The 64,808-nt window shown below is 48.8% G+C and overlaps 2 protein-coding genes across 6 annotated transcripts in view; both read left to right on the top strand.

The window, feature by feature from the left end:
* The first annotated feature begins 5,818 nt into the window (after positions 1-5,818).
* On the top strand, positions 5,819-38,806 carry LOC142491273 (nectin-1-like). Its single transcript, XM_075593585.1, has 8 exons — positions 5,819-5,956; positions 15,415-15,744; positions 16,624-16,929; positions 18,560-18,668; positions 22,698-22,843; positions 30,399-30,516; positions 33,279-33,300; positions 38,292-38,806. The coding sequence occupies exons 1-8, from the start codon at positions 5,857-5,859 to the stop codon at positions 38,322-38,324; spliced, it is 1,164 nt and encodes a 387-aa protein (XP_075449700.1). The 5' UTR covers positions 5,819-5,856; the 3' UTR covers positions 38,325-38,806.
* Positions 38,807-53,834: 15,028 nt separating this feature from the next.
* The window catches only part of LOC142491272 (nectin-1-like), a 70,789-nt gene continuing 59,815 nt past the window's right edge, over positions 53,835-64,808 (top strand). For 3 of the 5 annotated variants that reach the window (XR_012800361.1, XM_075593580.1, XM_075593582.1), the window contains exon 1: positions 53,835-53,959. Coding sequence is in view for 3 of the 5 variants with exons in the window: in XM_075593580.1 (XP_075449695.1) it covers positions 53,893-53,959 (67 nt within the window). In the remaining 2 variants the exon portion in view is untranslated. Of the gene's footprint in view, positions 53,965-64,808 lie in introns of all 5 variants that reach the window. The other 2 variants (XM_075593584.1, XM_075593583.1) reach the window with 2 other exon arrangements.

Here is a 64,808-nt window from a genome sequence, read left to right as displayed (position 1 = left end):
CGTCCGTAGTGGATAGGGATTGTCCCGTTAGACATTTTCCTGCGCACGCAGTTGTGAACCGCCATCACGGTCTGGGAGCAGATGGTGGAGCGGAGCGACAGCGAACGGTCTGGAACAGATACGATTCCTGATACGGATTCCTGTTTCGACCCTGGAAGGGGACCCTAGTCCTGTAATGTCATCCACGGTTCCCACACCCTTTCGAATGGTTTCGTTTTTTGCTTTAGGTAGGCTGTAAGCTTTTCCATAAGCATCACTTCGTTGATTCTTTTTTTAATCATTCCCTTAGTAGGGGGGGCTACCTTCTTCCAGGAGGACGCTATTTCACATCTCGCCGCTGTGAGGATAAAGGAGATCAATTTCCTAGTTGGGCGACCAATTTCCTCAGTTGGTCTGGCCAGTAGGTAGGTCAATGGCTCAATGGGTAACCTCTTTTATTAAATTTTGGACCGTAGTCCAGTATTTCTTAATTTCTGGACATGCCCACCATATATGGGCCATGTCCCCCCTTTGGCCACAGCCTCTCCAGCACAGATCTGGTGCCAGAGGGTAGATTTGTTTTAATCTCACTGGCGTGAGGTACCAATAGAAGAGTACTTTATAAATGTTTTCCCTTGTAGTGGTGCAGATGGATGTCTCTGCGGCCGCTCCCCAGATTTCTTTCCAGTCTTCCTACTCAATAGTTATATTTAGGTCCGCGGCCCATTTAAACATGTAGTCATGTTGAGGAGATCCCTCCCTTGTTTCCATTTCCGAGTAGATCTTGGATATTAGTCCCCTTTGGTCCGAGTCAGACTTGCAGAGTCCCTCAAATCTAGTGGGAAAGGGGAATTCCAGGCTTGGCGATACTTTTTGAGCGAAATGTCTGATTTGGAGGTACTTAAACGCATCCAAGTTCGGGATCTTATATTTTGCTTTCAGGTCTCGGTAGCTTAGGAGACTTCCTATACACATTATGTCCATTAGCGTCTTTATTCCTTCTGATTTTAGTTGGTCGAACTGTTTTGATGCACATCCCGGTGGGAACTTAGGGTTGTCAAATATTGGTGTAAGTTGCGAGCCCGTAGAGGCGAGCTTATATTTGTTTTTAGTTTTTAGCCAAACTTCCCATGTGTGCCTTGCTGTTCTTAGTTTAAATTTTTGCGGTGGCATGTCTCCCCTTTCCATACTCCATAGGCATGCTGGCAGAGAAGGCATTTTAGCATAGAATGTTTCTATTTGGAGCCAACATCTCTGGGTCGAGTCTGCGTTCCATAGAACCGCTTGCTTTAGTGGAGCAGCCTGATAATATTTATGGATATCCGGGACTCCCATGCCCCCTCTCCCTCGTGATGACAACAGAACTGATCGGGCTACTCTGGGTCTTTTGCCTTGCCAAATGAAATGGAACATCCTGTTTTGGATGTTTTTAAGCTCTGAGCCGGGGACATGGACCTTTTTTTAAATATATTTAAGAAATGTAAAACCTATATTAAAGAAAATATAATATATTCAAAATGTATTTATATGTGTAGTTAAGCAAAATAACCACAAGATGGTGATAGAGAGCAGAGATACTATATAAAATATATTGAGCATTGAATAGTTCCATTATAAATAAAGTGTGTATGTGTGTGTGTATATATATATATACTAGCTGAGAGACCCGGCGTTGCCCGGGATGTAATGTTCCCGTTCCTCTCTCTCCTCCCCCCTCTCTCTGTTTGTCCCCAATTCACATCAATCCAGTCCCCCCCTCCCTCCCTCCTTTACAGCTTCATGTAGCGTGTGTGCGTCAGTCACTGTGTGTTTGCTCGCGCGTCAGTGAGTCTGAGGCAGAAACACAAACACACACAGACTGACTGACGCACACACAGTCAGTGTGTGCCTCAGTCAGTGTGTGCGTGCGTCAGTCAGGGTTTGTGTGCGCGTCAGTCAGTGTGTGCGTGCGTGCGGCAGTCAGTCAGTGTGTGCGCGCGCGGGGCGTCAAAGGCAGGGGGGGGCGTCAAAGGCAGGGGGGGGCGTCAAAGGGAGGGGGGGGCGTCAAAGGGAGGGGGGGGGGCGTCAAAGGGAGGGGGGGGGCGTCAAAGGGAGGGGAGGGCGTCAAAGGGAGGGGGGGGGCGTCAAAGGGAGGGGGGGGGGCGTCAAAGGGAGGGGGGGGGCGTCAAAGGGAGGGGGGGGGGGCGTCAAAGGGAGGGGGGGGGGGCGTCAAAGGGAGGGGGGGGCATCAAAGGGAGGGGGGGGCGTCAAAGGGAGGGGGGGGGCGTCAAAGGGAGGGGGGGGGGCGTCAAAGTCAAAGGGAGGGGGGGGGGGCGTCAAAGGGAGGGGGGGGGGCGTCAAAGGGAGGGGGGGGGGCGTCAAAGGGAGGGGGGGGGCGTCAAAGGGAGGGGGGGGGCGTCAAAGGCATGGATTCCTCCCCCTGCATTTCCTGCAGTGGACAGGAGGGGGGGGGCAGTGGACAGGAGGGGGGGGGGCAGTGGACAGGAGGGGGGGGGCAGTGGACAGGAGGGGGGGGGGCAGTGGACAGGAGGGGGGGGGGCAGTGGACAGGAGGGGGGGGGGGCAGTGGACAGGAGGGGGGGGGGGCAGTGGACAGGAGGGGGGGGCAGTGGACAGGAGGGGGGGGCAGTGGACAGGAGGGGGGGCAGTGGACAGGAGGGGGGGGGCAGTGGACAGGAGGGGGGGGGCAGTGGACAGGAGGGGGGGGGCAGTGGACAGGAGGGGGGACGCAGTGGACAGGAGGGGGGACGCAGTGGAGAGGGGGGGGGGCAGTGGACAGGAGGGGGGGGGCAGTGGACAGGAGGGGGGGGGCAGTGGACAGGAGGGGGGGGGCAGTGGACAGGAGGGGGGGGCAGTGGACAGGAGGGGGGGGCAGTGGACAGGAGGGGGGGGGCAGTGGACAGGAGGGGGGGGGCAGTGGACAGGAGGGGGGGGGCAGTGGACAGGAGGGGGGGGGCAGTGGACAGGAGGGGGGGGGCAGTGGACAGGAGGGGGGACAGGAGGGGGGACGCAGTGGACAGGAGGGGGGACGCAGTGGACAGGAGGGGGGACGCAGTGGACAGGAGGGGGGGCAGTGGACAGGAGGGGGGGGCAGTGGATAGGAGGGGGGGGCAGTGGATAGGAGGGGGGGCAGTGGACAGGAGGGGGGGCAGTGGACAGGAGGGGGGGGCAGTGGACAGGAGGGGGGGGCAGTGGACAGTGACACACACACACACACACACACACACACACACACCTCAGCTGATGCGCCCTTTCTCAGTTCCGTTTGGCGCCGGAGGTGGGGAGCGACACCTACCTGTACTTCCGGGCGCCGCCACCGTCTGACTCGGCGCCGCGAGGGAGGAAGGGGGTCCGCCATCTTACGCGCCGCGTGGCAGCTGCGGGAAGCGAGGTGATTTGGAGCGGGGAGGGGGGCGAGGTGATTTGGAGCGGGGAGGGGGGCGAGGTGATTTGGAGCGGGGAGGGGGGCGAGGTGATTTGGAGCGGGGAGGGGGGAGAGGTGATTTGGAGCGGGGAGGGGGGAGAGGTGATTTGGAGCGGGGAGAGGTGATTTGGAGCGGTGAGGGGGAGAGGTGATTTGGAGCGGTGAGGGGGGAGAGGTGATGCCGCTGGGGAGGGGGAGAGGTGATTTGGAGCGGGGAGGGGGAGAGGTGATGCCGCTGGGGAGGGGGAGAGGTGATGCCGCTGGGGAGGGGGAAGAGGTGATGCCGCTGGGGAGGGGGAAGAGGTGATGCCGCTGGGGAGCGGGGAGAGGTGATTTGGAGCGGGGAGAGGTGATTTGGAGCGGGGAGAGGTGATTTGGAGCGGGGAGAGGTGATTTGGAGCGGGGAGGGGGAGAGGTGATTTGGAGCGGTGAGGGGGGAGAGGTGATGCCACTGGGGAGGGGGGAGAGGTGATTTGGGGAGGGGGAGAGGTGATGCCGCTGGGGAGGGGGGATTTGGGGAGGGGGGAGAGGTGATTTGGAGCGGGGAGGGGGAGAGGTGATGCCGCTGGGGAGGGGGGAGAGGTGATTTGGAGCGGGGAGAGGTGTGTGTGTGTGTGTGTGTGTGTGTGTGTGTGTGTGTGTGTGTGTGTGTGTGTGTGTGTGTGTGTGTGTGTGTGTGTGTGTGTGTGTGTGTGTGTGTGTGTGTGTGTGTGTGTGTGTGTTTTATTTATTTTTTTGGACCTTTGGCCCGTCACTCCGCCTCAGGCCAATGAGAGGTGTGGGGGGCGGGCCAAGGGGGTGGTGTGAGTGTGTGAGGCCAATGAGAGGTGTGCGGGGGCGGGCGGGCCAAGGGACCAATGAGATTGCCGCTAGGGACACCGGACATCCAGACAGGCAGGCAAACATACAGTGCTTTCACTAATATAGTATAAAAGAAGATAATATATATATATATATATATATATATATATATATATATATATATATATATATATATATATATATATATATATAGCAACTGTAAATATTACTGTATGTTCATTTGCATGTCTTAGACAGGTCTGCAACCCTGTCTTTCCCCATTGTCACCCAGCATACAGCACTTCCACTGCAGCAAGGGATTCTGGGAAATGACATGCAAATGAGCACTCAGTGCCACCTTTTGTCTCAAGCTCGTATTACACAAGCCAATCCTCAAGCCAATGCATGCTGTTTTAAACACAGCTTTTAAACAGAGGCTGGGATGAGATGCAAAGCCATTAGACCTACTCACATACATGTTCCAACAGTGTGAGGCTGGTCTTAATGGCAAAGCAGGTTTGAGACTAGACTAGGTAATCACCACTGTCATTAAGGTTATGGTGGGTAAAAAAAGTGACAAAAACCCTCCACAGTAAAGCATAAAGCAACTGTAAATATTACTGTATGTTCATTTGCATGTCTTAGACAGGTCTGCAACCCTGTCTTTCCCCATTGTCACCCAGCATACAGCGCTTCCACTGCAGCAAGGGATTCTGGGAAATGACATGCAAATGAACATATCCACACGCATATACATACACACATACATGCACATGCACTAATGTGTTAATATTAAATAACACAAGGATAAAAAAATACGTTAATGGGAGGAAAACTAAAACAAAGTTAGTTAATGAGAGTTTAGGTCTATACTGCACAGAGCGCGTCACAGCAGTTATATACGGGACACTCATATAAATAACAAATCATACAAATAGCACATAAAGGGAATAAGCGCTTCAGACATAAAAGTAACATTTAGGAAGAGGAGTCCCTGCTCCCAGGAGCTTACAATCTAATTGTTAGGTAGGGAGAACGTACAGAGACAGTAGGAGGGAGTTCTGGTAAGTGCGTCTGCAGGAGGCAGGCTTTATGAGGTGTATATTTGACCACACTGTGTTCCTGATCAGATTGATCTGAATACGCATGATCCAATCTATTACCCCATGGGGGGCATTTGAGTTTTTTTATTTTCCTCAATCTTTGCTATTAGTACATCTGCACTGTGTATATGTTATACATGAGTCCCTGGCACTGTGACAGTGCTGTGCTATCCAGGCTGTGTGATGTCGCGACACTCCCCCTGACTCAGCTCAGCTCTCCTGCATGGCCATTGTCACTGCTCACACACTTCTCACCGTGTGTGTCTGAGTCTCTGACTTGTCCTCACAGAGTGAGCGCTATGTAAGGGGGCGCTTAGTTAGCGCTCACTCCTTACTGCACAGGGCAGGGGCAGTGTGAGGGATAGAGCAAAAGGGACGGGGGTAGCCTGGGGGTAAATAGGACAGTCACAGGGGTTACTGACAGAGACCCTAAATCTGCCCTCCCCCCCACGTGCCATACCCCTCCCCCCACGTGCAGCACACCCATCCCCCCCACGTGCAGCACACCCATCCCCCCCACGTGCAGCACCCAGTGTAATACCCGCAGAACATGTGCGCTGCGCTCCCCCGGACTTACCGCGGAGATCCCTGCACAGCGCGGTGGGCGCTGCTGGTTCTCACCCTCCTTATACCGCCGGCGGCTGCTAAAGGTATAGCGCTAGTATGGGACTGGGTGTGAGTAATGTGTATAACCTGCGCCGGGGGATGCGAGTAATGGGTATAACCTGCGCAGGGGGATGCGAGTAATGGGTATAACCTGCGCAGGGGGATGCGAGTAATGGGTATAACCTGCGCAGGGGGATGCGAGTAATGGGTATAACCTGCGCAGGGGGATGCGAGTAATGGGTATAACCTGCGCAGGGGGATGCGAGTAATGAGTATAACCTGCGCCGGGGGATGCGAGTAATGGGTATAACCTGCGCCGGGGATGTGAGTATGAGTATAACCTGCGCCGGGGGATGCGAGTAATGGGTATAACCTGCGCCGGGGGATGCGAGTAATGAGTATAACCTGCGCCGGGGGATGCGAGTAATGAGTATAACCTGCGCAGGGGGATGCGAGTAATGGGTATAACCTGCGCAGGGGGATGCGAGTAATGGGTATAACCTGCGCAGGGGGATGCGAGTAATGGGTATAACCTGCGCAGGGGGATGCGAGTAATGGGTATAACCTGCGCCGGGGGATGCGAGTAATGAGTATAACCTGCGCAGGGGGATGCGAGTAATGGGTATAACCTGCGCCGGGGGATGCGAGTAATGAGTATAACCTGCGCCGGGGGATGCGAGTAATGGGTATAACCTGCGCCGGGGGATGCGAGTAATGAGTATAACCTGCGCAGGGGGATGCGAGTAATGGGTATAACCTGCGCCGGGGGATGCGAGTAATGAGTATAACCTGCGCAGGGGGATGCGAGTAATGGGTATAACCTGCGCCGGGGGATGCGAGTAATGGGTATAACCTGCGCAGGGGGATGCGAGTAATGGGTATAACCTGCGCAGGGGGATGCGAGTAATGGGTATAACCTGCGCAGGGGGATGCGAGTAATGGGTATAACCTGCGCCGGGGGATGCGAGTAATGGGTATAACCTGCGCAGGGGGATGCGAGTAATGGGTATAACCTGCGCAGGGGGATGCGAGTAATGAGTATAACCTGCGCAGGGGGATGCGAGTAATGGGTATAACCTGCGCAGGGGGATGCGAGTAATGGGTATAACCTGCGCAGGGGGATGCGAGTAATGGGTATAACCTGCGCAGGGGGATGCGAGTAATGAGTATAACCTGCGCAGGGGGATGCGAGTAATGGGTATAACCTGCGCCGGGGGATGCGAGTAATGGGTATAACCTGCGCCGGGGGATGCGAGTAATGAGTATAACCTGCGCAGGGGGATGCGAGTAATGAGTATAACCTGCGCCGGGGGATGCGAGTAATAAGTATAACCTGCGCCGGGGAATGCGAGTAATGAGTATAACCTGCGCAGGGGGATGCGAGTAATGAGTATAACCTGCGCCGGGGGATGCGAGTAATGGGTATAACCTGCACCGGGGATGCGAGTAATGAGTATAACCTGCGCCGGGGATGTGAGTAATAAGTATAACCTGCGCCGGGGATGTGAATAATGAGTATAACCTGCGCCGGGGGGTGTGAGTAATGGGTATAACCTGCGCCGGGGATGTGAGTATGAGTATAACCTGCGCAGGGGGATGTGAGTAATGAGTATAACCTGCGCAGGGGGATGTGAGTATTGAGTATAACCTGCGCAGGGGGCTGGATGCCTGTAATATGGGATAGAGGTGTGTCCTGTATCCAGCAGCAGTAGTTACTATTACAGGTATATACACACACCCCTATAACACACGGACCCCTATAACACACACACCCCTATAACACACACACCGACACCTATAACACACACACCCCCCTATAACACACACACACACCCCTATAACAAGCACACACCCCTATAACACACACACACACACACCCCTATAACACACACACGCACCCCTATAACACACACACACACCCCTATAACACACACACACACACCCATATAACACGCACACACCCCTATAACACACACACCCCTATAATACACACACACACCCCTACAACACACACACACCCCTATAACACACACACCCCCTATAACACACACACCCCCTCCAATAACACACACACACACACCCTCCCCCCTATAACACCCCCCCTCCAATAACACACATACACACACACACACACACCCCACCGAGTGTTCGTGCTCAGCTAGTCATTATATGTAGCTACTATATCGCGCGGCACTATATACCTGACACGGTTTCACCTGACAGTCTGCACTGGGTATAAACGACTCCTACGGTCTAAGAACCAGACCTGTTTATCATTTTAAGCATATTGGGCTACTAGGAGATATGCTCCGTTTGTATTTCAGTAGGACTACTGTAATTATCTGCAAGTGACCTACGAATGCTTCTACATGTATTAAGCCAGGACCAACAACAGGCCCGGTTTGTTCTGCATTGATCCAAGCTAAATACAATTCTTAGAGCCTGCTAGCTCCATTTGATACGCATGGGACCATGCTCTGAGTGACCAATGCCTTTGCTGCACCTGTCTATATGTGGAATACCACCCCGGTCTTTAAAACCAGTCCTGTTCACAGTTCATTCTCCTACACACTCGCCGCCCTCATATTTCAGAGGGGTTTCTTTCTCCCCACAGAGTGACGTGTTTGTTGGAATGACAGGGATTATCCATACAGCTCTCCCCCCTCATTACTCCACACAGCTCTCCCCCCTCATTACTCCACACAGCTCTCCCCTCTCATTACTCCACACAGCTCTCCCCTCTCATTACTCCACACAGCTCTCCCCTCTCATTACTCCACACAGCTCTCCCCTCTCATTACTCCACACAGCTCTCCCCTCTCATTACTCCACACAGCTCTCCCCTCTCATTACTCCACACAGCTCTCCCCTCTCATTACTCCACACTGCTCTCCCCTCTCATTACTCCACACTGCTCTCCCCTCTCATTACTCCACACAGCTCTCCCCTCTCATTACTCCACACTGCTCTCCCCTCTCATTACTCCACACAGCTCTCCCCTCTCATTACTCCACACAGCTCTCCCCTCTCATTACTCCATACTGCTCTCCCCTCTCATTACTCCACACAGCTCTCCCCTCTCATTACTCCACACAGCTCTCCCCTCTCATTACTCCACACAGCTCTCCCCTCTCATTACTCCATAATTCTCTCCCCTCATTACTCCACACTGCTCTCCCCTCTCATTACTCCATACTGCTCTCCCCTCTCATTACTCCACACAGCTCTCCCCTCTCATTACTCCACACAGCTCTCCCCTCTCATTACTCCACACAGCTCTCCCCTCTCATTACTCCATACTGCTCTCCCCTCATTACTCCACACTGCTCTCCCCTCTCATTACTCCACACAGCTCTCCCCTCTCATTACTCCACACAGCTCTCCCCTCTCATTACTCCATACTGCTCTCTCCTCTCATTACTCCATACTGCTCTCCCCTCTCATTACTCCATACAGCTCTCCCCTTTCATTACTCCATACTGCTCTCCCCTCTCATTACTCCATACTGCTCTCCCCTCTCATTACTCCATACTGCTCTCCCCTCTCATTACTCCACACAGCTCTCCCCTCTCATTACTCCATACAGCTCTCCCCTCTCATTACTCCACACAGCTCTCCCCTCTCATTACTCCATACAGCTCTCCCCTCTCATTACTCCACACAGCTCTCCCCTCTCATTACTCCATACTGCTCTCCCCTCTCATTACACCATACTGCTCTCCCCTCTCATTACTCCATACTGCTCTCGACTCTCATTACTCCATACAGCTCTCCCCTCTCATTACTCCATACAGCTCTCCCCTCTCATTACTCCATACTGCTCTCCCCTCTCATTACTCCATACTGCTCTCCCCTCTCATTACTCCATACAGCTCTCCCCTCTCATTACTCCACACAGCTCTCCCCTCTCATTACTCCACACAGCTCTCCCCTCTCATTACTCCACACAGCTCTCCCCTCTCATTACTCCTAGGTGTTTTTACCCCTCGCGAGGAGAGGCCGCCATTACCGGGGCTCCCTTCCCGCCTCCCCCGGCCGCTCTTCTTCCCACCCCCTCCCCCTCTTCTTCCCACCACCCTCCCCCGGCCGCTCTTCTTCCCACCCCCGGCCGCTCTTCTTCCCACCCCCCTCCCCCGGCTGCTCTTCTTCCCACCCCCCTCCCCCGGCTGCTCTTCTTCCCACCCCCCTCCCCCGGCCGCTCTTCTTCCCACCCCCCTCCCCCGGCCGCTCTTCTTCCCACCCCCCTCCCCCGGCCGCTCTTCTTCCCACCCACCTCCCCCGGCCGCTCTTCTTCCCACCCCCCTCCCCCGGCCGCTCTTCTTCCCACCCCCCTCCCCCGGCCGCTCTTCTTCCCACCCCCCTCCCCCGGCCGCTCTTCTTCCCACCCCCCTCCCCCGGCCGCTCTTCTTCCCACCCCCCTCCCCCGGCCGCTCTTCTTCCCACCCCCCTCCCCCGGCCGCTCTTCTTCCCACCCCCCCCCCCCGGCCGCTCTCCCCTCTCATTACTCCATACTGCTCTCCCCTCTCATTACTCCATACTGCTCTCCCCTCTCATTACTCCATACAGCTCTCCCCTTTCATTACTCCATACTGCTCTCCCCTCTCATTACTCCATACTGCTCTCCCCTCTCATTACTCCATACTGCTCTCCCCTCTCATTACTCCACACAGCTCTCCCCTCTCATTACTCCATACAGCTCTCCCCTCTCATTACTCCACACAGCTCTCCCCTCTCATTACTCCATACAGCTCTCCCCTCTCATTACTCCACACAGCTCTCCCCTCTCATTACTCCATACTGCTCTCGACTGCTCTCGACCCTCCCCCGGCCACTCTTCTTCCCACCCCCCTCCCCCGGCCGCTCTTCTTCCCACCCCCCTCCCCCGGCCGCTCTTCTTCCCACCCCCCCCCCCGGCCGCTCTCCCCTCTCATTACTCCATACTGCTCTCCCCTCTCATTACTCCATACTGCTCTCCCCTCTCATTACTCCATACAGCTCTCCCCTTTCATTACTCCATACTGCTCTCCCCTCTCATTACTCCATACTGCTCTCCCCTCTCATTACTCCATACTGCTCTCCCCTCTCATTACACCATACTGCTCTCCCCTTTCATTACTCCATACTGCTCTCGACTGCTCTCGACCCTCCCCCGGCCACTCTTCTTCCCACCCCCCTCCCCCGGCCGCTCTTCTTCCCACCCCCCTCCCCCGGCCGCTCTTCTTCCCACCCCCCTCCCCCAGCCGCTCTTCTTCCCACCCCCCTCCCCCGGCCGCTCTTCTTCCCACCCCCCTCCCCCGGCCGCTCTTCTTCCCACTCCCCTCCCCCGGCCGCTCTTCTTCCCACCCCCCTCCCCCGGCCGCTCTTCTTCCCACCCCCCTCCCCCGGCCGCTTTTCTTCCCACCCCCCTCCCCCGGCCGCTCTTCTTCCCACCCCCCTCCCCCGGCCGCTCTTCTTCCCACCCCCCTCCCCCGGCCGCTCTTCTTCCCACCCCCCTCCCCCGGCCGCTCTTCTTCCCACCCACCTCCCCCGGCCGCTCTTCTTCCCACCCCCCTCCCCCGGTGCTCTTCTTCCCACCCCCCTCCCCCGGCCGCTCTTCTTCCCACCGCCCTCCCCCAGCCGCTCTTCTTCCCACCCCCCTCCCCCGGCCGCTCTTCTTCCCACCCCCCTCCCCCGGCCGCTCTTCTTCCCACCCCCCTCCCCCGGCCGCTCTTCTTCCCACCCCCCTCCCCCGGCCGCTCTTCTTCCCACCTCCCTCCCCCGGCCGCTCTTCTTCCCACTCCCCTCCCCCGGCCGCTCTTCTTCCCACCCCCCTCCCCCGGCCGCTCTTCTTCCCACCCCCCTTCCCCGGCCGCTCTTCTTCCCACCCCCCTCCCCCGGCCGCTCTTCTTCCCACCCCCCTCCCCCGGCCGCTCTTCTTCCCACCCCCCTCCCCCGGCCGCTCTTCTTCCCACCCCCCTCCCCCGGCCGCTCTTCTTCCCACCCCCCTCCCCCGGCCGCTCTTCTTCCCACCCCCCGGCCGCTCTTCTTCCCACCCCCCTCCCCCGGCCGCTCTTCTTCCCACCCCCCTCCCCCGGCCGCTCTTCTTCCCACCCCCCTCCCCCGGCCGCTCTTCTTCCCACTCCCCTCCCCCGGCCGCTCTTCTTCCCACCCCCCTCCCCCGGCCGCTCTTCTTCCCACCCCCCTCCCCCGGCCGCTCTTCTTCCCACCCCCCTCCCCCGGCCGCTCTTCTTCCCACCCCCCTCCCCCGGCCGCTCTTCTTCCCACCCCCCTCCCCCGGCCGCTCTTCCTCCCACCCCCCTCCCCCGGCCGCTCTTCTTCCCACTCCCCTCCCCCGGCCGCTCTTCTTCCCACTCCCCTCCCCGGCCGCTCTTCTTCCCACCCCCCTCCCCCGGCCGCTCTTCTTCCCACCCCCCTCCCCCGGCCGCTCTTCTTCCCACCCCCCTCCCCCGGCCGCTCTTCTTCCCACCCCCCTCCCCCGGCCGATCTTGTTCCCACCCCCCTCCCCCGGCCGATCTTCTTCCCACCCCCCTCCCCCGGCCGATCTTCTTCCCACCCCCCTCCCCCGGCCGCTCTTCTTCCCACCCCCCTCCCCCGGCCGCTCTTCTTCCCACCTCCCTCCCCCGGCCGCTCTTCTTCCCACTCCCCTCCCCCGGCAGCTCTTCTTCCCACCCCTTTCCCCCGGCCGCTCTTCTTCCCACCCCCCTTCCCCGGCCGCTCTCCTTCCCACCCCCCTCCCAATGGGTGATGTGAGGTGCAGGGGGTGAGAGGGTAATGTGAGGTGCAGGGGGGGAGAGGGTGATGGGTGATGTGAGGTGCAGGGGGGGAGAGGGTGATGTGAGGTGCAGGGGGGGAGAGGGTGATGTGAGGTGCAGGGGGGAGAGGGTAATGTGAGATGCAGGGGGGGAGAGGGTGATGGGTGATGTGAGGTGCAGGGGGGGGGAGAGGGTGATGGGTGATGTGAGGTGCAGGGGGGGAGAGGGTAATGGGTGATGTGAGGTGCAGGGGGGGAGAGGGTGATGTGAGGTGCAGGGGGGGAGAGGGTGATGGGTGATGTGAGGTGCAGGGGGGGAGAGGGTGATGGGTGATGTGAGGTGCAGGGGGGGAGAGGGTGATGGGTGATGTGAGGTGCAGGGGGGGAGAGGGTGATGTGAGGTGCAGGGGGGGAGAGGGTAATGGGTGATGAGGTGCAGGGGGGAGAGGGTGATGTGAGGTGCAGGGGGGGAGAGGGTGATGGGTGATGTGAGGTGCAGGGGGGGAGAGGGTGATGTGAGGTGCAGGGGGGAGAGGGTAATGGGTGATGAGGTGCAGGGGGGAGAGGGTGATGTGTGGTGCAGGGGGGGAGAGGGTGATGGGTGATGTGAGGTGCAGGGGGGGAGAGGGTGATGGGTGATGTGAGGTGCAGGGGGGGAGAGGGTGATGTGAGGTGCAGGGGGGAGAGGGTAATGGGTGATGAGGTGCAGGGGGGAGAGGGTGATGGGTGATGTGAGGTGCAGGGGGGAGAGGGTGATGGGTGATGTGAGGTGCAGGGGGGGAGAGGGTGATGGGTGATGTGAGGTGCAGGGGGGGAGAGGGTAATGTGAGGTGCAGGGGGGGAGAGGGTGAGGTGCAGGGGGGAGAGGGTAATGGGTGATGTCAGGTGCAGGGGGGGAGAGGGTGATGTGAGGTGCAGGGGGGAGAGGGTAATGGGTGATGTGAGGTGCAGGGGGGGAGAGGGTGATGGGGGGTGTGAGGTGCAGGGGGGGACAGGGTGATGGGTGGTGTGAGGTGCAGGGGGGGATAGGGTGATGTGAGGTGCAGGGGGGGAGAGAGTAATGGGTGATGTGAGGTGCAGGGGGGGAGAGGGTGATGGGTGATGTGAGGTGCAGGGGGGGAGATGGTGATGGGTGATGTGAGGTGCAGGGGGGGAGAGGGTGATGGGTGATGTGAGGTGCAAGGCGGGTGATTTGTGATTTGAGGTGCAAGGCGGGTGATTTGCGATTTGAGGTGCAAGGCGGGTGATTTGAGGTGCAAGGGGGATGGGATGTGTGTGGTGTGCAGGGGGGTATTGTGTGTTTGATGTGGAGGGGGAGTATTATGTGTGTGGGTGAGGGGGAGAGATGGGGGTATGAGAGATAGATGGGGAGTATTGCAAAGGTTGATAGTGAGGGGTTCTGGGGGAGATATGATGATGATGAGGTGCTGGAGGAGAGATGATGATGATGATGATTTTACCCGTGCGGCCCAATTTTTTTTTCCCTTGGAGCAGTTTGGCCCTTCTCACTTTACGAGTTGTGCAGGCCTGGTCTATACTCTTCTGCTCCTCCTTACATCTCAGGCCTAATTTCTCGCTATACATCATCCCGACTCTTGCGTTCTGCTCAAGGATGTCTTCTCTCTACCCCCTTTTGTATCTAAAGCCCTCTCCCGCCTTAAACCTTTCTCACTGACTGCCCCGCACCTCTGGAATGCCCTTCCCCTCAATACCCGACTAGCACCCTCTCTATCCACCTTTAAAGCTGCCGTTTTTTAAAATGATTTTTTCCCCCATTCAATCTGTGCATCAATACAATCTGCACACTGACACGTGATTAGCTAAGCTGCAGATCGATCCGTTCTCCTGTAATCGATCGCTTTACTCGGGGTTATTTTATTCAGTTATTGCTGCAAAACGGTACCCACAATGCAAAGTTCTGTGGGGAAGATCATGTGACCAGGCAGGCACTAAATACAATTGGTGCACTGCTAGAGAGAGAGCGGGGCTCAAGAGCCAGAGCCTGTCTCAGAAGAGGAAGGGGGTGTGACTTTGTAAATGGTTTCTATAGAAACAAAAATGCTTGCTACATTAGAATACATAAAAAATGTCTTTTAAACATAGTAAAAAAATAAAAAAATGCTACAAGTATTTTCTCATAGTACAGAACTGATTTAATTAAAAAAAAAAAAACCACGCCTAGGATATTGCTTGAGTTGCCGCTTTAATACCCATCTTAAACCCCACTTCTTTAACGAATCAAATGAGTAGCTCCGTGGCTGATGCTGTACACTTCGTACATCAGTTATGACCCGTTGCAGACGCACTTACAGAACACCTTCCTGCTCTCTGTACGTTCTTCCTACTTACGAATTAGATTGTAAGCTCTTCGGGGCAGGGACTCCTTTTCCTAAATGTCACTTTTATGTCTGAAAGCGCTTCTTCCCATGATCTGCTATTTGTATTATTTGTTCTTTATATGATTATTTCACGGTTATTACAGCTGTGAAGCGCTGTGTACATTAATGGCGCTGTAGAAATAAAGATATAGATGCATACCAAGAGCTTCATATTCCCTCTTCCCTTCCCCTCTCCCCTTTCCCTCTCCCCTTTCCCTCTCCCCTTTCCCTCTCCCCTTCCCTCTCCCCTTCCTTTCTCCTGCTTACATCACCTGGGACGTTTGCGCTGCGCACAGTGGGGGTCGCGGCGACCAATTCATGGTGTTTCCCACCTGATAATCGCACGTAAATAACATGTCTCTCTCTCTTGCAGTCACCGTGTCAGTAAATGCAGAGGTTCACGCGGATTTGGGCTCTCACGCCACATTGTCCTGCAGGGTGCAAACAACAGAAAATGTGACGCAAGTCGCCTGGCAGAGGGTGATGACCCCCCACAATGAGAACTTTCTCACCTACAGCAGGGGGGAGGACCCTAATTATCTGACCCCGTTTGCAAGGCGGGTGATATTTCTGGGCGGTGGTGACTACGACGGCTCCATTATGATACAGAATGTCACATTGTCTGATGAAGGCGGCTACCTCTGTATCTTTACCACATTCCCCAGTGGGCTGAAAGAGAGGGAAATCAGACTGATAGTCCACGGTAAGAAGCATGAATATTATCCTGTCACTGGGATACATTATTAGTCTCATGGGGCATGTTCCAATAGCTGTAGTTGTACATTGAATTCTGTGCACCCTAATAAACATTGGTTTTCTGTGCTTGCAACGCTCCAGTGGAAGAGATGTCGTGTTAATATCTGATGTTATCCTAATGTCACTTTATTATCCCATTGGATACTTTTTCCTTGCTGTGGCCTCTCCGCTCTCAGGAAACTAAGATTAGCCTTTATATTAAAGTCTGTATGTTCTGTATCGCCTTAGTTATGTAATTACTTTATATGGGAGGCAATCAGGGGAGGGGCATATAAGAGAGACTGAGAGATAGTGCCAGCAATCCCTGACAAAGCTATCGCTAGCGAAATGCACAGCGCTAATTGTGGCAGGATCTGTTCCAAGAGAACGCGGTGACATCATTGGAGACGCAAAACACCCTAAAAAGACGCTCGGTCAGTGGAACTTTTCCTACACAGATCTAAGGGCTACTCGCATAGCATCTCCTAACCTCACCTCCTGAAGTGGTAGTGTTAAATCTCACACGTGAGTGAGCCCTGTTTGCTATTATTATTTTACATTTTCTTATATTGATTTCGTGGTTGGGTGCGTTTTCTCATGCATATATTTATTGTCCCATCATACACTAGTAAAGGCCCTCTGGGGATCGAAACGTCAGGCTGTCTAGTGTATGAGGGAACAGTAAATACATTTTGTTCTGTGCTGGTAACCTGACCGCTTTCCATGATCCAGTTGATCATCGATCTTCTATCAATTTGTACTGAGATCGTGTGCTCCTTACAATACATGTATGTGTTGGGAAAAGCCTGTATACATTGTAACTATTAATGTATCATTTGTATTGCAGTGCATCCAGCAATCGCTGTTGTGCCCGCTGCAGACCCTGTGATATCTGGCCTTCTCCATGGTACCATGGGCGTATGTATCGCAGGCGCGGCCAAGCCAGCTGCAAATATTACTTGGATCGTTAACGGTTTCAGTTATAATTCAGAAGAAACCACAACACCACACGATAATGGGACGGTCACTACCCAGAGCCAGTTGACGATGGTACCATTCCGAAGTCTAAATGGCCACGAAGTTGCATGTTCGGTCTCCCAACCTTATCTGGCGTTTAAGGAAAACAGGACTTTCACTATACGGAATATTCACTGTAAGTGGCAGGCGTCGGCTTCTGGTTGTAGCTATTGATCTAGAGCAGTGATGCCCCAACCGTTCCTCCAGGCCCTCAGCCAGGCCCGGCTTGCGTGGCATCCACCCAACATTCTATTGATCCGCAGATTAGGTTCACCAGTATGCAGAGGTGGATCTAGGGGAGCGGGGTCAGAGTCCCAGGGAGGAATGGGTAGTCCCAGAGGTGAGGGTGGTGAAGGGGTTAAGAGCTAGTGAGGAGAGGGGTTTAAAGTTCTTCCTGCAGCCTTCTCTCACAGAGCTGCCAGTCTCTCCCCTCCCTCCCTGCAGTGAGAAGACCGGCAGCTGGAATAGAGGAGGGAGTGTGAGCAGCGTGTCTGTCTGCAGCTCCGTGAGAGACCACGCTTGGCAACTTCACAGCTGCTCCTCTCGCCCCGCACCATAGTAACACAGCGATAGCAACTCATCCCCCATATCGGCACATGGTTAGATGTATTGCTATCTTACCCGTATATTGCACAACCCTAGTCGCCCCACCTTGTAAAAAAATAAATAAAAAGGTGCGATAGAAATAGTTAGTTGTTTTTTTGTTTATTTTAATAGAATTAAAGACTTCTGTGATAGTTTTTTTTTTCCAGCTGAAATGTGAAAGATGTTTAATTAAATGAATGTTGCCATGGTATACATGTGTTTACAGCCCCACAACACACTGCCAGTAGGAGGTATAAGGCATTCAGACGTTTTGTGTCTGCAGTATATAATTATTTGTAATGACTTTTTTGGTGTTTATGGGGGTGTCTTCTTTCGGTGGGCATGGGAAGTAATCTTGCCTCTGTCAAGCATGGGACCATTACCTGCTGCATCAGCGCATGTGCAGGATCCCTTCCGTTTCCGCGCATGCGCACTATACATTCTGCTTATGCGCATTATTTTCCATGCATGCGCAGGATCCGTTTCAGCGCATGCGCATGATCCTTGCCACTACCGGTCTCTGTCTGCTGAGGACAGCGAGAGTCTGCGGTCTGATGCGCTCGCTGAGGCAGGGGGGAGTGAGGTCTGATGCTGTCGCTGAGGCAGGGGGAGTGAGATCTGAATGCGTTTGATGAGGCACAGGGATTATGTGGGTGTCCCATAACTCATGCGCAGACAGCGTTACTGACAACTAATGGCCGCTTCTGCAGCCAAACTCTGCCCATGCGCAGTACAGTATGCTACGTCCGTTTCACCGTGTGGTACAACTCGATTCATTTTACCCTATGAGATTTCCCAATGATCCACCGTCAGCTAAGAAGTTTCACTTCAATAAAAAAAATGGGTGGGGGAGGGGGGCACTGAAGCTGTTCGACTGGATATTGTGCACTTTGACTTTGACTTTGTTTTTTGTTCAAGCTGCCCCCTTGTAATAAAATTCTGTGGAACATTGGAAACCAATGTTTAATAAAGATCAAAGAATTACCTATTGACTAAAGCAGAGATTTTGTACAGAAAACAGTATGATGCAGCAATGCAGGGTTTCTACCTTTTAGGATGTATTGCTTCTTTGTAGACGAGGGAATTTAAACTCCCATATAAATAATTCAATGTTAGGAAGTGGTTGTTTTTGTCGCTTGGAAAGTAGTGTAACTGTCCCAATTTCTCGTTCTGATGCACAGATGCTCCTTATTCTGTACATGTGAAGGTTTATACCAGCGATGATGGAAGCGCGCAACTTCTGTGCGACGCAGATTCCAATCCACCGGTCACTGACTTTATATGGAGAAGGTATGAGATCGGAATAATAACATCCCTAATGTTTTATATATGGCCATTGTTATAAAAGTGATTATAAGTTACAAGAACAGGAAATCCTGTGCATCCAGGCATATCGTTTATTTACAGTACCAGAGTGGTACTTTAATGTTAAAACGACCAATAGATATTTAATAATAAGCTTTTTTTTTAACGCTTTGTGTGCCCTTGAGATGTAACTGTGTCATCGGGTCTGGCACTCCTGGGGCCGCATGATGTAACAGCGATGTCATTATCGTCCTGCTTTTTAAATGATTATTCTTGGGGAGATTGCGCTGGGAGTGCTGAACGCGATGTATAAGGAAGTGGAATGCACGGGAGACCTCTCCCCCTTTCTGTTCAATCATCAGTGACAGAGCCATCACTAGATCGCTTCGGATAAGTGGTCACATGATCACATGTTACAGGAGGACCCTTACTGCACTCGGGGTTAATGGACCAGCTTCAGTTAATCAATGTTGACATTACCAGCTTAGAAAACTATGTTCCAGCTTCTAAATCTAATGACAATGGGCTTTAAAGCTGGGAGCTTTGAGGGTACAGATGTGAAACTGAGGTGTAATAAGCGGTGACCCTGTAGCTGATATCATGGATGGGAAGGCATCGATTATATGGCCCAAGAAGGAACTTGTGACCATGATGAGGTTGAATGTAGGAAAGTTGAAATTATGGCAAAAATTTTTTTTCAAATCACGGCTCTGAAATATGCAACACTAGAGACTGAATTTGCTGAACATTGATCCCCGTTTTACTTGTACATTTGTAGGGTCCTATTATTTAGTATTAGACCACTTCTGATCCCCCACTATCTCAGGGGAGGTGCAAAAACAGGAGGTAAATGGGTATATCTGAAAGCAAACTCAAAAGTACCCAATTTAAAGAAGTACATTGAAGTGGAGTGATCATAAGTTGCAATGAGCTTTTATTGAAAACCTTATTTTTACATATAAAAAATGTAATTATCTGCACGAGAACTACACAATACTGAAATTAATAAAATATAAATCGTCTGTATATGTAAAAAATGGGGGTCGGGAATGTGGGCGTCTCATCACGATGCTGCAGTCTCTGTACCTGTCCGTCTCCTTGGTTGGTACTCACTTTTGGGTCAGAGTAATAGCTGACAACTGTGCACAGGAAACCCGGAAAGGGTCACATTACCTTGCTGAGTCTAGTTACCGAGACTCTTCCCCTTTAAAGCTGCAGTTCAGGCTCCCGTTTTTTTTAAAAACATTTTTTTAACTTCAATAGTTTCATGTGGGCAATCTTTACTTACCTAAAAAAACTGCATGGCTGCCGGTTAATTCGTTCTCCGTCTACTGATCGGCAAAGTTTGGCGACATCTTTAAATATGGGGAATGTAAATCGTTGCTATAGGAACAAGCGTGCTTGTTAAAATAGAATACAAGAAAATTGGTCTTTCAAAGTTGTTGTTTTTTAAAACAGAAAATGCTAAATATTTTTTCTTACTACAGAACTGATTTATTAAAAAAAACACACATGCCGGACATTGCCTGAACTGCAGCTTTAAGTAACATTCTTGGAATAGTCCATGAAAAGTATCCAGTTTGCAGTCACTTATTTAAGGGATAACGTATACATCTTACGGTTATTTTAAGCATTTTAAGTGGTGGTACAGGAGTGACGCGCAAACCCAAACCTATTGTGAATAATCCAGAGATTTAAATACAAATTAATATCACCAAAAGGGTGGTGCAGCTGGCAGTAGGTGTTTCACAACTCCTCAGAAGGATGTCACAGAAACACTCAGCGCAGAAACCCCCCTCGGAGTGATGAAGGCGATTTTCCAGCATTGGGGTAATGTAGGAATCTGGCACTGAAGGATGTAACAGGAACTCTCACACATTATAAAAGAGAGAAAAGAAAACATAGTGCAGCACAATGTGATATAGCACAAACAAGAGCAAGGAGCTCATTACACTCTCATGCTCTAAGTGCAAGATAGGTGATTTCACCTCTCTGGGTCCTGCACTCCTGGGACGTCTCGTGCTGGGTAGTAAGCCGACCGGCGTCTCCTTACGGGATCCACTTCCGGGTTCGGGTGACGTCACGGACCCCCTCAGCCAATGGTGTTCCAAGCCTGGTCTCAATACCGATGATATCGGCAACGAGGGCGCAGGGCAGTACAGCAGCCCTTCGGTCCGTAGGAACTAGAATAACCCTACGGGGCTCGTTTGGAAAACCTGAACTTCTTCAGGGGTGTAGTGATAATTGAGTCTACAAGTCCCAGTTAAAGTAGTCCCTAGAACGTCAACGTCACGGCGTAAGAGGGGCGACGCAAAGGTGAATGACGGATCTCATTGGTTGGCTGGCCGGAATGCCTGAAAGGCAGTGAAAAGTGCAGCAATACATGTGCAATGAGGAATACACAGACAAATGAATGAGGAATATACAAATACACACAAATAAATTAACAAATGAGAGGCGCAAGTTAATAGATTGATGAAGAATCTAAATGGACTGTGTACAGTGTTGTATGCACAACGTTTTTTGTGTGTATGTGTGTTCATATGTATATCTATAGATATCATCTCAATATAGATATCTATGCATCTTTTCACCCTGCAATGAAACGCGTCTGTGTGTCGGTGTGTCTGTGTGTCTGTGTGTCTGTGTGTCTGTGTGTCTGTGTGTCTGTGTGTCTGTGTGTCTGTGTGTCTGTGTGTCTGTGTACACCGATCTCTTGTGTATGCAAGAGTCAAAAAAGGTAATGGCACAATATACATGATTCATTTAAAACCAGAGACAGCACATAAAACACAGACAAAGCTCAGTTTTAGCACATCCAGTGAGACTCATACACGGTACAGTGCCTAAATATATATGTATAAATATCTATTAAGTAAAATGGTCTTTTAGTTTGACATTTTTGGCCAAAATTGTTGTAAGCCCCTGAGCCAATATACATGACCCAGAGCACCGCTTGTGAGAATGGGGACACAGCACACATTTCGTGACTTATTCACTGCACTGTGATTTATTGTTGCAGAAAGTGCTTTGTTCTCTCTCTCTCTCTCTCTCTCTCTCTCTCTCTCTCTCTCTCTCTCTCTCTCTCTCTCTCTCTCTCTCTCTCTCTCTCTCTCTCTCTCTCTCTCTCTCTCTCTCTCTCTCACACACTCACACTCACACTCACACACACTAAATCATTGTTGGAATGTCTCCTCTGACTTCATGATGTTGTGATTTTGGTGTGAGGGACTTCTCCCCCTTCAGTATTTGCTGTAATGGTCACAAGATCTAAAACCTTCACAGAAACTGCATTTTATGGATTTTTTTTTTTTTTTTTTAAACTTTTCTTTGACTTTTTCCGTGGTTCAATTTTCCCTTACTAATAATCTTAGTGTATTTCTTTAATGAGTATTACAATTACTTAAGGGTAGACTTCTTATTAGTCTGTTGTTCACTGCACTGTTGTCCGAGCCGTGCTAAGAACACGAGAAAAGGTAAGGCCCACCATAGACCAGACATGCACAGAACTTTGCTAACTTCTGATAGGTTTGGAAACTTTCGGCAAAATAATAGATATGGGATTAAATATAAAAATGATCCCTTGTTTGTTTTTTACATTTATTTTCTTAATTTCAACTGTGAGGTCCTCTGTCGTCGAACTATGTTTTTTCTCCACTCCGGGAACCCTCCAGTTTCAGAGAAATTGACTTTTGCATTTGCTGCTTATTTTTGTCCTCTTGTGAGCCAATTTATGTTGTGTGGTACCAAACGGCTCCTCTGATAAGCAGTCGTCCTACAGCAAGTCTCATTGAGATGTTACAGCTGGATAGCACAGGTGCAGCACAAAGTCCATTACTTTGTATGAAATGTTCTATTGATATTTCCTTAGGTCTTTCTTAATCTATTAAAGCCCAGCTGTTTCCTATATAAAACACTCACATTAAAGTTTATTTTTTTCTCAGTTGGGGTGTAGATTGCCTTTAAAAACAATGTATGATCCATTAAAAACAAGTGTCCTTTTCCCCCCCATAGGGTAAATGAATCTGTGCCTGACAGCATAGAGGAGCTGGGGACAGGGCAGTTGTTCCCTGCAAGCTATGCGAGTGGTTTATATCTCTGTGAAGCAAGAAATATTATTGGAAGTGCCTCAGAATCTGTGTACATCCACACAAACAGAGGTACTGTTCCCCTGTCACATGCAACACAATGTAATAAGGAACATGGTCACACAGCTGTGAATGAACACACGGGCAGGGTGCTCTGTAACCCAAAAGCACAAAACCGTATATCCTTATAGCTAATCTTAACCCTTTCAGTACCGAAAAATACCTTTTTTAAAGGAATTATATAACTATAACACGGTACACGGAAGAAACAACATTTTTTTTGTTCTTTCTGAAACAAGTTGAACGTTTAATGGATGTTGATCCCATGTGAAAAAATACAGTAGTTGTGAACGAAAACTGATGTAATTAGTATTTAAAGTTTTGCGCGGCAGTATTATTCATTTACAACATGTATTACCAGGAAGTAAGACAGTGAGAGTTACCTCTCGTCTTCAAGTATGTCCTGGGCACAGAGTTATAATGAAATTACATTGTTACAAATGTTACAATTAAAATACATTGTTACAAATACATAGTTACAATGAGTGAAATGGGTTATACAGGACATTATATACAGGACATTGTATGCACAGTTCAAGAAATTATATATTATAGGCGTATATAACAGTTGCACCTAGACTCAAGTGATGACCAATCTAGTTCTTTGAGCATTTCGCAGTTACATAGTTACATAGTAGATGAGGTTGAAAAAAGACGTACGTCCATCAAGTTCAACCTATGTTAAATTTAGACAAAAGATACTTTATCCTATATCTATACTTACTTATTGATCCAGAGGAAGGCAAACAAAAACCACATTAAGGGGAAAAATTAATTCCTTCCTGAAATGTGTGTAGTGATGTGTGTTGTAGTTGCATTGGAAAACAAAATGGCATATTGAATTGTAGAGGGTATCAAGTTTGCTAAGGTGGGTTTGAGGTGCCGAGCCATATATTATGTCCCCATAGTCTATACTTGGCATTAGCATCTGCTGTGTGATACGCCTTCTGACAAGCAGACTTGGGGAGGATTTGTTCCTATAAAGTACACCTAGTTTGGCATAGATTTTGGATGTCAGGGTATCAAAATGCATCTCAAATGTTAAATGGGAGTCAAACCATATGCCCAAATATTTGACACTAGTACCGGCCTAGGATAGTATCGGAGTTGGTTCTGATCGGGAGCTCCTTCATTGGAAGCTTTAGAAATTTAGCCTTGGTTCCAAATACCATTGTTAGTCTGGTCAGTGTTTAGAAAAGGTTTGTTTTGGGAAATCCAATTTTCAAGTCTCAAAGTCAGATTGAAGTACGTGTCCAAGGTCAGAGGTTAGGGCTGTGTGCTTATAAGATTGTCACCCGCATACATGTGTATTGAGGCTCCCGAAAAAGCTGTGGGAAGATAATTGATGAACACTAAGAAGAGTAGGGGCCCCAGAACAGAGCCTTGTGTGACACCACAGGTGATATCCAGGGGGTTAGAGTTAGTGCCCGAGAGACACATGTTGGGATCTACCTGATAGGTAGGAATGAAATCTGTTTAAAGCATGCTTCCCTATTCCAGAGCTCTGGAGTTTGTTTAGCAAGATAACATGATCAACAGTATCAAAAGCCTTTACAAATTCTAAGAATATTGCACCAGTAAGGACACAGCAATCTAAATTGTGTCTGGGCATATATCATGCACAAACTATAAAATTGTATTGTGAATTAAAGTGAATAAAGGCGCTAACTACTTAACATTAAGTGACAATAAATGCAAAATCCAGTGCAATTAAAATGATGTGCTAAATTAAAATAATAAATAGATATTAAATATTAAATAACCCTGCTCAAACCCTCTGGTGGAACCTGTTTCACGGGTTCCAGGAAGAAACATATGTTTCAGACAGTCCAGGGGGAGCACATGTGGGAAACAAGAAACAAATAATAAAACAATTTAAGTGCAGACGTTTTGGATATTGAGATCAATGATGTGTTGAAAATCTTGGCTCTAAAGGTGAATCTACTCACAAGATGGTTGTGGTAAAAATGCAGTTAGCAGATAGGGCTGCTACCCATATGGATATAGTGGTGAGTGGCATTCCCTCCAGGCACGTCTCGTCAGTTGGGAGAAGGTATATGTAAGGGAGAAAGACAGCACTACATAGCGCGATCTGATATAAACTTTATATAAAAATTTAACATATAAAATGTGCACTTACAATGTGCTAGTTAAAAGTAAGCATTTATCACAATCAATGTGAATTCTGTGGGTACTGTGCAGCTCTCACCGCCTCCCCTCGCCTTCCCGGAGCTCCTTCGCCTGCACCTCAAGAGTCCAACTCCTCTCAGTGTGTCCTCCGGGGCGTGTGACGTCACGGCTCTGTGGGTGGTGAAGCTACGGGTCCCTCATTGATCCAAGAAACCACTCAACGCGTTTCGCCCAGCCCTTGGAAGCTGTGTATGGCTTCGTCAGGAGTGTGTGATACTTTGGGTTAATAGGTGTCTATATATACACCCTATTCTTAATACAAATTGTCAATTATCATAGCGCTATGGTTGGCAATCATCTAATCAGAATTTTAACACAAACAGATCATATCTTTTTGGTATTCTTAACATCTTTGGCTAAATATGAAACATCATTCTAAAAAATATCCTTTTAATATAATTATATGGCAATAAAGTATATGATTACAAGCATATGAGAAAATAGTATTTTAAAAGGGGGGGGGCGAACTAAAAGGAATTAGTTGATTGAGTTTAATATACAGAGGTGTTAGTGCACACGTTAATGTTGCAGATTTATCCAGTAACTGCCATTAGCAATCAAATATTGCAGAAGGAAAGGCGCTAGTTTAATTCACATAAACTTCAGTGAATGGGACTTGGGATGCATGCAGCAATATGTTAAGGCTATTCATCATACAAACAGAAATCATAAGTTGTTCTCTCGGTAGCTAATGCGATTGTGAGGTAATAATTATGTTGCTATTAATTATAGCCAAGTTGAATATTATCTATTTTTAGATATTTAGTAGGGGACTTAAGTGTACGTTATTCAGTGTAAATATATATAATATAATCTAAGTGCATTAAAGTTAAGTGCATTAATCTAAGTGTATTAAGGTTAATCATCTGTGCTATAAAATTGAGTAGAGAATGACGTTTCATTTACATCACATAACATTATTCATCATTGTGCAGCATTATAAGTTCATATAATCATGGTAACACGTTTAACACAATGTGTAAAGTAGAACAGGATCACATATGCCAGTGGGCTCAAATATATAGAATGACTACACAATCCAATACATATTCTAAAAACTATTCTAAGGGACAGATACTAATATGAAAATCTATGCAAGGTTTTCTATTGAAATCCAATGTACATAACATGAAGTTGAAGGCTGAAACGACATAAATAAGGCAGGTAGGACAAAAAAGAGCATCATTAGGTATACATTCATATAAGGAAAGGTGCCAGATCAATTTCGGCATTTAAGCCCTTTGGTGTCATGGTTTTTAAATGGTGGATCCAGAAAGCTTCTCTCTTAAGCAATTCCGATCCCCTATCACCACCCCTCCAGTGTGGCAATACATGCTCTATTGCTTTGAACTGCAAGCTTGTTGGTTCACCCGCGTGACATTCTAAAAAGTGTTTTGGTATGCTATGATTCACAAGTTTTCTGTGTATTCCACTCAGGTGCTCTATTATTCTTGTCCGCACAGGTCTGATAGTTTTTCCTACATACTGTAACCTGCAGGAACATTCCAGAAGATAAACTACATGGTCTGTCCTGCAGGTCATGAAACTCTCTATGTTAAAGCTTTCGCCTGTTACGTTTGAGCAAAAGCGGGTTTCTTCAGATGATTTGTACCGACAAGCTGTGCATTTCTTGCAACCAAAAAATCCTTTCATATTGAGCCAACTGTTATCCATACATTTTTTTGTGCTTCTCATTGTGCTTGGCACGAGTTTATTTTTTAAGTTGTTAGTTTTAAAAAAAATGATATCTGGAATGTTCCTGCAGGTTACAGTATGTAGGAAAAACTATCAGACCTGTGCGGACAAGAATAATAGAGCACCTGAGTGGAATACACAGAAAACTTGTGAATCATAGCATACCAAAACACTTTTTAGAATGTCACGCGGGTGAACCAACAAGCTTGCAGTTCAAAGCAATAGAGCATGTATTGCCACACTGGAGGGGTGATGATAGGGGATCGGAATTGCTTAAGAGAGAAGCTTTCTGGATCCACCGTTTAAAAACCATGACACCAAAGGGCTTAAATGCCGAAATTGATCTGGCACCTTTCCTTATATGAATGTATACCTAATGATGCTCTTTTTTGTCCTACCTGCCTTATTTATGTCGTTTCAGCCTTCAACATCATGTTATGTACATTGGATTTCATTAGAAAACCTTGCATAGATTTTCATATTAGTATCTGTCCCTTAGAATAGTTTTTAGAATACAGTATGTATTGGATTGTGTAGTCATTCTATATATTCGAGCCCACTGGCATATGTGATCCTGTTCTACTTTACACATTGTGTTAAACGTGTTACCATGATTATATGAACTTATTATGCTGCACAATGATGAATAATGTTATGTGATGTAAATGAAACGTCATTCTCTACTCAATTTTATAGCACAGATGATTAACCTTAATACACTTAGATTAATGCACTTAGATTATATTATATATATTTACACTGAATAACGTACACTTAAGTCCCCTACTAAATATCTAAAAATAGATAATATTCAACTTGGCTATAATTAATAGCAACATAATTATTACCTCTCAATCGCATTAGCTACCGAGAGAACAACTTATGATTTCTGTTTGTATGATGAATAGCCTTAACATATTGCTGCATGCATCCCAAGTCCCATTCACTGAAGTTTATGTGAATTAAACTAGCGCCTTTCCTTCTGCAATATTTGATTGCTAATGTCAGTTACTGGTTAAATCTGCAACATTAACGTGTGCACTAACACCTCTGTATATTAAACTCAATCAACTAATTCCTTTTAGTTCGGCCCCCCCACCTTTTAAAATACTATTTTCTCATATGCTTGTAATCATATACTTTATTGCCATATAATTATAGTAAAAGCATATTTATTAGAATGATGTTTCATATTTAGCCAAAGATGTTAAGAATACCAAAAAGATATGATCTGTTTGTGTTAAAATTCTGATTAGATGATTGCCAACCATAGCGCTATGATAATTGACAATTTGTATTAAGAATAGGGTGTATATATAGACACTTATTAACCCCAAGTATCACACACTCCTGACGAAGCCATACACAGCTTCCAAGGGCTGGGCGAAACGCGTTGAGTGGTTACTTGGATCAGTGAGGGACCCGTAGCTTCACCACCCACAGAGCCGTGACGTCACACGCCCCGGAGGACACACTGAGAGGAGTTGGACTCTTGAGGTGCAGGCGAAGGAGCTCCGGGAAGGCGAGGGGAGGCGGTGAGAGCTGCACAGTACCCACAGAATTCACATTGATTGTGATAAATGCTTACTTTTAACTAGCACATTGTAAGTGCACATTTTATATGTTAAATTTTTATATAAAGTTTATATCAGATCGCGCTATGTAGTGCTGTCTTTCTCCCTTACATATACCTTCTCCCAACTGACGAGACGTGCCTGGAGGGAATGCCACACACCACTATATCCATATGGGTAGCAGCCCTATCTGCTAACTGCATTTTTACCACAACCATCTTGTGAGTAGATTCACCTTTAGATCCAAGATTTTCAACACATCATTGATCTCAATATCCAAAACGTCTGCACTTAAATTGTTTTATTATTTGTTTCTTCTTTCCCATATGTGCTCCCCCTGGACTGTCTGGAACAAACTATAAAATTATCTGCTATATTTCTGCCTTCGTATAGTTTTTCTGGGCATCCTCTCTGTATTAACTTTGCATAAGCTTAGATAAGCTGAAAAAATATCCCTGTGCTTTAAAACAACCATCTCCCCCAGAAGCTTCTATGAGCCCGGCTACTTTCCACATGACCTTCGGGCGCACAGCTGGTTGTGGAGGCTCAGACAGAAGCCCGGGGGTAAGCGCACATGGTTTGCACCTGTTCATGCAGCGTATTGGTGCAACATTTTTGATGCACCATCCGCTTTGATGGTGTCACGTGCTCACGTATCATGGCCGAGAGTTGGGGATGGCTTAGCTTCCAGGATGTTCATAGCCGTGTACAGGCATACCCTGCATTAACGTACGCAATGGGACCGGAGCATGTATGTAACACAGGAATACCCCGCATTAACGTACGCAATGGGACCGGAGCATGTATGTAACACAGGAATACCCCGCATTAACGTACGCAATGGGACCGGAGCATGTATGTAACACAGGCATACCCCGCATTAACGTATGCAATGGGACCGGAGCATGTATGTAAAGCGAAAATGTACTTAAAGTGAAGCACTACATTTTTCCCACTTATCGATGCATGTACTGTACTGCAATCGTCATAAACGTGCATAACTGATGTAAATAACGCATGTGTAACAGGCTCTATAGTCTCCCCGCTTGCGCACAGCTTCGGTACAGGTAGGGAGCCGGTTTTGCTGTTCAGGACGTGCTGACAGGCGCATGCGTGAGCTGCCGTTTGCCTATTGGGCGATTATGTCCTTACTCGTGAGTGTCCTTAAACCGGGGTATGCCTGTATTCTGTTTGGTAAGAGACACTTTTTAAGCGGTGCCCCTCCCCCTTTTTTATTTTAATGCCTTTTGGGCTACCTCCTCCTTTCTGGGGTACTTAAGCCTGGACTTTCTTCCTTGCTTTGCCATTAAGTGGTACTCCATTTACGGCAAAGACTGGTGGCATGTGACAGCAGAGCCTGTTTCTCAGCGCGCTGTTGGCTGAAAACCTCAAGTCACAGCAAAGCAGCGTCGTCACGGCGCCGTGACGTTGATGCCGGTGCGTCGCGGGCTATTAGCCCATCGACGTCACTGTCCCGCCTCCCGATCGGCGCAGAGGAGCGCGGGCTGAGGGTCTAAGGACGCAGCCAAAGACTTGCCTCGAGCTACACAACACATTATGACTTGGGGTAATTAACAGTTCTGCCTTCAACGTGGTTCTTCTGCAACTGCAGTCTTTTCAGCGCCTTGTCGTCTGCACTACTCATCTTCCCAGACGAGTGGATCTCTTGTATATAAGAGTATATATACCTGGGTATAAATATGATAAACAAGAAACAAAAAACTCTTATAGCAGCTACTGTACCTCGGAGCATACACGTCACGCGCAGGGCGGACGGAGCCAAAGTTGAAATAGTCCTGAACTGAGTGGGCGCTCGAGAGACGCGTCCTGAGCCAAGTGTAACTACCAGACAAGCTGACTGTTTTATTTTTATATTGAGTGCTTAATCTGTTTGCCTTTATTCCTCACCTTTTTTATACATTAAAATATTGGAACACAATCCGGGAGCCTGCGCTTCTTTCTCCTTGTCCTGGAGAATTGTCTTATTAATTTCTTACTCTTTGTAATAAGCACGCCTGGGTTTGAAGAAGATAAATGTGAACAGCCACAGAGTTGCCTGTTCCCTTATCAAGCTAATGTGTCTTTCTCCTGTTACTTTTCTTTTCCAGTTAGTGATCCTTGTTATGCGTATATCCTAATTATCCTGCTGGTTCCCAGCTTGATTGCCAATGGCGTCTTTTCCTATTTACTTTGGAAGAGGAAATATTACAACGATGGGAGTGACAGGTACAGTACTATTGTTAAACGTTTTGTGTTTTTTTTTCTATGGATTTACTCCAGCATAACAGAACTCTGCATTCTAGTCGTTGCACACAAAAACACAACGGTTATTTTGAAAATCATTACTTGCATACAAAAATAGTAAGAATGGCGGTGACGTTCCAAATATATTCTGGCATTAAGTATGGTTGCATGTACAGAGGTAGCTTTCTGTTGGTATCTTGATGTTAAATCCTCATCTCTTCTCTCTTCATGGTGATATGTCCTCACATCCAGACGTAATATATCATCCTGTGCCTCTCCGCCAGTCTCCTCCTCCTGTCAGCCTGTCTCTGCCAACGCTGCTGTCTATTTATCCAACTAAAACCACCCAGTCAGCCATATTAACTAAGTATTATGTCCTAACATGGTATTTACATACAGTATGTTATACCACTGACTGTCATAATATCTCCTTGTGAACATATAAGGAACTCAAGCTTCTGGTCTGAAATGATTACCTCAACATATCATCAATTGTTTATGGAAACTGTCTGTCTCTCGCTGTCCTTTCCCCAAACATCTCAGAACAGCCATACTGTATGCCTCTTCTCTCAGCTAAGACCTACAGTTAACAATAGGTGTACCCCGCTGCAGCTAATGTAGTGAGAAAGGGATTGTGGTGGGGGAGGGTGCTATTGGGTAACACAGTAGATATAACACGAAGAGGGAGAAACCCAATTAGGTAGCACTCAAACCCCCTGAGGCTGAATGATTTGTTAGTTAGTTAAAAATAATCTTTATTATAAAAAAAAAATAACTAAAATATAGGAGGTTAAAATAGGACAAAGGACACACACTACTGATCCTGTGGTGAGTGCTGGAAGCATTCTGGATCACTAATGAGTAGAGATAGCGGAGTGTGATTAGATCAGCTATCCAGAAAGGGTTCTGGTATACAGATATTCCTTATAAGGTAATATTGGGTAAAGGAGAGGAATGATGCTTGGATGGATTGCCAGTGCTATATACTCTAAATTCCAACAATAGGGTAGTAGGGTGAGTGTGTAGTCCATCCATAATGGGGTTGTTTTACAAACTCACTTCCCCCATTTACTACAAAAATTCTATCATCTACGCGCACACATCACCCGCCCCCCCCCCCCTTGTTCTGGCTGGGTCTCGTCCGCTGCTTTTCTTTCCCTGGTGGAGACCAGTCTGGTACTCCAAGTGCCCTTACATCAGGGGTAGCGCAAACTTTGCTGCTACGCCCCCCTGTCTTCCTTGCCCCGGCTCTTGCGCCCCGCCCCCCCACCTTGTATTCGCGTCAAATTATGCAGGGTCACGTCGTGACGCGCGGCATCATTTGCCTCATGTCACGTCACAAAGCCGGCCGTGTTGCCATGGCGACGCGTCACACAGCTGGCTGAATCCCGGTGAGTGGAGTGTTGCAGGTGCCTCACGCGATCCCCCGGCATCCGCCTGCGCCCCACCAGAAAAACCGCCCGCCCCTCAGTTTTCTCATTTGCTACAGGGAGATCGCTTTCGCCTCTTCTATCTGCATCAAGTGCATCCCCACCGTGTGATCGCGATTCAAGCCCCTCATGTCCTGCCAGACTTCCGGCATTTATAAAGGTTAAGTACTCATTTCTTCAGGGCCCCCCTACCTACTGTACAGATCAAGGTCTCCGATTCTCTCTCAGGTCAGATTTGTACTCTCCGGTCTCAGATGTGTGATTTCATGTTTCCCTTAGTTCTCACTGTGCAGCTTGAAATACTAATGTGCAAGAAAAAGGTGTAATTAAGGCGCTAAATGCCCTATATATATATTAACACAATCAATTCCAAGTGACTTTGTGTGATAAACAGTGACTTAAACAAAACTTCACAAGTGATAATATATATAAAAAATAAACAGTGTAAAGACCCCCTGCTTTCAACCCTCCTGTGGGGTTGTCTTCACTCTTCCCCAAATAGTAGAACTTGTATCACACGATCCAGGGGGAACATAAGGGAAAAAACATAAAAAGAGAAACTCTAAGTGAGGATGTAGGTACAGTGCTGGGAATAATCCCTAATCAATCTTGGCTCCTACATCTATCTTACTCACAAGAGATAAGAGTTTTTCAGGCAGTGTAGATCAATAAACGGATGTAAAAGTAACCAATGGCCTCCGTCACTCGGGATATACCTCAGCGAGAGAGGGAGGAAAACGCACATAGCACAGATCTGGCAAAAAGGCTTCATTTATCGATAAGTCTTATAAAATGCACACTTACAGTGTATACATAATAAAACAGCATTAAACTATAAAAGCTTAATGATATAGCCTGGACGAAAGCCCACACCGCCTCTCACCACACCGCCTCAGTCTGGAGCTCCGATTCGATCACCCGATCCTACTACCGCTTGCAGGAGACGCTGCTCCGCTTCTGGTCGCGGGGTGATGTCGTCACTTCCGACCGCGATATCTCAATAGGCACAGGGTGTAAGATGTAGAGCACAGGGGCGCCTTCTTCCACAGCTACGTCACGTGGGCGGTACAGTTCTACGCGTTTCGCCTGTTGGTTGGTTCGGCTTCCTCAGGAGTGTGGAAGTTCTGATATGATGTATGGCACTGTGATCCTGCGCTAATTGCCCCGGACTTGAAGGGAAGGTTAATATGGGATCGCGGCGTGATTGCCAGTATTGGAGCTGAGGGAATCTTCCCCCATAATCCTCGAGCAATAAAATGAGTCTTATGCAAAAGTTCTAATTTGTCATTCATTTTGCTTTTTTGTTTATTGTAGATCTGTAACGAAGAGGAAGAAGGTAAGAGCCTTCATCATTTAGTGTTTCAGTACAAATGCAGACATCAGACATTTACACCGTAAAATTAATTCTGATTGGTAGTTGAAGGTGATAATTAACCGTTTTGTTCATGATATTTTTTTAATTGAGGTTAGTCATAGGTCCCCAAATAGAAATGTTACAAGCAGTTTTATAGATAACAGCACATTGAGCTATTTAGATGTAATCTACCTGTAGCACGTGTTCTCCCCAGCCACGGAAGACCTGGCCACTAAATGGGTGTTTTCCCCGGTGCTGCAGCTCACTTGCTGGTTACAGGAGGTTTGAGTTGCTCCTTGGATGTTGTGTGGGGAGCAGCAACAGGGCAGGTTTTCTCTGTCTCATGGTGCAGCGCCTCCATCCCATGAGGATCCTGCTGGAAGCAGGACGGTCCCCACAGGCAATTCTCCTTCACAATGACCACACATTATTGCTGATACGACATGTTTATTGTACAGACAGCATGGCATCATCTCCATTCCCTGGAGCAGACCCCAGGGGCTTGAGGCCCTAAGAGTCCCTCCTCAGCTCCTCTACCTTCTTGCAGGGAAAAGGGTGTCACACCCATACACAGCTAGTCATAGCACACCTCAATTTGGTGGAGTGTCAGCTTTTATACCTGGTGGGAAGGGCTTTAACCCTGCTCCATAACAGGGCAGGTCCAGGTACTGACGGGCATCACACCATATACATGTGACCCAGTCAGTACCCTCACCAGGTATGACACACTAACTGCCGGTTTAGGCCTGTCCCTGGATAAGGCAACATAGTACCCATCCAGGCTGCAACTGCTGGCTAGGCCCTGTGCAGGAGTTTAACACCAACACTGCCTGTTCCTATCAGGACTTGTAGTGTTGAGGCCAGTGGAAGGCTATAGCCAGGGGCACCTGCTACATACCTAAAACACGTGCATGCTGTCATAATCTCCAGTTATTGCTGTTTCCAGACTAACATTAGAAGTCACAGTTACAACTTTATAAATCACTTGCAGCTACCAGAAAATTTTCAAGTGCAATGTGAAGTGTGTAAATCTGCAATATGTTAACCTCCTTACACCAGGGAACTCCAGTCCTCAAGACCCCATAACAGGTCAGGTATTCATGATCTCCCTGCTTCAGCACAGGTGGCGTAGTCTTTGACTGAGCCATTGATTGAGCCACCTGTGCTGAAGCAGGGATATCCTGAAAAACCGACCTGTTGGTGGCTCTTGAGGACTGGTGTTGAGAGCCCTTATACCATTGGAAGGACATAAGTTGACTTTTTATAAGGCTGCACTGCGCCTTTTTCTAGTTTGGCGTCTGGTATTACTGAGCACAGTTGTTGGAACAGTTACTAAAAGGCATCAGGATTGCACCTGTCACTTTTCTTATCAATAACTACATGTGCAGCCAGATAGTTCGTCGCACAGTTGGCCAGGAAACCGCAGATGGCAACTTCCTGCTCACGAAATCCCTGCGACTAATGACCCATCAGGACTAACGCAGCGGGCGTCCCTGCTTCTGACTGAGACTCCCCCTGCGTTTATCCCACCGGGCTGCATCAGTCTGTGAGAGAAGACACGGTCACGCTCTCTCTGCGCACCTCTTACAGGCCATCACGCAACTTTTATTTTAATAACCTAATTGAAGCAGGGGTCTCCGGAGCTGAACTGCGTTAATTTCAGCCCCAGGTACCCCTGCTTCCAAAGTTACAGGCCTGGTATGGGGTGCCGGTATCTCCGCCAAGTGGAAATATCCCGGTCACGTGGACCGTGATGTGGGAAAATGAAATATGCTGTAGATACCGACACCCCCAATCGCCAACCGACACCCCTAACTTGGAAAGCAGGGGGTCCCCGGGGCAGAAATTAATGAGGTTCAGCTCCGGAGACCCCCTGCCGCAATAACATGTTAATAAAATAAAAGCCGTACAATCGCCTGTTAGATGCGCGCAGAGGGAGTAACGGATTCTGTCTGCCCTCACTGCGCGTCTCTCCACACTGATGCAGCCCGGTAGGATTAATGCAGCGGGAGTCGCGTTCAGAAGCAGCGTGTTTAATCCGATGGGCCATTCACCCCCCCCCCTGCCAAGCACCGCGTCGTGAATGTTCAACATTTGGTTCCCCAGCGTGTGCGCTGTGGCAGCTTGGAGATGCAACTCGTGTGACTATTATGCCTAATAAGTAAGAGATGTTATTTTTGCCTCCAGCCCAAACCTATTTTCGCTGTGCTCTATTTTTTCTTTTTTTCTGGAGATACAACTGGGCAGCATATGTAGGTATATATAATACGTTGGGTGCTGATAAAACTAAAAAGTGTATTGTGGGTATAAATGATTGGAATCTGAGGATTCTATAATCTCTTGAAAAATTGGTTATGATATAATAAATTGACACTCAAATTCAGCTAGCCCTTTAAAATAACAGAATATGTATATGTATTTTTTATATATGTATATGTATGTATATATGCTGTTAAAAATGTAACACAATGATTAAACAAATAGATTGAATTAATACGTAAACATATATACATGGATCTTCGTCAGTAAGTCTGTCTGTATCTCTGTTAGTGGAGTCCAATCCAGACAATGTATGGGTAATGCTGCTTTGTTCTCCCGATCCAACCCTTGGGTCCGGATAGTAACAATAAAGAAAAAAGCGCAACACCCACAGTGCAGTATATTCGGTTTAATGCGATGGAAAAACGGTTAAACACACAAGCGTAAGCAGATATAGGGCCCATCAATATGTGTGGGGATCCGTGGTAAAACGTCCGCCGGAGCTGCCGCAGTGTCCCCTGTTTCCTGCCGGGAGGTCTCTTTTAGCCTGTCCTGCCTTCCCACAGTGTTCGGTTAGGTCCCTATTCCGCCGTCACGTGCGTTCTGCCGTCACCGCGTTTTGCGTGCTCGTGCCGTCTGTTGGGGGTTGGATTTCAGGACTGGGCGACCTGTCTGTGTTACACTGCAGTAAGCGGGACTGTGGGTCCTTCCTTTCTGTATCACCCTGCAGTAGGAGTGACCAGTGTGAGGGACTGTGGGCATTTCTGCTCATGTCACGCTTCACTGGGAGGATAGATTTGAGGCAGTGGGAGGGATGATGTCCTCTGTCTGTGTCACCCTGATATTTGAGGGACAGGTGTACAGATGTAAGCTGCTATTGGTCCTCTCTCTGTCACCCTGCAGTGGGAGGTACAGATGTAAGTGACCGTGGGTCCATTCTGTGTCCCCCGGTAGTAGGAGGGACTATGTGTCCTTTCTGTGTGTATAACCCTGCAGTAGGAAGGACAGGTGTGAGTGACAATATCCTTTCTGTCTGTGTCACCCTGATGTGTGAGGGACAGATATAAGCTGCTGTGGGTCCATTCTCTCTGTCCCCCTGCAGTGGGAGGGACAGATGTGAGGGGCTGTGTGTCCTGTCTGTGTCCCCCTGCAGTGGGAGGGACAGATGTGAGGGGCTGTGTGTCCTGACTGTGTCCCCCTGCAGTGGGAGGGACAGATGTGAGGGTCTGTGTGTCCTGTCTGTGTCCCCCTGCAGTGGGAGTAACAGATGTGAGGGGTCAGTGGGAGGGACAGATGTGAGGGGCTGTGTGTCCTGCCTGTGTCCCCCTGCAGTGGGAGGGACAGATGTGAGGGGCCGTGTGTCCTGTCTGGGTCCCCCTGCAGTGGGAGGGACAGATGTGAGGGGCTGTGTGTCCTGTCTGTGTCCCCCTGCAGTGCAAGGGACAGATGTGAGGTGCTGTGTGTCCTGTCTGTGTCCCCATGCAGTGGGAGGGACAGATGTGAGGGCCTGTGTGTCCTGTCTGTGTCCCCCTGCAGTGCGAGGGACAGATGTGAGGTGCTGTGTGTCCTGTCTGTGTCCCCCTGCAGTGGGAGGGACAGATGTGAGGTGCTGTGTGTCCTGTCTGTGTCCCCCTGCAGTGGGAGGGACAGATGTGAGGTGCTGTGTGTCCTGTCTGTGTCCCCTGCAGTGGGAAGGACAGATGTGAGGGGCTGTGGGTCCTGTCTGTGTCCCCCTGCTGTGGGAGTAACAGATGTGAGGGGCTGTGTCCTGTCTGTGTCCCCCTGCAGTGGGAGGGGCTGTGTGTCCTGTCTGTGTCCCCCTGCAGTGGGAGGGACAGATGTGAGGGGCCGTGTGTCCTGTCTGTCCCCCTGCAGTGGGAGGGATAGATGTGAGGGGCCGTGTGTCCTGCCTGTGTCCCCCTGCAGTGGGAGGGACAGATGTGAGGGGCTGTGGGTCCTGTCTGTGTCCCCCTGCAGTGGGAGGGACAGATGTGAGAGGCTGTATGTCCTGTCTGTGTCCCCCTGCAGTGGGAGGGACAGATGTGAGAGGCTGTATGTCCTGTCTGTGTCCCCCTGCAGTGGGAGGGACAGATGTGAGGGGCTGTGTCCTGTCTGTGTCCCCCTGCAGTGGGAGGGACAGATGTGAGGGGCTGTGTCCTGTCTGTGTCACCCTGCAGTGGGAGGGACAGATGTAAGGGGCAGTGTGCCCTGTCTGTGTCACCCTGCAGTGGGAGGGACAGATGTGAGGGGCTGTGTGTCCTGTCTGTGTCCCCCTGCAGTGGGAGGGACAGATTTGAGGGGCTGTGGGTCCTGTCTGTGTCCCCCTGCAGTGGGAGGGACAGATGTGGGGGGCTGTGGGTCCTGTCTGTGTCCCCCTGCTGTGGGAGGGACAGATGTGGGGGGCTGTGGGTCCAGACCACACGCCCACCCGGAGATTTCAGGGACAAACCCGAAGTCTCCGGGTGAAACACGGAGAGGTGGCAACCCCGGATACTTTCAATGTCGCACTTTCAACTTTCAATGTCGCACTTTCAAATGTCGCACAGCCACACTTCACCTGCGCTTATCACACCTCACAGATTAAGGGCCGGGGGGTCTAGGGGTCAGGCACCAAAAGTTGGGCAGATTTGCCATTTTTAGCACTTTTAATAAACATCAACATGAATCAACTTAAAGTGATGGTTACATCTTCTTCTTCTTTTCTTCTTCTCTAGGAGACATCTGAAAATGAAGAGATGGAGGTTTAGCAGAGATTGAAAACCCACGGGGTTTGTCAATGGTGTGAAGAGCAATAGGTGAACAGGGTAACCTTGCTCTGACTCTCAGGATGATAACTGCCTGGGATATATCAAAGGATATTCAAAGTTGTACTAAGGTGTACAGATTGCGCAGAACCCCCCCCCCCCAGCGCACACCCACCGCAAAAGCAGAGTATAAAAACCCATGGATTTCATCATCGTATGAAGAGCAATAATAAACCTATGCCGTACGCACTAATATCTAACTCAAACGGATAGGCTGAGGGGATATTTCTAGTATTTGCCATAGAAAGATTTATTTTTATTTTTTAATCTGTGGAAGAAGAAATATTTCCTTGTCAAAGTAGTTTGATTTGAAAGGTTTTTGTCTTTTGTAATTAGTTTTCCAAAAGTATAATTTATTTTTGTTAAGAATATCTGCTATTTTTCTACTTTTGTATTACAAACAATACCTCATACTATTAATAAAAATGCGGGTTTTGCAATTGTCTCTTGTTTTCTAATCCTCTTTACCTATGAAATGATACTTCCGGGTATTTATGTATACAAAAAATAAACCGATGTAGCTGCTGAATTCACTGTATTTTTAATGTAAATCCAAATTCAGTAATTTCTGCCCGGATTAGCATGTAGAAGCATTTCTGCCCGGATTAGCATGTAGGAGCATTTCCGCCCGGATTAGCATGTAGAAGAATTTCCGCCCGGATTAGCATGTAGAAGCATTTCTGCCCGATTAGCATGTAGGAGCATTTCTGCCCGATTAGCATGTAGGAGCATTTCCGCCCTGGATTAGCATGTAGGAGCATTTCCGCCTGATTAGCATGTAGGAGCATTTCTGCCCGATTAGCATGTAGGAGCATTTCTGCCCGATTAGCATGTAGGAGCATTGCCGCCCGGATTAGCATGTAGGAGCATTTCCACCCCGGATTAGCATGTAGGAGCATTTCCGCCCCGGATTAGCATGTAGGAGCATTTCCTGCCCGGATTAGCATGTAGGAGCATTTCTGCCCCGGATTAGCATGTAGGAGCATTTCTGCCCGGATTAACATGTAGGAGCATTTCTGCCCGGATTAACATGTACAAGCATTTCCGCCCGGATTAGCATGTAGGAGCATTTCCTGCCCGGATTAGCATGTAGAAGAATTGCCGTCCGGATTAGCATGTAGGAGCATTTCCGCCCGGATTAGCATGTAGGAGCATTTCCGCCCCGGATTAGCATGTAGGAGCATTTCCTGCCCGGATTAGCATGTAAGAGCATTGCCGCCCGGATTAGCATGTAGGGGCATTTCCTGCTCGGATTAGCATGTAGAAGCATTTCCGCTCGGATTAGCATGTAGGAGCATTTCTGCCCAGATTAGCATGTAGGAGCATTTCCTGCCCGGATTAACATGTAGGAGCATTTCCTGCTCGGATTAGCATGTAGGAGCATTTCCCCCCGGATTAGCATGTAGGAGCATTTCCGCCCGGATTAGCATGTAGGAGCATTTCCGCCCCGGATTAGCATGTAGGAGCATATCCTGCCCGGATTAGCATGTAAGAGCATTGCCGCCCGGATTAGCATGTAGGGGCATTTCCTGCTCGGATTAGCATGTAGAAGCATTTCCGCTCGGATTAGCATGTAGGAGCATTTCCTGCCTGGATTAGCATGTAGGAGCATTTCCTGCCCGGATTAGCATGTAGGAGCATTTCCTGCTCGGATTAGCATGTAGGAGCATTTCCCCCCGGATTAGCATGTAGGAGCATTTCTTGCCCGGATTAGCATGTAGAAGCATTTCTGCCCGGATTAACATGTAGGAGCATTTCCGCCCCATATTAGCATGTAGGAGCATTTCCCCCCGGATTAGCATGTAGGAGCATTTCCCCCCGGATTAGCATGTAGGAGCATTTCCGCCCGGATTAGCATGTAGAAGCATTTCCGCTCGATTTAGCATGTAGGAGCATTTCCGCCCGGATTAGCATGTAGGAGCATTTCTGCCCGGATTAGCATGTAGGAGCATTTGCTGCCCGGATTAGCATGTAGGAGCATTTCCGCTCGGATTAGCATGTAGGAGCATTTCCGCTCGGATTAGCATGCAGGAGCATTGCCGCCCGGATTAACATGCAGGAGCATTTCCGCCCCGGATTAGCATGTAGGAGCATTTCCGCCCGGATTAGCACGTAGGAGCATTTCCGCCCCGGATTAGCACGTAGGAGCATTTCCGCTCGGATTAGCACGTAGGAGCATTTCCGCTCGGATTAGCATGTAGGAGCATTTCCGCCCGGATTAGCATGTAGGAGCATTTCCGCTCGGATTAGTACGTAGGAGCATTTCCGCCCCGGATTAGCACGTAGGAGCATTTCCCCCCGGATTAGCATGTAGGAGCATTTCCGCTCGGATTAGCATGCAGGAGCATTTCCGCCCGGATTAGCATGTAGGAGCATTTCCGCTCGGATTAGCATGTAGGAGCATTTCCGCCCGGATTAGCATGTAGGAGCATTTCCGCCCGGATTAGCATGTAGGAGCATTTCCGCCCCGGATTAGCATGTAGGAGCATTTCCGCTCGGATTAGCATGTAGGAGCATTTCCGCCCCGGATTAGCATGTAGGAGCATTTCCCCCCGGATTAGCATGTAGGAGCATTTCCTGCCCGGATTAGCATGTAGGAGCATTTCCGCCCGGATTAGCATGTAGGAGCATTTCTGCCCGGATTAGCATGTAGGAGCATTTCCGCCCCGGATTAGCATGTAGGATCATTTCCGCCCCGGATTAGCATGTAGGAGCATTTCCGCCCCGGATTAGCATGTAGGAGCATTTCCGCCCCGGATTAGCATGTAGGAGCATTTCCGCTCGGATTAGCACGTAGGAGCATTGCCGCCCGGATTAGCACGTAGGAGCATTTCCGCTCGGATTAGCACGTAGGAGCATTTCCGCTCGGATTAGCACGTAGGAGCATTTCCGCCCCGGATTAGCATGTAGGAGCATTTCCGCTCGGATTAGTATGTAGGAGCATTTCCGCCCGGATTAGCATGTAGGAGCATTTCCGCTCGGATTAGCATGTAGGAGCATTTCCGCCCCGGATTAGCATGTAGGAGCATTCCGCCCGGATTAGCATGTAGGAGCATTCCGCCCGGATTAGCATGTAGGAGCATTTCCGCCCCGGATTAGCATGTAGGAGCAATGACGCCCGGATTAGCATGTAGGAGCATTTCCGCTCGGATTAGCATGTAGGAGCATTTCCACCCCGGATTAGAATGTAGAAGCATTGCCACCCGGATTAGCATGTAGGAGCATTTCCGCCCCGGATTAACATGTAGGAGCATTTCCGCCCCGGATTAGCATGTAGGAGCATTTCCGCCCCGGATTAGCATGTAGGATCATTTCCGCCCCGGATTAGCATGTAGGAGCATTTCCGCCCCGGATTAGCATGTAGGAGCATTTCCGCCCCGGATTAGCATGTAGGAGCATTTCCGCTCGGATTAGCACATAGGAGCATTGCCGCCCGGATTAGCACGTAGGAGCATTTCCGCCCGGATTAGCACGTAGGAGCATTTCCGCTCGGATTAGCACGTAGGAGCATTTCCGCCCCGGATTAGCATGTAGGAGCATTTCCGCCCCGGATTAGCATGTAGGAGCATTTCCGCTCGGATTAGTATGTAGGAGCATTTCCGCCCGGATTAGCATGTAGGAGCATTTCCGCTCGGATTAGCATGTAGGAGCATTTCCGCCCCGGATTAGCATGTAGGAGCATTCCGCCCGGATTAGCATGTAGGAGCATTTCCGCCCCGGATTAGCATGTAGGAGCAATGACGCCCGGATTAGCATGTGGAGCATTTCCGCTCGGATTAGCATGTAGGAGCATTTCCACCCCGGATTAGAATGTAGAAGCATTGCCACCCGGATTAGCATGTAGGAGCATTTCCGCCCCGGATTAACATGTAGGAGCATTTCCGCCCCGGATTAGCATGTAGGAGCATTTCCGCTCGGATTAGCATGTAGGAGCATTTCCGCCCCGGATTAGCATGTAGGAGCATTTCCGCCCGGTTTAGCATGTAGGAGCATATCCCCCCGGATTAGCATGTAGGAGCATTTCCGCTCGGATTAGCATGTAGGAGCATTTCCGCTCGGATTAGCATGTAGGAGCATTTCCGCTCGGATTAGCATGTAGGAGCATTTCCGCTCGGATTAGCATGTAGGAGCATTTCCGCTCGGATTAGCATGTAGGAGCATTTCCGCTCGGATTAGCATGTAGGAGCATTTCCGCCCCGGATTAGCATGCAGGAGCATTGCCGCCCGGATTAGCATGTTGGAGCATTCCGCCCCGGATTAGCATGTAGGAGCATTTCCGCCTGGATTAGCATGCAGGAGCATTTCCGCCCCGGATTAGCATGCAGGAGCATTTCCGCCCCGGATTAGCATGTAGGAGCATTTCCGCCCGGATTAGCAGGTAGGAGCATTTCCGCCCCGGATTAGCATGTAGGAGCATTTCCGCTCGGATTAGCATGTAGGAGCATTTCCGCTCGGATTAGCATGTAGGAGCATTTCCGCCCGGATTAGCAGGTAGGAGCATTTCCGCCCCGGATTAGCATGTAGGAGCATTTCCGCTCGGATTAGCATGTAGGAGCATTTCCGCTCGGATTAGCATGTAGGAGCATTTCCGCCCCGGATTAGCAGGTAGGAGCATTTCCGCCCCGGATTAGCATGTAGGAGCATTTCCGCTCGGATTAGCATGTAGGAGCATTTCCGCTCGGATTAGCATGTAGGAGCATTTCCGCCCGGATTAGCAGGTAGGAGCATTTCCGCCCCGGATTAGCATGTAGGAGCATTTCCGCTCGGATTAGCATGTAGGAGCATTTCCGCTCGGATTAGCATGTAGGAGCATTTCCGCCCCGGATTAGCATGCAGGAGCATTTCCACCCCGGATTAACATGCAGGAGCATTTCCGCCCCGGATTAGCATGTAGGAGCATTTCCGCCCCGGATTAGCATGTAGGGGCATTTCCGCCCGGATTAGCATGTAGGAGCATTTCCGCCCCGGATTAGCATGTAGGAGCATTTCCGCCCGGATTAGCAGGTAGGAGCATTTCCGCCCGGATTAGCATGTAGGAGCATTTCCCCCCGGATTAACATGTAGGAGCATTTCCGCCCCGGATTAGCATGTAGGAGCATTTCCGCCCCGGATTAGCATGTAGGAGCATTTCCGCCCGGATTAGCATGTAGGAGCATTTCCGCCCCGGATTAGCACGTAGGAGCATTTCCGCTCGGATTAGCACGTAGGAGCATTTCCGCCCGGTTTAGCATGTAGGAGCATATCCCCCCGGATTAGCATGTAGGAGCATTTCCGCTCGGATTAGCATGTAGGAGCATTTCCGCTCGGATTAGCATGTAGGAGCATTTCCGCTCGGATTAGCATGTAGGAGCATTTCCGCTCGGATTAGCATGTAGGAGCATTTCCGCTCGGATTAGCATGTAGGAGCATTTCCGCTCGGATTAGCATGTAGGAGCATTTCCGCCCCGGATTAGCATGCAGGAGCATTGCCGCCCGGATTAGCATGTTGGAGCATTCCGCCCCGGATTAGCATGTAGGAGCATTTCCGCCTGGATTAGCATGCAGGAGCATTTCCGCCCCGGATTAGCATGCAGGAGCATTTCCGCCCCGGATTAGCATGTAGGAGCATTTCCGCCCGGATTAGCAGGTAGGAGCATTTCCGCCCCGGATTAGCATGTAGGAGCATTTCCGCTCGGATTAGCATGTAGGAGCATTTCCGCTCGGATTAGCATGTAGGAGCATTTCCGCCCCGGATTAGCATGCAGGAGCATTTCCACCCCGGATTAACATGCAGGAGCATTTCCGCCCCGGATTAGCATGTAGGAGCATTTCCGCCCCGGATTAGCATGTAGGGGCATTTCCGCCCGGATTAGCATGTAGGAGCATTTCCGCCCCGGATTAGCATGTAGGAGCATTTCCGCCCGGATTAGCAGGTAGGAGCATTTCCGCCCGGATTAGCATGTAGGAGCATTTCCCCCCGGATTAACATGTAGGAGCATTTCCGCCCCGGATTAGCATGTAGGAGCATTTCCGCCCCGGATTAGCATGTAGGAGCATTTCCGCCCGGATTAGCATGTAGGAGCATTTCCGCCCCGGATTAGCACGTAGGAGCATTTCCGCTCGGATTAGCACGTAGGAGCATTTCCGCTCGGATTAGCATGCAGGAGCATTGCCGCCCGGATTAACATGCAGGAGCATTTCTGCCCCGGATTAGCATGTAGGAGCATTTCCGCCCGGATTAGCATGTAGGAGCATTTCCGCCCCGGATTAGCACGTAGGAGCATTTCCGCTCGGATTAGCACGTAGGAGCATTTCCGCTCGGATTAGCATGTAGGAGTATTTCCGCCCGGATTAGCATGTAGGAGCATTTCCGCCCCGGATTAGCATGTAGGAGCATTTCCGCTCGGATTAGCACGTAGGAGCATTTCCGCCCCGGATTAGCACGTAGGAGCATTTCCCCCCGGATTAGCATGTAGGAGCATTTCCGCTCGGATTAGCATGCAGGAGCATTTCCGCCCGGATTAGCATGTAGGAGCATTTCCGCTCGGATTAGCATGTAGGAGCATTTCCGCCCGGATTAGCATGTAGGAGCATTTCCGCCCGGATTAGCATGTAGGAGCATTTCCGCCCCGGATTAGCATGTAGGAGCATTTCCGCTCGGATTAGCATGTAGGAGCATTTCCGCCCCGGATTAGTATGTAGGAGCATTTCCCCCCGGATTAGCGTGTAGGAGCATTTCCTGCCCGGATTAGCATGTAGGAGCATTTCCGCCCGGATTAGCATGTAGGAGCATTTCTGCCCGGATTAGCATGTAGGAGCATTTCCGCCCCGGATTAGCATGTAGGAGCATTTCCGCCCCGGATTAGCATGTAGGAGCATTTCCGCCCCGGATTAGCATGTAGGAGCATTTCCGCCCCGGATTAGCATGTAGGAGCATTTCCGCTCGGATTAGCATGTAGGAGCATTGCCGCCCGGATTAGCACGTAGGAGCATTTCCGCCCGCATTAGCACGTAGGAGCATTTCCGCCCGGATTAGCATGTAGGAGCATTTCCACCCGGATTAGCATGTAGGAGCATTTCCGCCCGGATTAGCACGTAGGAACATTGCCGCCCGGATTAGCATGTAGGAGCATTTCCGCCCCATATTAGCATGTAGGGTCATTTCCGCCCCAGATTAGCATGTAGGAGCATTTCCCCCCGGATTAGCATGTAGGAGCATTTCCCCCCGGATTAGCATATAGGAGCATTTCCGCTCAGATTAGCATGTAGGAGCATTTCCGCTCGGATTAGCATGTAGGAGCATTTCCGCTCGGATTAGCATGTAGGAGCATTTCCTCCCCGGATTAGCATGTAGGAGCATTTCCCCCCGGATTAGCATGTAGGAGCATTTCCCCCCGGATTAGCATGTAGGAGCATTTCCGCCCCGGATTAGCATGTAGGAGCATTTCCGCCCCGGATTAGCATGTAGGAGCATTTCCCCCCGGATTAGCATGTAGGAGCATTGCAGCCCCGGATTAGCATGTAGGAGCATTTCCGCCCCGGATTAGCATGTAGGAGCATTTCCCCCCGGATTAGCATGTAGGAGCATTTCCGCCCCGGATTAGCATGTAGGAGCATTTCCCCCCGGATTAGCATGTAGGAGCATTTCCGCTCGGATTAGCATGTAGGAGCATTTCCCCCCGGATTAGCATGTAGGAGCATTTCCCCCCGGATTAGCATGTAGGAGCATTTCCCCCCGGATTAGCATGCAGGAGCATTTCCCCCCGGATTAGCATGTAGGAGCATTTCCGCCCCGGATTAATATGTAGGAGCATTTCCGCTCGGAATAGCTTGTCGTAGCATTTCCTGCCGGGATTAGCACGTAGGAGCATTGCCGCCCGGATTAGCATGTAGGAGCATTTCCGCCCGGATTAGCATGTAGGAGCATTTCCGCTCGGATTAGCATGTAGGAGCATTTCCGCTCGGATTAGCATGTAGGAGCATTTCCGCTCGGATTAGCATGTAGGAGCATTTCCGCCCGGATTAGCATGTTGGAGCATTTCTGCTCGGATTAGCATGAAGGAGCATTTCCGCCCCGGATTAGCATGTAGGAGCATTTCCGCTCGGATTAGCATGTAGGAGCATTTCTGCTCGGATTAGCATGTAGGAGCATTTCCGCTCGGATTAGCATGTAGGAGCATTTCCGCCCGGATTAGCATGTAGGAGCTTTTCCGCTCGGATTAGCATGTAGGAGCATTTCCGCTCGGATTAGCATGTAGGAGCATTTCCGCCCCGGATTAGCATGTAGGAGCATTTCCGCCCCGGATTAGCATGTAGGAGCATTTCCGCCCCGGATTAGCATGTAGGAGCATTTCCGCCCCGGATTAGCATGTAGGAGCATTTCCGCTCGGATTAGCATGTAGGAGCATTTCCGCCCCGGATTAGCATGTAGGAGCATTTCCGCCCCGGATTAGCATGTAGGAGCATTTCCGCCCCGGATTAGCATGTAGGAGCATTTCCGCCCGGATTAGCACGTAGGAGCATTGCCGCCCGGATTAGCATGTAGGGGCATTTCCGCCCCGGATTAGCATGTAGGAGCATTTCCGCCCCGGATTAGCATGTAGGACCATTTCCGCCCGGATTAGCATGTAGGAGCATTTCCGCCCGGATTAGCATTTAGGAGCATTTCCGCCCGGATTAACATGTAGGAGCATTCCCCCCCGGATTAGCATGTAGGAGCATTTCCGCCCCAGATTAGCATGTAGGGTAATTTCCGCCCCAGATTAACATGTAGAAGCATTTCCGCCCGGATTAGCATGTAGGAGCATTTCCGCCCCGGATTAGCATGTAGGAGCATTTCCGCCCCGGATTAGCATGTAGGAGCATTTCCGCCCCAGATTAGCATGTAGGGTCATTTCCGCCCCAGATTAACATGTAGAAGCATTTCCGCCCGGATTAGCATGTAGGAGCATTTCCCCCCGGATTAGCATGTAGGAGCATTTCCGCTCGGATTAGCATGTAGGAGCATTTCCGCCCGGATTAGCATGTAGGAGCATTCCGCCCGGATTAGCATGTAGGAGCATTTCCGCCCCGGATTAGCATGTAGGAGCATTTCCGCCCGGATTAGCATGTAGGAGCATTTCCGCTCGGATTAGCATGCAGGAGCATTTCCCCCCGGATTAGCATGTAGGAGCATTCCGCCCGGATTAGCATGCAGGAGCATTTCCGCCCGGATTAGCATGTAGGAGCATTTCCGCTCGGATTAGCATGTAGGAGCATTCCGCCCGGATTAGCGTGTAGGAGCATTTCCGCTCGGATTAGCATGTAGGAGCATTTCCGCCCCGGATTAGCATGTAGGAGCATTCCGCCCGGATTAGCATGTAGGAGCATTTCCGCTCGGATTAGCATGTAGGAGCATTTCCGCCCCGGATTAGCATGTAGGAGCATTTCCGCTCGGATTAGCATGTAGGAGCATTTCCGCTCGGATTAGCATGTAGGAGCATTTCCGCCCCAGATTAGCATGTAGGAGCCTTCCGCCCGGATTAACATGTAGGAGCATTTCCGCCCCGGATTAGCATGTAGGAGCATTTCCGCTCGGATTAGCATGTAGGAGCATTTCCGCCCCGGATTAGCATGTAGGAGCATTTCCGCTCGGATTAACATGCAGGAGCATTTCTGCCCGGATTGGCATGTAGGAGCATTTCCGCCCCGGATTAGCATGTAGGAGCATTTCCGCCCCAGATTAGCATGTAGGGTCATTTCCGCCCCAGATTAACATGTAGAAGCATTTCCGCCCGGATTAGCATGTAGGAGCATTTCCGCCCCGGATTAGCATGTAGGAGCATTTCCGCCCCAGATTAGCATGTAGGGTCATTTCCGCCCCAGATTAACATGTAGAAGCATTTCCGCCCGGATTAGCATGTAGGAGCATTTCCCCCCGGATTAGCATGTAGGAGCATTTCCGCTCGGATTAGCATGTAGGAGCATTTCCGCCCGGATTAGCATGTAGGAGCATTCCGCCCGGATTAGCATGTAGGAGCATTTCCGCCCCGGATTAGCATGTAGGAGCATTTCCGCCCGGATTAGCATGTAGGAGCATTTCCGCTCGGATTAGCATGCAGGAGCATTTCCCCCCGGATTAGCATGTAGGAGCATTCCGCCCGGATTAGCATGCAGGAGCATTTCCGCCCGGATTAGCATGTAGGAGCATTTCCGCTCGGATTAGCATGTAGGAGCATTCCGCCCGGATTAGCATGTAGGAGCATTTCCGCTCGGATTAGCATGTAGGAGCATTTCCGCCCCGGATTAGCATGTAGGAGCATTCCGCCCGGATTAGCATGTAGGAGCATTTCCGCTCGGATTAGCATGTAGGAGCATTTCCGCCCCGGATTAGCATGTAGGAGCATTTCCGCTCGGATTAGCATGTAGGAGCATTTCCGCTCGGATTAGCATGTAGGAGCATTTCCGCCCCAGATTAGCATGTAGGAGCATTTCCGCCCCGGATTAGCATGTAGGAGCATTTCCGCCCCGGATTAGCATGTAGGAGCATTTCCGCCCCGGATTAGCATGTAGGAGCATTTCCGCTCGGATTAGCATGTAGGAGCATTTCCGCTCGGATTAGCATGTAGGAGCATTTCCGCCCCAGATTAGCATGTAGGAGCCTTCCGCCCGGATTAACATGTAGGAGCATTTCCGCCCCGGATTAGCATGTAGGAGCATTTCCGCTCGGATTAGCATGTAGGAGCATTTCCGCCCCGGATTAGCATGTAGGAGCATTTCCGCTCGGATTAACATGCAGGAGCATTTCCGCCCCGGATTAGCATGTAGGAGCATTTCTGCCCCGGATTGGCATGTAGGAGCATTTCCGCCCCGGATTAGCATGTAGCTGAGTTTGAATCACGATAGGCTGCGATTCTATCACTGATATGGGAAAGTTTGGGAGGATCTCAGGCCTTTGAGAAAGTGGCGTTAACACTGATTAGTCTCCAACAGATAAAGGCCCACATGCTAGAAACTCCGTTAAATAATGCAATGTTACCCAAGTAGGTAAGGGGGAAGAGAGCAAGACCTATTTTCTCCCAGAAAATGTTTGAAAAAGGGCGTTTGCCTGAAACGCGTCAGTGTATACCTGATGGTCCCCGTTTACCATGTCCATTAAAACATAACTTTCTAACCGCTTCCCATTGGTGTTGGCCCCATTCTGGCAGCTCTGCTCCGCTCTAATCTTTGGATTGTTTTTTCTTCTTTTTCCTACACGTGCATCAGCGTAGTTTTATACAAAAGTGTCTATTTTATGAAAAAAGCCTACCTTTAGCCAATAATAGTAATAATGCCCTCAGAACAGGGCATTACTGGCCAATAATGCCCTGGCTGGGTTAAAGTAGCTCCGCTTCACCTCGGGCCTTCAACTCTTCCAGCCAGGGCATTATTGGCCAGTGAGGGGGGTTAATATCACAGCTGGGAGAGAGGCACAGCACAAAGGGCTGACACACACACACACGGAATTCACAGTATAAATATAGAAGTGCAGATAGCTAGAGCGGGCTGTGTGTCGAGCACTCACGTACTAAGTCAAGCTTCTTTGCGTTTTGTCACTAAAATTGTGTTTTGATTTTTCATTTAAAAAATCACCATCACAAATACAATTTCTATGATTAAAAACAGTGACAAAAGACGAAGTTTCACTTAAAATGCACGTGCTCGTCACACACACAATTTTTGTTTTCCATTAGGAAGGACATTGTCAGGATCTCCCCTTTATCTCAACTAGATTAGATTTATCCCTGATATGGACTGGCCTTTATATTTCCCGTATGTAAATGTCATCTTTCTATGGACTAACATGTTTAATCGCCGATAAAGCATTACAATAAAAGGGACCGGAATATACAGATGGGGAAGGCTGACCCTACAAACTCATGGTACGGGAGTACTGAATCATTAATGCTTGGCTCTGAGCTGAGGGGCTCTGACATGTTTTTAATGTTAAACACAATTGTTAATGGATTATTAATCATCTGGATTATTGTAACCTACTATTCACAGGCCTTCCCGCCCCCCAACTTTCTCCCCTGCAATCAATCCAAAATTTGGCAACTAGAATAATTTCATTTTCTCCCAAAACAGTATGGCTCATCTATCTAATGCACTTACTGTATTTCACAACCGTGCCCACACTAATTCCCATGCCACCGGACCCCCTGTAACCTTCATACACCCACTCACAGAGAAGTTCCCACACCCTTTTATTTTTCCCACCATCCCCTTTTTTACATAGGTGGGAAGCCGAGGGTCCCTGGTGCTGAAACGGGATTCCCAAGATATGTTTGCAGAGTTGAGGAGCACAGAAAGTGGGATCGTAAAAGTGAAAAAGGTTTAGGGCGACTAGATTTTCAAATGTAAAAACCGAGACATATTAAAAAATATTTAGAAAACAAATTAAATCAAACTGTGCACCCCCCTTTTTTTTTTTTTGCTTTTTTCCCTCTCCCCCATCCTCTCTGCTCCCTATCCCATAATCTTTCCTCTCCCTCCATCCCCCCACCATTCTCTCCCCTCCCAATCCCCCATCCTCTCTCCTCCCTCTCCATCCTCTCCTCCATCCCACCATCCTCGCCCCTCCCCATCCTCTCTATCCTCCCTCTCCATCCATTCCAACCACCATCCTCTCTCCTCTCCATCTCCCCTCCTCTCCCCCAATCCTCTTTCCTCCCTCCCACCATCCTTGCCCACTCTTCTCCCTTCCATCCTCTCCCCTCCCTCCTCTCCCCATCCTCTCTTCTCCCTCTCCCCCATCCCCCCTCCCCCAATCCCCCCTCCCCCCGATCGGCCGGCTCCACGCTCACTGTCATGCTCGCGCGCGGCTCTGTTATAGAAAGGCTGACTAACCACAGACAATAATAATTGCTGCGTGCACGCACGGCAGAGGAAGCGCGCCGACTATATTACAGGCCTAACGCTGCGGCCAGGGTGATGCTAAGCGGGTGCGCTCGCACTTGCCGCAATGAAACACATTGCGGCTATATGTGTGGCCAGCGTGAGCGAGCGCCTGCGTACTGCGCACTGCAGAGGCAAGCAAATTTGTTTATGCTGCTCGCTGGTGCGTCACGTGATCCTCCCCGCCATCCTCTCTCCTCCCACACCCATTCTCCTCCCTCCCCATCCTCTCTTCTCCCTCCCTCATCCTTTCTCCTCCCTCCCCCATCCTCTCTTCTCCCCCCCTTCCATTCTCTCTCCTCCCTCCCCATCCTCTCTTCTCCCTCCCCCTCCATTCTCTCCTCCCTCCCCATCCTCTCTTCTCCTCCCTCATCCTCTCTCCTCACTCCCCATCCATCTCTTTCCTCCCTCCCCATCCTCTCTTATCCATCCCCCTCCATTCTCTCTCCTCCCTCCCCATCTTCTTTCTCCTCCCTCTCCCCCATCCTTTCTCCCCCTCTCCACCCATCTTCTCTCCTCTTCCCCATCTTCTTTCTCCTCCCTCTCCCCCATCCTTTCTCCCCCTCTCCACCCGTCTTCTCTCCTCTTCCCCATCTTATTTCTCCTCCCTCACCCCCCATCCTCTCTCCTCCCTCTCCCCATCATCTTTCTCCTCTCTCCCCTATCCTCTTTCTCCCCCTCTTCACCCATCCTCTCCTCCCTATCCCCCATTATATTTCTCCTCCCTCTCCATCCTCTCCCCCCCCATCCCTCTTCTCCCATCCTCTCCCTCCCCTCCTGCCCACATCCTCTCTCCCCACTCCCCCAATCCTCTCTCCCCACTCCCTCCACTCCCTCTCCAGCATACTCTCCTCCCTCTCCCCATCTTATTTCTCCTCCCACTCCCCCATCTTATTTCTCCTCCCACTCCCCCATCTTATTTCTCCTCCCACTCCCCCATCTTATTTCTCCTCCCTCTGCCCCCAACCTCTCTCCTCCCTATCCTCATTCCTCCTTCCCCCATCCTCTTCCCTCCTACCCCCATCCTCTCTCCCCACTCCCTCTCCCGCATACTCTCTCCTCCCTCTCCCCATCCTATCTCTCCTCCCTCTGCCCCCATCCTCTCTCCTCCCTCTCCTCATTCCTCCTTCCCCCATCCTCTCCCCTCCTGCCCCCATCCTCTCTCCCCACTCCCTCCTTTCTCCCCCACTCCCTCTCCCTCCCACTCGACAGTGCTGCGGATCCCTGATGCTGGGAGGGAGATAGAAGAAAACGGATAACGCAATGAGAGAGCTGCTGCTGGTCTTGAAACTGGAGCTGAAACGGGGTTCCCGAGATATATCTTCAGAGTTGGGGAGCACAAAAAGACTGTAAAAGTGATAAAGATTACGCTGGGCACCCAGATTTGCGGCGGCCATCTTGATAAACCTCACACATGCGCAGGAGACATGGCTGAGCGGCAGCCATTACATAAAGGGCTCCACAAGGGAAACATCCCAGCAGCACCAGGGGTTGCCACCACATGGTATAGGAGGACCAATAGGGCTGCTGAATTCACAGCCAGGAGAGATAGGCATTTGGCGCGAATGCAGGGACCTCAACTGAGCAGGCAGTGTTCAGGGAGCAGTGCTTCTCTGGACTAGGCCAGATCTCCCCACTAGGCCCTAGCTAGGCCCTGACTCATGTTAGGTTGTGGCTGCTGTAGGGAAGGCCCATAGTTAGGCTGAGGTAAAGCACAGCATTGCCAGACGCCAAATGGTGACTGCGTCCTATTGTCTAGGACTAGACCCAGGTCATACTTATCAGAGACTCTTAAAAAGGGACACACTCCAATGGGAGCCCCCTCAGAGGTGGACGGACACCTGAGGATCTGCGCGCGGTGTGGGACACGCTGCGGCTCAGCGAATCTTCAACCGAGGTTGTCCTGGTCTGGATGGAGACCAGGAAAGGTACCATGTGCACCAACGGCCATACACAGGGGTAACGCTGCCCTTCACGCACTTTGGGGTGAGCCTGTTTTGCTGGACACCGGGTTATTAGGTGCTCAAGGCACCCTCCTAACTTTGGGGGGGAACTTCACATGGTGTGGGTTATATAGTGTGGGGTATTATGTGGGTGCAGCCTTGCATGGCCTGTTATTACCAACGTTATCAGTTAAATGCCAGTAAATATAAGTTAGATATACTGTCTGTGTGTGTTATTATCTGTTACCGGTGGGTTCCTGTGAGAGGTTATCCTACTGCGCTAGGCTCTCTCGCGGGTGGAGGCGCTGCGTACCAACGAACGTCATCACACCGGGCTCCCAGTGGCGGAGGATCAGGCCTTCCGTACGCCTCACAGGTAATCAGCACGCGTAGTCTCTAGTTACAGGGAAAGAGGGCTGCCTCACCTTGTGGGTGTAAAGATGGACCCTCACACATCTTATATGTTAAAAAGAACCATTGTGGTGATATATGGCTGGGAAGCTATTTTCTTCCTCAGGGTTAAATTCCCTCCATGTATATTTACACATCACAACCCAGTGCAGCCCATCACTTGCTGCTGGAGGGGGGCGGGTCTCGTGATGTTACACCCTGCACAGTGCTGCCGTGCCCCCTGATGCTGGCTGGGAGTGAGAGAAGGACAGGGATATAACACAATGAGAGAGCTGCTGCTGCTGCTGCTCGTCATGCTGATCCTTATAAAGTCGTGGGAAGCATCACAAGGTAAGGTGTGTGAGTGTGTGAGTGTGTGTGTCTGTAGATTCTCCCTTCACACCCCCCTCTCCCTCCCCCTCCTCTCCTCCCCCTCCTCTCCTCCCCCTCCTCTCCTCCCCCCTCACCTCCTCTCCCTCCCCTCCTCCTCTCCCTTCCCTCCTCTCCCTTCCCTCCCCCTCCACTCCCCTCCACTCCCTTCCCTCCTCTCCCTTCCCTCCCCTCCTCCCCATTCCCTCCCCCTTCCCCCCCTCCCTTCCCCTCCCCCCTCCCATCCCCCCCATCCCTTCCCCCCCTCCTATCCCTCCCCCCCCTCCCTTCCCTTCGCATGTTAATGCGTAACATTAATTAAATTACATTAAAATTTGTCAGAACACATACTTTACACGCCCGCAACTATCCTGAAATTTACATGGCTTTTGCTGACATACACAGCAAATTATTAACGTTAACCAGTTGCTGAAGGACAACAGTCTAAAACGATTAATGTGGAAAAACGTTTAATGTGGATTAATGTGGCAACACATACACCAATTGCCTTCAAACTTGGCACAGTACATGCTTTGCACTCCCCCAAACTGTCCTGCAAATTTCATGGCTTTTGAGAACATGCAGTGAAAATTATTCACATTAACCAGTTTCTGGAAGTGGAAAATGGATACCAAACGTGCTTAATATTAATTAAAGTGTCAAAACTTAATCCGATTAGCTTCCAACTTGGCACATGATGTACTGTATACTGCCTACAACTATCCTGAATATTTAAACGTGTTTGCTCACACACACTGCAAATTATTTACATTAATTTTGCTGCACGAATCATAAACTATCTTTTGAACTTGATACTGGGCCTTATGCAGAGAGCATAGAATTTTAAAATTGGCGAATTTCATAAAAAGTAGCTTTTTTGGAGAGTTTTATTCTCCATATGCAGAAAAGTGCGAATTCTGCTATGTTTAACATGGATGCGTGTGGCGAGTTTAAATTGGCGAGATGCGCGCTTCAGAAACGTGTAAAAACAAATTTGCGCCTTTTTTTCCCCTTTACTATAGGTGGCGAGCGCCATCTTGCCATCTTTTCCTGGCGCGGCAAAAATGCGCGAATCGCGGCATTTTTTGGCGCGAACAGCCGCTTTATGCCGTTCGCACCTCTCTGCATTCGGAGAGTTTTAAAAATGGCGAGATCGAGGTTTTCGCCAGCCGCGAGGCGAGTTTTAGCAATTGAAAAAACAAAATGGCGCGTTTTTCGGAACTCGACATTTTCTGCCGGTTTCTGCGCGAAATTGTACAAAAAATGGCGAATTTCGAAATAACGATGCTCTCTGCATAAGGCCCACTGTGTCTGCACCAGAATACAAATTCCACAGAGTTTAATGTGGATTAATGTGGCAACACATACACCAATTGCCTTCAAACTTGGCACAGTACATGCTTTGCACTCCCCAAACTCTCCTGCAAATTTCATGGCTTTTGAGAACATGCAGTGAAAATTATTCACATTAACCAGTTTCTGGAAGTGGAAAATGGATACCAAACGTGCTTAATATTAATTAAAGTGTCAAACTTAATCCGATTAGCTTCCAACTTGGCACATGATGTACTGTATACTGCCTACAACTATCCTGAATATTTAAACGTGTTTGCTCACACACACTGCAAATTATTTACATTAATTTTGCTGCACGAATCATAAACTATCTTTTGAACTTGATACTGTGTCTGCACCAGAATACAAATTCCACAGAGGATGCAAGAACTGAAAAATTACCAAACAAAAGGTTTATTTACTTCACACCCTGATAACATTACTTTGTTTAGAACAGGCAGTCCTCATTTTACAACGCTTTGCTTTTCAACGAATGGCTTATCCAACGCTAGGCAATGCATACCTATATTCATTTTTACAACGCCAAAACGGCTTATCCAACGATCTTACGATGCTTTCCAAAGTTGTTAATTTTGTATATATAATATATTATATAATATTAGATTATACTATATAATATATTATAATATTATATAATATATTATAATATTATATAATATATTATAATATTATATAATATTATCTTATAATATTCTCTTATATATTATATTATGATATATATATATATGTATATATATATATATATATATATATATATATATATAATACAGCATATACTATATGATTTACGTGTGTGCTGCATATCTTATTGCCTGCGTAAAATAATTGGTGTATTTTACTGTTAAAAATGCCTTCAGGAACGGAACCATTCATTCAAACAGTGTTCCATATGGGAAAAAGTGTTTCGCTTTATGACGTTTTGCTATCCAACGCCATTTTGAGTAACGCCTTGTGTCTGAGAACCGAGGACTGCCTGTATCAGAGACTTGTAAACAAACTGTGGTTCATTAAATAACATTTAGATCCCAATACATATTCCTCACAGAGATCAAAATAGGGGAATTTCTGACCTATCCACCATTTATGATAGATCAGATATATTTCTAGGTAATCCCATCAATTTAATAGCAACACACATAATTTATTTTAAGCATACACTGCAAATAATTTACTTTAAGTTTGCTACCAAGGACAATTGATTACAAGAATGCTTTTGATGCAGGAATCATAAACTATCTTTTGAACTTGATACTGTGTCTGCACCAGTATACAAATTACAATGAGGCTGCAAGAACTGAGAAATTAACAAACAAAAGGTTTATTAACTTCACATCCTGATAACATAACTTTGTTTAGTATCAGAGACTTGTAAACAAACTGTGGTTCATTAAATAACATTTACCCTATTTCCTCGATTCTAAGACGCCATCGATTCTAAGACGCACCCTTGATTTAATAAAAAAATTGTGGAAAAAAAAAACCCAATATATTAAATGTGCAGATTTTTTTATTTTTTTAAGCAAACAGTAGCATACATTTATCTGCACTAGAGAGAGGCAGACACAGAATGGGGAGAGAGAGAGACAGTATCGGATGAGCAGAGAGAGAATGGATGGGGGGAGGAAGGAGAGAAAGGAGGGAAGGGGGGGAGAGAAAGGAGGGAAGGGGGGAGAGAAAGGAGGGAAGGGGGGGAGAGAAAGGAGGGAAGGGGGGGAAAGGAGGGAAGGGGGGGGAAAGGAGGGAAGGAGGTGGGGAAGGGGGGGAGAAAGGAGGGAAGGGGGGGAGAAAGGAGGGAATGGAGGGATGGGGGTAGAAGGGGATGGGGGAGAAGGGGATGGGGAAGAATGGAGACAGTGGAGGGGAGGGAGACAGTGGAGGGGAGGGAGACAGTGGAGGGGAGGGAGACAGTGGAGGGGAGGGGGGAGGGAGACAGTGGAGGGGAGGGGGGAGGGAGACAGTGGAGGGGAGGGGGGAGGGGGGGAGGGAGACAGTGGGTGGGGAGGGTGGGAGGGAGACAGTGGGTGGGGAGGGAGGGAGACAGTGGGTGGGGAGGGTGGGAGGGAGACAGTGGGTGGGGAGGGTGGGAGGGAGACAGTGGGTGGGGAGGGTGGGAGGAGACAGTGGGTGGGGAGGGTGGGAGGGAGACAGTGGGTGGGGAGGGTGGGAGGGAGACAGTGGATGGGGAGGGTGGGAGGGAGACAGTGGATGGGGAGGGTGGGAGGGAGACAGTGGATGGGGAGGGTGGGAGGGAGACAGTGGATGGGGAGGGTGGGAGGGAGACAGTGGATGGGGATGGGTGGGGAGGGAGACAGTGGATGGGGAGGGTGGAGACAGTGGATGGGGAGGGTGGGAGGGAGACAGTGGATGGGGAGGGTGGGAGGGAGACAGTTGAGGGGAGTGGGGAGGGAGACAGTGGAGGGGAGGGAGACAGTGGAGGGGAGGGGGAAGGGAGACAGTGGAGGGGAGGGGGAAGGGAGACAGTGGAGGGGAGGGGGGGAGGGAGACAGTGGAGGGGAGGGGGGGAGGGAGACAGTGGAGGGGAGGGGGGGAGGGAGACAGTGGAGGGGAGGGGGGGAGGGAGACAGTGGAGGGGAGGGGGGGAGGGAGACAGTGGAGGGGAGGGGGGGAGGGAGACAGTGGAGGGGAGGGGGGAGGGAGACAGTGGAGGGGAGGGGGGGAGGAGACAGTGGAGGGGGGGAGGGAGACAGTGGAGGGGAGGGGGGGAGGGAGACAGTGGAGGGGAGGGGGGGAGGGAGACAGTGGAGGGGAGGGGGGGAGGGAGACAGTGGAGGGGAGGGAGACAGTGGAGGGGAGGGGGGGAGGGAGACAGTGGAGGGGAGGGGGGGAGGGAGACAGTGGAGGGGAGGGGGGGAGGGAGACAGTGGAGGGGAGGGGGGGAGGGAGACAGTGGAGGGGAGGGGGGAGGGAGACAGTGGAGGGGAGGGGGGGAGGGAGACAGTGGAGGGGAGGGGGGAGGGAGACAGTGGTGGGGAGGGGGACACACATAGAGACACATACACAAACACAGAGTGACAGAGACACACACACATACACAAACACACACAGAGTCACACAGAGAGAGACACATACACACACACAGAGTGACAGAGACAAACACACACAGAGACACATACACAAACACACACAGAGTAACAGACACACAGAGAGAGACACATAAACACACACAGAGTGACAGAGAATCACACAGAGAGACACATACACACACACACACACACACACAGAGTGACAGAGAATCACACAGAGAGACACATACACACACAGAGTGACAGAGGATCACACAGAGAGAGAGACACATACACACACAGAGTGACAGAGGATCACACAGAGAGAGAGACACATACACACACACAGAGTGACAGAGACACACACACACACAGACACAAACACACACAGAGTGACAGAGGATCACACAGAGAGAGACACATACACACACAGAGTGATAGAATCACACAGAGAGAGACACATACACACACACACAGAGTGACAGAGACACACACACACACAGACACAAACACACACAGAGTGACAGAGACACACACATACACAGAGACACATACACACACAGAGTGACAGAGAATCACACAGAGAGAGACACATACACACACAGAGTGACAGAGAATCACACAGAGAGAGACACATACACACACAGAGTGACAGAGAATCACACAGAGAGAGACACATACACACACAGAGTGACAGAGAATCACACAGAGAGACACATACACACACAGAGTGACAGAGAATCACACAGAGAGAGACACATACACACACAGAGTGACAGAGACACACACAGAGAGAGACACATACACACACAGAGTGACAGAGACACACACATACACAGAGACACATACACACACAGAGTGACAGAGACAAGGGAGGGGTCGGAGGGCTCGTGGGGCTGGCAGCCGAAGCTGTGAGTAGCAGAGGGAGGGGGGGGGGGGGGGGGGGGGGTTCATGGGGCAGGAAGCTGTGAGTAGTGGAGGGTTCATGGGGCTGGAAGCTGTGAGTAGCAGAGGGCTGGAAGCTGTGAGTAGCAGAGGGCTGGATGCTGTGAGTAGCAGAGGGCTGGAAGCTGTGAGTAGCAGAGGGCTGGAAGCTGTGAGTAGCAGAGGGCTGGAAGCTGTGAGTAGCAGAGGGCTGGAAGCTGTGAGTAGCAGAGGGCTGGATGCTGTGAGTAGCAGAGGGCTGGATGCTGTGAGTAGCAGAGGGCTGGATGCTGTGAGTAGCAGAGGGCTGGAAGCTGTGAGTAGCAGAGGGCTGGATGCTGTGAGTAGCAGAGGGCTGGAAGCTGTGAGTAGCAGAGGGCTGGAAGCTGTGAGTAGCAGAGGGCTGGATGCTGTGAGTAGCAGAGGGCTGGAAGCTGTGAGTAGCAGAGGGCTGGAAGCTGTGAGTAGCAGAGGGCTGGAAGCTGTGAGTAGCAGAGGGCTGGATGCTGTGAGTAGCAGAGGGCTGGATGCTGTGAGTAGCAGAGGGCTGGATGCTGTGAGTAGCAGAGGGCTGGAAGCTGTGAGTAGCAGAGGCTGGATGCTGTGAGTAGCAGAGGGCTGGAAGCTGTGAGTAGCAGAGGGCTGGAAGCTGTGAGTAGCAGAGGGCTGGATGCTGTGAGTAGCAGAGGGCTGGAAGCTGTGAGTAGCAGAGGGCTGGTGGGGCTGGAAGCTGTGAGTAGCAGTCAGGGACGGTCAGCTGGTGGTGCCGCTACAGCCGCACAGCTGTGGGTCGCAGAGGGGGGTCCAGCACTTCAAGCAACCAACTGAGACAAGGGGGAGAGCGGGCGGGGGGCCGTGGTTCAAGCAGACGGCTACCGCGCTTTTTGTTAAAACGCTGAAAGCTGCACGCCCTCCGTCTGCAGCGCCCCCAAGCAGGTTTTTTTTTTTTGTTTTTTTTAGTACAATCGATTCTAAAACGCACCCCTATTTCAGAGATGTGAAATTGGGAAAAAAAGTGCGTCTTAGAATCGAGGAAATACGGTAGATCCCAATACATATTCCTCACAGAGATCAAAATAGGGGAATTTCTGACCTATCCACCATTTATGATAGATCAGATATATTTCTAGGTAATCCCATCAATTTAATAGCAACACACATAATTTAGTTTGAGCCATCGTAGACACCAATCAAAACCTCCAAGATGTTATTTTATGGGTTTGGGAAAAACATTTATACCACATACACAGTATTAGTTAGTTAACAAGAGAGGAGAGAGAAGGAGATTTTGGAGAAAGAGCTATTTCAATTCAAATAGACATCAGAGAAGGTAATTATGATCAGAATTCTTGTGCACTTGTAAATCTGTAAATATCTGTTTTTTATATTAATGTATGTTTTGATAGGATGAACTGTATTATATTGTTAGGCCAGTAATAAGTACAAACCATATAAGGAAGTATAATAGTACAACCGTGGAATGGTTAAATTTTGTTGCTGTTATAATTAAATACTGTTTTTATATTTGAAGCTCTGTATATCGTTTAGTAAACTCTCATAACCAGGGTGTGCATGTGTGAATGTTATTCCTATTGGAACCCATATCTATACATTCATTTCTTTAAATAATATTTATGCCAATATTATTATATTCATTCTTATAAGCCAGTAATACTTGTATATTTTGTGAGAAATTCTTAATGTGGATTAATGTGCCAACGCATACACCAATTGCCTTCAAATTTGGCACAGTATATGCTTTGCACTCCCCAAGCTGTCCTGCAAATGTCATGGCTTTTGATAACATGCACTGCAAATTATTCACCTTAACCAGTTTCTGTAGGACAACGGTCTAAAATGCATTATGTGAAAAATTATTAATGTGGATTAATGTGCCAACACGTATACCAATTGCCTTCAAATTTGGCACAGTATATGCTTTGCACTCCCCCAAGCTGTCCTGCAAATGTCATGGCTTTTGATAACATGCACTGCAAATTATTCACATTAACCAGTTTCTGTAGGACAACTGACTAAAACGCTTAATGTGAAAAATTCTTAATGTGGATTAATGTGCCAACACGTATACCAATTGCCTTCAAATTTGGCACAGTATATGCTTTGCACTCCCCCAAGCTGTCCTGCAAATGTCATGGCTGTTGATAACATGCACTGCAAATTATTCACATTAACCAGTTTCTGTAGGACAACTGTCTAAACGCTTAATGTGAAAAATTCTTAATGTGGATTAATGTGGCAACACATACACCAATTATTGCCTTCAAACTTGGCACAGTACATGCTTTGCACTCCCCCAAACTGTCCTGCAAATTTCATGGCTTTTAATAACATGCACTGCAAATTATGTACATTAAGCACTTTCCACTTCCAGAAAGTGCTTAGTGTAAAGTGCTTAATGTTAATTAAAGTGTCAAAACATAAACCGATAAACGTAAAACTTGGCATATGACATGCTGTATACTGCCCACAACTATCCTGAAAATGTCAAGGTGTTTGCTAACACACTGCAAATTATTTACGTTAAGCACTTTTTGGAAGAGGTAAATGCATAATGTGAAAGTGCTTAACGTGGCTTAAGTGTCAATACATAAACCAAGTGAATTAAAACCTGAGTGAAGAGGGTCCCTTCCGGAGGGGATGCCTTGAGATGGCCATTTACCCACAACTGAAGATTCGTCCTAATATAGGGAGGTACCGTACCTGCCACACCTGGATACAGTGGTTCAATCCCTGAAATGCATGAGGTTCAGATATAGCAGGTACAGTCCTAGTATTTCACGGGTTGTTTATCTGGGCGGGCATACCTGTGCAAACCGTGTAATTTTTAGTACCTTTACCGCGTTAAACCCGTGGTTGACAGGGTGACAGGATTTATCGAGGGGCACATCCACGCAGGGGGCCCGGGCCCCCTGACTCACGGGGCCCGGGACGCAAATACCCTTTGTCCCCCCCCCTGTTGGCGGCCCTGGGTACAAGGATGAAATTAAAAGTGACTTGTTCTCTCATAAAGCCAAAGTTTGGAAAATGTATTTCATAGATAAACGTGTTAGTACCTACTCTACATAATGTATTCTTCCCAAATAACAGTTCTCATTCTTACTTTAGCAATGTTATGGAGATTTGGGGTAATTTAATCTATTTCAGGAATAATCAGGTTATTGTTATCCTTTTACAGATAGATCTGGAGTAATGTTATACAACTTTTCGGGTCAATCCAAGATTTCGGGTCAATATCAGTATCAATGAGATTAACGACAATCATGGAGACTCCATAAAGTAAAGGGAGACTACGGCTGTCCTTCAGAAACTGCTTTACGTGAATAATAATTATACTTCCTTATATGGTTTGTACTTATTACTGGCCTAACAATATAATACAGTTCATCCTATCAAAACATACATTAATATAAAAAACAGATATTTACAGATTTACAAGTGCACAAGAATTCTGATCATAATTACCTTCTCTGATGTCTATTTGAATTGAAATAGCTCTTTCTCCAAAATCTCCTTCTCTCTCCTCTCTTGTTAACTAACTAATACTGTGTATGTGGTATAAATGTTTTTCCCAAACCCATAAAATAACATCTTGGAGGTTTTGATTGGTTGACTACGATGGCTCAAACTAAATTATGTGTGTTGCTATTAAATTGATGGGATTACCTAGAAATATATCTGATCTATCATAAATGGTGGATAGGTCAGAAATTCCCCTATTTTGATCTCTGTGAGGAATATGTATTGGGATCTAAATGTTATTTAATGAACCACAGTTTGTTTACAAGTCTCTGATACTAAACAAAGTTATGTTATCAGGGTGTGAAGTTAATAAACCTTTTGTTTGTTAATTTCTCAGTTCTTGCAGCCTCATTGTAATTTGTATACTGGTGCAGACACAGTATCAAGTTCAAAAGATAGTTTATGATTCCTGCATCAAAAGCATTCTTGTAATCAATTGTCCTTGGTAGCAAACTTAAAGTAAATTATTTGCAGTGTATGCTTAAAATAAATTATGTGTGTTGCTATTAAATTGATGGGATTACCTAGAAATATATCTGATCTATCATAAATGGTGGATAGGTCAGAAATTCCCCTATTTTGATCTCTGTGAGGAATATGTATTGGGATCTAAATGTTATTTAATGAACCACAGTTTGTTTACAAGTCTCTGATACAGGCAGTCCTCGGTTCTCAGACACAAGGCGTTACTCAAAATGGCGTTGGATAGCAAAACGTCATAAAGCGAAACACTTTTTCCCATATGGAACACTGTTTGAATGAATGGTTCCGTTCCTGAAGGCATTTTTAACAGTAAAATACACCAATTATTTTACGCAGGCAATAAGATATGCAGCACACACGTAAATCATATAGTATATGCTGTATTATATATATATATATATATATATATATATATATATATATATATATAATATATAAGAGAATATTATAAGATAATACTATATAATATTATAATATATTATATAATATTATAATATATTATATAATATTATAATATATTATATAGTATAATCTAATATTATATAATATATTATATATACAAACATTAACAACTTTGGAAAGCATCGTAAGATCGTTGGATAAGCCGTTTTGGCGTTGTAAAAATGAATATAGGTATGCATTGCCTAGCGTTGGATAAGCCATTCGTTGAAAAGCAAAGCGTTGTAAAATGAGGACTGCCTGTTCTAAACAAAGTAATGTTATCAGGGTGTGAAGTAAATAAACCTTTTGTTTGGTAATTTTTCAGTTCTTGCATCCTCTGTGGAATTTGTATTCTGGTGCAGACACAGTATCAAGTTCAAAAGATAGTTTATGATTCGTGCAGCAAAATTAATGTAAATAATTTGCAGTGTGTGTGAGCAAACACGTTTAAATATTCAGGATAGTTGTAGGCAGTATACAGTACATCATGTGCCAAGTTGGAAGCTAATCAGATTACGTTTTGACACTTTAATTAATATTAAGCACGTTTGGTATCCATTTTCCACTTCCAGAAACTGGTTAATGTGAATAATTTTCACTGCATGTTCTCAAAAGCCATGAAATTTGCAGGACAGTTTGGGGGAGTGCAAAGCATGTACTGTGCCAAGTTTGAAGGCAATTGGTGTATGTGTTGCCACATTAATCCACATTAAACGTTTTTCCACATTAATCGTTTTAGACTGTTGTCCTTCAGCAACTGGTTAACGTTAATAATTTGCTGTGTATGTCAGCAAAAGCCATGTAAATTTTGGGTAGTTGCGGGCCGTGTAAAGTATGTGTTCTGACAAATTTTAATGTAATTTAATTAATGTTACGCATTTCCATATGAGATACTGGGCCCTTCTTAGAGTGCATAATGTAAACAATTTGCTGTGTGTGCTAGCAAACACTTTGTAATTTTCAGGATAGTTGTGGGCAGTATACAGCAGCTCATGTGGCAAGTTTTAAATGAATCACTGTATGTTTTGACTCCTAGATTCACAATAAACGCGTTTAAGGTAAGC

This window comes from Ascaphus truei, chromosome 3 (genome assembly GCF_040206685.1).
Source record: "Ascaphus truei isolate aAscTru1 chromosome 3, aAscTru1.hap1, whole genome shotgun sequence".
Taxonomy (NCBI): Eukaryota; Metazoa; Chordata; class Amphibia; order Anura; family Ascaphidae; genus Ascaphus; species Ascaphus truei.
The sequence above is the reverse complement of the archived record's forward strand: the minus strand, read 5'-3'. Positions and strand labels throughout refer to the sequence as shown.

Bases quoted from the DNA above. Each gene is read 5' to 3' on its own strand.
- LOC142491273 (XM_075593585.1), top strand. From the start codon at position 5,857: ATGTGCGCTGCGCTCCCCCGGACTTACCGCGGAGATCCCTGCACAGCG. The intron at 18,669-22,697 runs GTATGAGATCGG...TCCCCCCCATAG, and splicing joins ACTGACTTTATATGGAGAAG to GGTAAATGAATCTGTGCCTG. The intron at 30,517-33,278 runs GTACAGTACTAT...TGTTTATTGTAG, and splicing joins TACAACGATGGGAGTGACAG to ATCTGTAACGAAGAGGAAGA.